The sequence below is a fragment of the Ursus arctos genome, unplaced genomic scaffold (genome assembly GCF_023065955.2).
Source record: "Ursus arctos isolate Adak ecotype North America unplaced genomic scaffold, UrsArc2.0 scaffold_1, whole genome shotgun sequence".
NCBI lineage: Eukaryota > Metazoa > Chordata > Mammalia > Carnivora > Ursidae > Ursus > Ursus arctos.
Genome location: NW_026622763.1, coordinates 103,314,369 through 103,386,457, shown reverse-complemented (window position 1 = coordinate 103,386,457; position 72,089 = coordinate 103,314,369). Strand labels below are relative to the sequence as shown.

The following is a 72,089-nucleotide window of genomic DNA, read 5'->3' as shown; positions in this document are numbered from 1 at the left end:
AAAATGAGGATAAAAAAGCCAAAAAGTGGAGCCTCTGGAAAACATTAGGCAAAGGGTCTTTAAAAAAAATTTTTTTTTTTTTTTTATCTTGAGGTGGTTGTAGGTTCACAGGCCGTTGACAAAATGCCCTCCCATGTGGCATCCTCCAAAACTGTCGTCTACTACTGCAGTTAGGGTATTGGCATTGATGCGGTCAAGATACAGGACGTTTCATCACTACAAGGAGCCCCTCCTGTTGCTTTTTCATAGCCACACCTCCTTCTTTCCTAATTCTTAGCTCCTGGTAACCTCTAATATGTTTTCCGTTTCTGTGATTTTATCATCTTAAGAATGTTATATAAATGGAATCATAATATATGATCTTTTTTCACTCAGCATAATTCTCTGGAGTTTCATCCAGGTTATCTGTGTATCGATAGTTCATTCCTTTTCATCACTGGTAGTGTTCCATGGTAGAGTGTACCTCCAAGGTGTGGGAGCACCTCCAGGGTATGGGAGCACCTCCTTCCCTGGTGTGGGAGCACCTCCTTCCCTGGTATAGACGGACCTCCCTCCTGGGTGTGAGAGCACTGCATTGGTGTAACCATCCACCCGTTGTAGGACATCTGGGTTGCTCCCAGTCTTTTGCTGTTATGACTAAAGCTGTTAGGAATGTTCGTGTGCTGGTTTGTGCGTGGATATGCATTTTCATTTCTCTGGGTTGAATGCCCATTGGCAACGGGTTTTTATGCCTCGAAAAAGCTGCTGAGGAGAGAGATGTTTCATAGTGCCTGAAAACTGGGAGAAAAGGCTCCTGAGAAAAGGAAGGCAAGAGCAGGAAGAACTGAGCAACATGGCAGCCTCTTCATGGTGCAGAACATGCAGATTGCTGAGTCGGTTTGGATTCCACAGCCTACACGCTAGTGGTCACCGCGTCCGTGCAGGTGCAAATAGCATAAAAATAGCTGGAGAAATGGACACACAGTCGGTGACACCTCTACTTTAAAGGTAAATTTTAAAGCCCCAAGCTGAGAGCTCTGCAGTCGCTCCCTCACCGTGTTAAGGGGCCTGACAGGAGACTGTGGGTGGATGTCCGGTCCCACCACTGGGAAGAACCCTCCAGGCGTTCACAAGGGGAGTGATGGAAATCATGGGCCTCTCACAGACGCTGAGTCACAGCAATTATGTCGTGCCTATACATCTCTCAAATTAGGGGGAACTTTCCGAATATAAATTTATTTTATTTATTGAGAAACAAAAGAAATTTTAGGAAAATTTTATTATTATATTAATTTTGCAGAAAGAGGATTACAAAAAGATAAGTATAGGACCTGCATGTGAATCAAAAGCTAGATAAAAACTTACATCAAAGGCAATCAAGAGAGATTCGTTCCCAACAGAAAACCACATCCATTCATGTGGAGGAGAATTTTGAGAAATCAGAACACAGAATGAGAAATGAAGAAGTGAAAAGGCGATAGACAAGATAACAGACATGGAAAAATTTTAACAGGAAACCAATCTAATAATATTCCCACAAAGGAAAAAAAGAATAAAGGGAGCAGAAATGGTATTTGAATATAGGAAAAAGAATTTTTAAACCAACATTTCAGAACTAATAAGAATCAAATATGAAGGGCAAGATGGCCAAACAATTAACAAATTTACTTACAAGCTGGTAACACCCAGACTTATCTGAACTACATTTTTAAAAAGTCAAAGGTCATAAAAGCATTTTATAAATATTCAGGGAGGAGAAAAACCCCAAATGGGTAATGTGTTACCTTCAAAAAATAAAAATCAGTTTAACCACAGACTTCTTTGCCAGTTCAAGCTAAGAAAATTAACTTGCTTTGGGGAAAAAAAAAAAAACCAGCAACGGTAAAATATGACCTTTAATCATTTTTTGTCTGAAGAATTTGTGATTGACCTTTGCAAGCAGAAAGCCAAAAAATATTCTTCCTACATATCCTTTCCTGCGATGCAACATCATAATGTTCTCCCTAAAATAATAACTTACAGGTGTTCTTAAGATCCCAGACACAGATTCATATATACGTATGATGAAGTTTTGTTGAAAGTAATTGGGTGGGTAATAAGGATTAAAATCCACTCAACGTATAGATAAATCACAGTAATTCTTATGAATTTGAAATCATAACAGTCAATAAAAATAATAAAAGCTAATTGTAAAAATCTAACTATGATATGATGTGGTTTATAATCTTAGATAAAATCACAGGAGATGGGATAGTATTGGAACAATAGGTCAAAGCTTAATGACCTTCATCTCCCATGAAAGAAAGGAAAACGTATTTGGTTTCTTTTTTCAGTAGGAAAATACCTAAACTTAGGTTCAAGATCTTTTTGCAAAGCTGTAAACTAAAGGCTCATAAAACTAAAATCAGATTTTAAACTTCTAGATTGCTGAAGAAGTGAAAGCAGATAGAACAGTGTTTGGAACAAAAGATGGAGAAAGAGTGAGAATGTCGAACAAGGACATATACACAAGATCAGAAAAGACCTAGCAAAAATATTATGGCAATAAAAGTGCTTTGGTTCTCTTATTGAATAGCTAGCTTTCTATAAAAAATCCATTTAAGAGAAACAGAAGGTTAAACATAAACTCTAGACCCAAACCAGCAATAACAGAATAATAATTATTATTATTATAATTTTTAAAAGACAGGTACGGCAGTGTTCATATCAGACAGAGTTTTAGGCAGAAAACAGGAAGCAGGACCTGAGGTCATTTTACGTAGAGATTGAAGAGCTAATCACGGCTCAGCCACATCGCAGACTAGACAGGTGTCCTGAACAGCTTCGTGCAGAAATTCAGCAAAATAAAACCGACTATTTTTGCTAAGAGTCACAATCGAGTAGAAGACTACGCACTGTTCTAAACAGCTGCCAGCATGTTCTGGAAAACAAAGAGCATATCTTCACCATAAAAGGACTGAGGGGAAATGATAGATATTACACGTGGTGCTCTAAACGGTTTCAAAAAAGTAAATAATAGTTTTGTGAGCACTAAGCTCTTCCACATGCCACTCAGGCAAAGGGCCGTGGAAATTCTCATTTTCTCGGGGCTAATGAACCACAAAATTTCTTTGACGGTGGCTCTCCTCCGAGGTTTACGCGTAGTACCCCTGGATTGCCTGCCTCCCAGGGACACGGAAGGGGGTGGGGGGCCCTGTCTGTTCTGGTAACAGCTCCCGAGGCGTGTGAAAAATCCCTTCTGCTGGGGTCATTATGGTCTCTTTAACCCCTTACGTGATCAGTCAGCGTTTATTAGGATGTTTGACCCTGGGCTGCAAACGTGCTTTAGCCGTCCTGTTTAACAAATCCGGGATGACTCCAGAGCCTCCAAGATGTGCTCTCATTTTCATCTCAAAGTTGTCTGATGTCATCTTTCACATGTGGAACCGCAAGGCGTCTGGGAGCGACTTTTTAAGGATGCTCTGAGGGAGAGGAGTCAAGATTAATTTTTTCCATCAAAATTTACTGGAAAAGTGTATTAATCTCCCAACTCCCTCACCTGGCATGTCACCTTCCTCATAAATGAAGTGACTGTGCATGTGTGGTCCGTTTCTGGACTTCATTCTACCCCATCGTCTGTCTGTCTATCCTCTCTGTTGTCAGTGTGCCAGCCTCCTGTTTACAGCTCTGTGGGTGAAGAGAACTGGTGGCCGGGCACCTGATTCTGTCCCTCGGGATGGCCATGGTTGTTCTCAGTGAGGTGCACGCCTGGCAGGGCCTCACGCAGTGTGTCACGAAGGGGACATTAAGGAAGAGTGGGATTTGCACACATCTGAATTTTTAAAAGTTGGCTTTGGTCACAGCGCAGGGTGTATGGCACGGCCGAGCCAGGTGGGCAGCTCGCACCGCAGCCCGTGCATGTTGGGAGAACAGCTGTGGGGACAATGTGTGATGTGGAGTCCCAGAGGCGACCGGCCCCTCTCCAGACTCTGTGCTCCCCCTCTTGGCTCCCGCCGCCTTTCCTGGCCCCTTTCTCTTCGGTGCTCCTCCCTGCCCCTGGGCCTGTAAACGTGTGTGTCCATCTGCCCGAAAGCCTCTACCCGTTCCCCTTGGTCTTCCATCTCGGCTCACATGACTTTTCTGCAGAAAGCCCTCCTCAAGGATGATAATGAGACTGGCAACAAAAGCAGCTATATTTTTTATTGCTGGCTACCAAGTACCAGGTTCTATTCGGGGCCATTGAGGAGGCAGCAGTGGGAGAAGCAAATAAAGTTCCTGCTGATGCTGTCATATTCTGGTGGGAGAGATAAACGACAAACAAAACACTATATGACAAATTGGACACTAATAAGTCCTATGAAGAAAGCTCAGTCAAACGTCCTCCAGTTCCATAACTTGAAGCAAGGTGAGTTTTTTGAGATAAGGACACCTTTCCTGCCCATGTTACAACCTCATATTGGGGATGAAATGAAGAACTCATGCCCTCTTGTTTGTTTGTTTGTTTGTTTGTTTGTTTGTTTGTTTCAGTAGGCTCCACACCCAGTGTGGGTCTCGAGCTCACAACCCTGAGATCAAGAGTGGCCCGCTCTACCAGCTGTCCGCCAGGCACCCTGCCCCTGTATTTGGAAGTGCTGAAGTGCCATCTGTAACTCAGAGTGCCAGCTGCTAAGGCTCGGAGCCCGCTAGCCCGTCCACTGTGTGCGTTCACACCCTTCTAATGGGAGGGTGTTGTGACGGCGGGTCCTCCAGAACTCTGGGGTACAGTGGCCACCTGATCGGACTCCACCCCTGATCTTGCCGCGTTCCCCGCTCACAAGCCCGCCCTTAAGTCTGATCCCTTCAGGAGCGAAGCGTTCACCCCTGTGACGAGCATCCTTAGCTCCTCCCATGTGGGCTGTGCTCGGGAAGAAGGGGCTTTATACATTTCATTTTCTTCCAGTTTCTCGCAGGAGATGGAAAAACTTAATTGTTGAGTGTGTGGGTTTATTTTTCTGTTTTGTGCTGCTATGAGATATTTTAAGGTATTATTTGAGGGGAGGAAATAATTCCAAGAAAGAAGCTCCTGGTGTTGAAAACTCTAGGGTTTTCAGGCGATAAGATGTGGCATAAAAGGAAAACAAAAAAGACTCTTTTTAAATTGTCATTATTTCTGAATTTCCCCAAGGAAAGGCCATCTGCCCGTGTTGTTTTGGGCACAGAATTGCTAATGTTTGCTGAGGATCAGTTGGCTGCTTCTTGGGGACACTGATTGGAAGGAAGAGCTTGTTGGAGCCTCTGAGATCTGGGAGGACAGGGACTGCCAGCTCAGGGAAGGGACAGCCCTGTCTTGCACCAGGCTCTTCCCACATGCTTCTATCCACGTGTGAGTTTCCACCACTCTCCTGATGACAAGCTGAGACCTCTCTGGACCTGGCCTTCATGGAGGGTCTGTAGTCTGTCAAACTCTGAGCCATCTTTGGGGGGTTACCAAACCTGATTCCTGAGAGCCTGGCATGGAGACAATGTTAGTGCCACACCATGTGGTTTAGCAAGCCTGACCCATCTCCGTCTACTTCTGTTCTGTTCTTTTATTTTGAAGATCACTCATCATACCCCTTCTTGTTTTCAAATTTAGTCATAGAAAGTAAGAAATGGAAAAAAATGCTTCACCCTTCCAATCTGTTGCCTAGCACATAGCTACTCTTAACAGGTGGTGGGTAGCCTTCCTGAATTTGTCCTAAATTCATTCAGATCTATTTATATTCTTAGGCAGACACATTTATATAAAACAGAATCATGATGTGTGTGTGTGTGTGATGTTTGCGTATGTACAAATAGAATTACTTTTTTTAACGTCATGGACATATTTCTAGACCAGTACGTGTCGATCTTCCTCATTTTTAATGGCTTCATAGTGTTCTTGTATTTGACTCTACAGTAATTCATTCATTCTCCTCTCTTAGAGATGCACGTGCTTTCCCAGGATCTCCCCCTCGCTGGTGTTTGCATCGTCATAGCGTGCATGAGCTCGTCTATGATCTTAATGGCGATGATTGCTTAGGTGGTCAGGATTTACGTCTCTGCAGAGCAACTGGAGGTGCTCACTTGCCTGAATTGCCTTGATTTTTGGGCTCCAACAACGTGCAAGCCACCATTCTCAGTACAGGGATATAATAAAGCAACGAATCAATCCATCTTTTTAAAATAAGTGCTGTGTTCCTGTTTAAGAAGTATTGTGCAGTACTTGGTTAATACTTTATATAGCAGTTAAGAAAGACAAGAAAGCCTGACAATCACCAGCTCTTCTTCTTCCATTTATTCTGTGTTAGAATAAAGAGCGGTTTTTCTGTTTTATTGATTTTTTTCCCAAAGAAACACGACTTAGATTCATTACCAATCCTTCTGCTTTCATATTGATTCTTCTGTTTTGTTCTTACTGCCTTCCCACTTCTTGAGTTGAATGTGTAGTTTTTAATGCGTTTTAAAATTAACGAACATGTCAAATGCTATGAATTTATCTCTAGGAACAACTTTGGCTGAATTACATCTATTTCTACATGTAGTATTCTGATTTCTAAATATTTGCATTGAAACTGATTTGTCTTTGATGCAAGCAGGTTTTTTTCTCCCTCCAAATGTTTGTATTTTTATTGTTGGTAGCTTGTTGGTAATTCTTGATTTTCTTTTGCTTTGTAGTTAGACAACGTAGATCATTTTATTTGGGGGGATGTCTTGAGATTTTTCATATATAAGAGAGTATTTAAGAAAAGAATGAAAAGATCAGTGATAGAAAAAGCAAATTTTGTCATAGATTCCAGTACAGTTGAGAACTAAATATATATGATAATGTGTCAGAAAAGCACTCGTTGCTTAATACAGAGTGCTGACACAGCTGGCTCTCAGTGCAAGAGAAAGCAGAACTAGATCCCTACTTTCCTAACAGGGCAGCCTCTGTGGGCCACAGAGAATGCAGAGACAGCTAATGTAATGAGGAGCTAAGGGTAAGAGATGGCCTGGACAGAAGAAAGGAATAAGCAATAGTCTCAAACTCAGCAAGAAAAGGATGAAAATGTTTTTTGCTTGATTCAGCAATTAGAATGTGACTTGTAACCTTAGTAAATGCAGTTTTAAGGAGCAGTAGAAGCAGAAAACAAATTGCATTGGATCGTAGGGCGAATAGGAGATGAAGAAATGAGACGCTGAAAGGGGATCAATACGTATGGATGAGAAGAAGAAGGGGAACGGCTGGGAGAGAGAACAGAGGCACAGAGGTGAGAGCAGTCTGGCCACACTTACTTACGGAAGGAAAAAGACCCTGTTCAGAGATCAGACTGAAGGCACCTAGAAAGGAAGAGATCCCTTTGGATAGGGTGGCCACACATCCCAGTTTCCTGGGACAGTCCTCAGATGCACCCATTGTCACAGATTCCAATTGAGCTGGCACCATATTTCACTTCCCGAAGGGTCCCAATTTGGACAATATATTAAGCAATCACCCCTCCTATGGAGCATCTTCCCAGAGAAGGTGTGGTCCAAAGCACAGGTGGACACAATGGCCTTAAATAGAAAGAGGGACATCTCATCTTTTGAGGCATGAAGGAGGAGAGAGCAGGGACAGGGCCGAGTCTTCAGTGTAGGATGTCCAAGACTCCACAGTCAGGCCCTGTTCCTGGAGTGGTGGCAGGGGAACAGGTGGAGGCAAGTCCCACCTCTAACATTCTTTGAAACATATCAGGAGCTTCCAGAGTGTAAGACTGGAGAAGTCTCACTCACCCCACCAAACCTCCACCGCTGTCCGCTGCAGCTTCAAGGAGGCGGCCGTGGGAAGGAATGGTGTTGTACATTGGGAACGCGTAGGCCTGCCCTACAATAAGGATCCAAGTTAACTTGCTGAGGGGCGCCTGGGTGGCGCAGGCATTAAGCGTCTGCCTTCGGCTCAGGGCGTGATCCCGGCGTTCTGGGATCGAGCCCCACGTCAGGCTCTTCCACTGGGAGCCTGCTTCTTCCTCTCCCCCTCCCCCTGCTTGTGTTCCTTCTCTCGCTGGCTGTCTCTCTTTGTCAAATAAATAAATAAAATCTTTAAAAAAAAAAAGAATTCAAGTTAACTTGCTGAAATATGAAGACGTAGTCATCATGCCAGAAAGATTAATTCCAAAGCAAGAGACATGTGGCTTGATAAGCAGGCAAAAGTAGGACTTGAAGAGAACAGTGGCAGCCAGGACTTAGAATTTACCCCCCGGACTCAGGAGGGAGGCTTGTTCTTGCTCGTCAGCAGCACCCTCGATGAGAATGTTCTGGGTCCTGAACTCCTAAAGCAAGCTTTTGTTACTGATTTTATAGATTAGCTAATGCATACGACGAAAATGTTGTAAAAATCAGTGAAGGGATGTAGCTCGTATTTTGGTTAAATGAGGGATCATGGTAATGGAAGCCACCTTGTAAGAGCCAAGAACAAATGGGAGCTAAGGAAGTGGAGACAGAGGGTGTAGACACCCCTCTCAAGAGTGCCAAGGGAAACAGTGTGCTAGGATGTAGACGGAAAGGTGTGTGCAGTCAGGAGAGGAATTTATTTGAGAGTAGGGAGAACTAAGTACATTCAAATGCTAACTGGAAAGAGCCAGTGGAGGGAACGTCAATGATACAGAAGTGGAAGGAGACGTCAGTAGAGTGAAGTCCTGAGGGAGAACAGGTGGAAGGAATACTGAGCACTGCCTGATGGCTCCTTTCAAGCCAGCAGTCCCTCTGGCCACGTGGCTTCGGCTGCCCCCAGAAACATGCCTGCTCTTCAGCCAGCCCATCCCTGGGCTCATCCTCACTGCCCTGCAAAAGCTGGCTTGCATCCTGGATCCAGCTGGTCCTACAGGAGGAAACTGGACAACACTGAGTCCCCATGTGCAAGCCTTCTCTCTTTCTGGGCTGCTGCTTGGAGTTGGACTTGGACTGAGCTGGCTGACTTGGGACGAACAGTCCAGCAACGGGAGGTGAGGTGTCCAGCCAGAGGCTGACTCACGTCAAGTTACAGCCAAAGCCTCGTGAGCTTGTGAGCTTGAAACAGAGCTCTGATAACTTCACTCTTCCTCCACTCCCCTCGGGTAACCTCGCCCTCCCCTTAAGCCTTTGATGGCTCCCCATTGCCCACACAAGACCAGCCAAGCCTTCCAAGTGCATGCTAGGCCTTCCACATTATAGCTGTGATTGGATGCTTCCATGTTTTCCACAGTGCTCTTTGTCCAGGTTGCTACAATATATCCCTACATTCCTTGACTCATGTCTCAAGTAGGAGAATGTTGTCTTTCCTTCAGACTCATTGCAAATACTATGTCCTCCACGAAGCACGAGGCAACCAGATTCCTGTCACTCAGACATCATCCCTTACTCTCCTCCGACTGCCATAGCACTTCTTTGCACCCGGGTTCCCATCCTAAGCCTGAGCCTCCTTACCTTGGCCTTCAGCCAGCCAGGGCGTGTCTTCAGGGCACAGGGGGAAAGCTACCAGGGAACTATCTACCTGGGAGCCTGTGGAGCCTCTTAGCAAGAACTCAGCCCATGGGAAGAGAGCCGAGGCCACCAGAGGTCAATGACGGTGGGTCTGAAGACACCAGGCATCTGGGCATCAGAATCCATGAAAACATTTCCAGCTGCATCCGGGCTGACCTTATGCGTGAGGACCAGCCCCGAGAGGTGGGAGCAGACCTCAGAGGCCTGGGTGTCGGCGTTGGCAGCTCCAGGGGGGACCTGGAGGAAACCTGCTCCCAATGCCTGTGTTCCAGACAGGTGCATTCTTTACCATGTGATGAACTCCTTGACAGCTGGGCCTGCGTCTGCTTCAGCCGTAGTCACCCCAGAGAACAGGGCACAGCGCCCAAGGAGCTGTGTGCAGAAGATGCAAATAACCATCCGACAGATTCGTATTTATTCTGATTAAAAGGCCCAACTTACCTTCCTAGCCTTTTCACTTTTCACGTACGTCTATCCTTTCCCCCACTTCAGCCCCAAACGGCCGAGGGGCGTGGGCCTCTCTGTATGGTGCCGTCATCAGCGGGCCCTACAAGAACTCAGGTGCAGTGAGCCCTCCATCCTCCTGTTGTGACTGTGGACTTCGGAGGTCCTCTTTCACCTGCTCCCCGCTGTGTTTCCAGGCAGGAAGGGCCCGGGCTGAGGGGTGGGACATGTCTTGCTGCCAGGACAGGGAAGCATGGGGCAGGTCCGACACCCGCGTGCTCCTGCTTCCAGCCCAGGGCTTGTCTCGGCACATTTCCCTCCCTGCTAGTAAAGACGATTCTGGGTGAATGACTCCTCTTTGAAGTGACTGAAGTTTTTGCCAAAAAGCTCCTTTCCTATTGCTGCGAACTAGAGCTTTTACAATGTGTAACCCCCTCTTGCCATGATTCAAAGACCCAGACCGATTGGACAAAATCCAAAGGACAAAGTGAAATGTGTGTTGTCATTTGAAGCTCCATCTTTGGATTCCCCCAGTCAAAGGACCCAGGGCTTCCAGAACTCTAGGGAAAACGGCTCTGTAACTTGATCCAGGTCGTTGGAAATCGCCCCATGAAAGAACAAGTACCCTCTGCCTTTTGCTGCCTGTTCTCGGTGTTTCCTCCACCGCGGCCCTCCGCCTCTCCTCAGTTTCATATCTGTGACTCGCAGGACCTGCATGTGACTACAGACCATCCCAAACCAACATGCTCAGCCAGTGCCAGCCTCCTCCCTATCAGGAGACCGGTCCCACACATGCTCCTTAAAACGTGCCAGAGCAAGCCGGGGTGAAAACCGCCTTTCTAATCCCTCCACTCGGAGAGAGTGTGATGCCTTTGCAGACCCTGCAGAGACGTCAGAAACGCTGGCTCTGAGCTGACACTCTCTCTTCCCCACGGGGCAACATCCTCACCTCCACCCTCTCCGCGGTGGGGGGGGGGTTCACTGAGAGGCAGCTCTGGCTGCAGGTGGACTGCCCTTCAAACACAGGCCCGGACCCCTCCTGGCCTTGCGCCCCCATTGGCAGGGTCTAGGGGTGCCGTGTTCACACCTCCAGCCTCAATGCTGAGGAATTCCGTATATGGACACCAGCTGGTGGTTTCTGAAAGACCAGAGCTAAGTTGCGTGGTCACTAGGGAGGAATTGCAAAAATCATTCCTGACATAACACCCGAGGTTTGAACCTTCACCTGAGTTAAATTTTCTTTTCTTTTCTTTTCTTTTGTATTATTATGTAAGCTTCCCGAGGGCAGGACGCCAACTCTCGTGCCCAGACCCTTGAACCTTGTTGGCCTGTGGTAAGGGCTCGGTAGGTATTTGTGGTGATGACTGCCGTTTCAAAATTCATATTGAAATGTCTTAAGCTCAGGAAGTTAACGGAACCTTTTCTGTGGCCTCTTCCCACCCAGAGTCACCATATACTCACTCCGTAGTGATGATGATAATGATGGTTTTTATGTGTCAGACCCAGTGTTACACAGTCTACCCTGGATTCTGTCATTTAACTCACACAAAACCCTATGGCGTTGGCATTGCCATCATTTGCAACCTTACCATCAATGGAACCAAGATTTCCAGGCTTTCTTACCTACAAGCAGAGGAGCAGAGATTTGAACCCAGATCCCACTGGCTGCAGAGTCTATATCCATCCCTCGGTATCTGTCGACAGGTGCATTAGGACAGGTGACCTGAAAGAAGCTTCAGCAGTTTTCAGTGACTTTCCATGAAATGCAAGGGTAACATAGCAAGACCACCAAGATTTTGACAGTCAATGACAAAGAAATCTAGAAGGGTCACCAACCCCAGGCAGGCAGGCACTCCCCCATCTCATGGAGAGACCCACAACCTCTTGAGAGGCCAGGACATGACCACGACTCGACAGAGTAGCATTTATTCCAGAAAGGTTTGTCTGGTGGGATCCGCAAGCTTGGTCCCATGGGGTCAGGATCATGCTCACCTTGCCAGGAATGCAGACTGGAAGCCATTCCCAGCCCAGCCCTCACGGTCCTGGCTGCCTCTGTGAGCTACAGGAGTCCTCAGCCCTCAGCTTGTGCCAGGCGGGGGCTAGCTGTGCCCTGCTCCCCTGCCACGGACAAGGGCCCTCATTCCTCTAGGTCTCTGTAACTGATAGAGGCAGTCTCTGTTTCTCTTAGTTCAACTTAGATGAGGATGACTTTTTATAGTACATTTTGTCAAAGACTGTGTGTATGTGTGTATGTGTGTGTGTGTGTATAAACATCCTACATATATTTATATATACATAGGTGTTATGTGTACATATCCTATATGCACTCACACAATACCACACACACACACACACACACACACACACACACACACACACACACCTCTATCTGACCGGGAGTCCTTGGCCCAATAGAACAAAAGACCGGCAGCATCCAGCCACGGTTAGACCAGACTAGGAACAAATGCCAGCACTTAGACCAACATCTCTCTTCTTCAACCCTGACCTGGTTGAAGTAAAGACAGGTCCACGGCCGATGGGCTTGTGACAGGCATACCTGCTTTCCTTTTAGAATTTCCACACCTCAATGAGAAACTTCACGGGCTTCTCAGGTGTCTGTCCAAATGGGGTGGCTTAGAGAGGTGTTTCTGATTGGTTCTGTCAAGACCACCCCTGGCTATATTCTGCAATGAACCATGGCTACCCAGTTTCCACTTTGACCATGCTGCGGTAACGGGGCTGGGCTGTTCTAGCGGCATCCAGTACTGCGAATGTGATTCATCTCTCTCCTTACATTTTGAACGAGTGACTCTGATGTCTTCGTTCTAACAAATTTGCATTGAAGTATCATTGGTTGGTGAGCTGGCAAGTACGAAAGTGTTAACATGTAGCAATGAAGACTACCCTGGTTTACATATGTTGTACACATAGATATATTTTTATCGTGTTATACAGATTCTAGAAACTCTGATCACTTTGATTTTAGAGCCGCCTGATACTCATATCCCAACCTTCTTTCACTCTGTAGATTCTTGAAGGTTCCAGAAAGATATATTTTGGCCTCGAATATATTTCTCCTCAGCCCTGAACAAACTCAAAATCCTGATTGCGCTCCGAAGCAAATCTTTACAATAAAGATAAATGCTGACTTTGCTGGTATTTATTTTAATGTTTTTTTATTTATTTATTTTATTTTATTTATTTATTTGACAGAGATAGAGACAGCCAGCGAGAGAGGGAACACTAGCAGGGGGAGCGGGAGAGGAAGAAGCAGGCTCATAGCTGAAGAGCCTGATGTGGGGCTCGATCCCAGAACGCCGGGATCACGCCCTGAGCCGAAGGCAGATGCTTAACCGCTGTGCCACCCAGGCGCCCCTATTTTAATGTTTTAATAAACATCTCGTTTCTCCACCAAAATCCCAGACAGGCACAACTGGCACGCAGCGAGCACGTCCAGCAGGCTCCTCTTGTGTGGTAAAGACGACGCCCTCTGTGCCCCCTTTTGTTGAGCAAGGTATCTCGATTGTTTCCATCGAAAACAATAAACAATGAAACCTTATCTGTTTAGGGAATGGCAAAGTGAACTTTGAATTCAGTTATGTATTATAGTTATTAATCATCTAGTTAATGGGCTGAGGAATACTGTTGCCTACAGCAGGGCATATCATTTTGACCAAACAGTATTTGTTTAATCAGATTTTACAAATGAACTAGTGGAAAAATGAATACGAGTCTCTGTACCGGGCGTTAGAGGAGAGGCTCCTGTCCTTGCGTTGAGGAGCTTACGACCTAGCGGATAATACACTTGGCGGTTTCCTGAGCAAGACGGCAGACTGTGCTTCCCCTTTAAACAGCCACAGCCGAAATCCCCTTGAAACGTTTTTGAAGCGAGCATATGTCTGTATCTCTTGGTCTGTCTCTATGTCCGGAGGCACATGCACATCTAAAATTATACAATAGGAGCACTAGGTGTCTTTATTGAAAAATGAAATTAAAAATGAGTCCCGTCCCAGAATCCATGGGGGAGTTTCTGAAAATAGAGCGTTGTTGACAGGACCAGACAGAACACACTGATGTTTGAGAAACGCTTCACGGCCAGAGAGACATGTACGTGCCTGTTAAGAATGTGCGGTGGGCCCTGATAATGCCCTCCAGCCCCTTCAGTTCAAAAACACAGATTCTTAGGAGATGGGCTCTAGCTGGAGTTCTCTGAAGCCCCCTGACTTGATTTTGCTTCCCAACTGCCCAGCAGAAGCTCTGAAACTCCGCCAGGGCATGGACTCCCTCCTAATAGGCTGTCTCAGGGAGGGGTGTGTGTGTGTGTGTGTGTGTGTGTGTGTGTGTGTGCTCCTGCAACTACATGTGTGTAGTTGGCACGAGCACTTTCCATGGAGCTCCACCGCTCCTCTTTAGGGAGTCAGGCTGGGGCCAGGAAGAGAGGAAGCTCCAGGCTCCCTCCACTGACCAGTCTGCCTTTGCTGATCCCCACCTCCCACCCCAGGTTGCCCTAAGCCCCAGGATTGTGGCTCTCCGAAGGGTCCATCCATGGCCAACACTTCTCTTGCCTAGGATGGCCAGAGAAAATACAAGACATCCAGTTAAATTTGAATTTCAGACAAACAAGAATTTTTAAGTAAAAGCATGTCTCAGATACTCCCCAGGAGATGCTTACACCCAGACGTTTTGCTATATGGGAGATTCAGATTCCTCTGGCCATCCTGTTCTGTTTGTTTCTTTGCTCCTGTTAAATGCTCTACCCCTGAGTGACTGATATGTACCGGCACCAATCTCAGCAAGACAGGGTGTTAACAGCAGGGACCCTTGGGACAAGTTGCCGGGGCTCTATCCCTGACCACACCACTTGTGGGCTGCAAAACCCTGGACAAGTCACCTAACCTTGCTGGACCTCAGTTTTCTCATCTGTAAAATGGGGATACTAACAGCACACCCCTCCATTCTATTGATTCAAATACCAATAGCCGGATGCGAGGATGACTGTCGGGTTGGTCGAGGCTGGTGTTCATTCTGGTGGAGAAGGATCAGAGCAGACTTGAACTGTAGGGACAAAGCAAGTTTCTGAGTTGACCACTGTATATTTCTAATGCAGATGCATGTTCAAGAGAAAACCAAGACGATATAATCAAGAGGGGTTATCTATGGTGGATTTTTCTTTTTCACACCAAAAAAAAAAAAAATGGAATTCACGCATTAAAATATAAACAGATAAAATCTTCCAACACGCTGGCAGAATTGTAGCCCCCACATGGGCAAATGTTAATGGGAAAGTAGCAGGTGCACCCTTACCACGTCAGTTCCCACACGTGGTCCTGCTGGTTACTTGGCAGCCTCCCTGGAAATTGTGAACGTGACCGACACATCTATTTTCACGTGTTTGTCTGCCAGGAATGAGATGAGACGAAAACAGTGGGATTTTTTCGCTGCAGGACCTGGTTGCCCAGTGCTGAGAGAGAACCAAGGGAGGGAGAAGGTGCTGCTGGCTTGTTTCACCAGCTGCACTGACCAGGCCTGTCTCCTTTTCCAGACCCACCATCCTTGGAGAATACAGATCTCATTGCAAGTTCACTTCAAATCTCCGGACAGGTGTTTGTAAGTCCTGCCGCCTCCTCCCTTTCTCTCTTTCCCCAACACGGACACGTGTTCAAAAGCCAGTAACATGAGAGTCGAGGGCAAAATGATGTTGAAAACAGCTGGCATCCCACCTGAGTGATGCTTATGCATAAGGAATGGGCCGAAGCAACATACAATTCATTCTCGATCTAGCCTTCACCACGTACAGGGGTGCCCTACTTTACATTTTCCTAGGAAAGCCACCAATCCGAGGATGGGGGCTGGGAGGTGATGGGCTGCATTTCAGAAAAACTGAAGAGATGTTACCTTGTTCAGCAGTGGCCTCCGAACACACTTTCCTTTCGAAAGCCAACAGGGATTTGTGTAGGACACGTTACTGGAAAGCGACCGGATTATAAGGGTCACATGCAGCTCATCAGGCCAGCTTCAATGCCACACATCACCCGGGGAGCCGCTCCAGGCTCACTTTCCACAGTGACCAGTCATGCTTTGCATTCCACAGTTGGGTTTCCCATTTCACACCATCATTCCCTGTTTCATGCGTTAGCACTTTCAAGAGAGGTTTCTTGCAATTGATGAAGCCTTCTACTCACCTGAGTCCTGAGCACTGAATCAGATATGTTCTCTAAGATTATTCTTTGTCATCTTCTTGAAGAAAAGTTATTTCGAAGGAAGACAGGCCCTCTGAGTCTTCCAGAACCTATCCGTCTTGCTTTCTGGAAGAGCGCTGAATTGCTACGGGCTCAAGGATTCTTCTGTCAACTTGTTGGAGCAAGTCCTGTGTTTGGCCAGCATCAGCTTATCGATAGGCAGGCGTTCAGCTGGACCCTGCCAGAGATCACTGTAGATTCTGCTCAAGTCCTTCAAGAGGGAGTTCCAAGGTCAGGCCCAGGAAGGCAGGGAGGGAAGAAGCACGTCCGGCTGAGCCTGGACTTAGAGCTTCATTCTTGGCTTGTGATGTGGCCAGGATTCCAGAGAAAGCTTTGTCATTGAACCCACCTCTCTGCCTTTTCCAAGGCCTCTGGTGTCTCTCTCTGTCCTCCTCCATTCCCTTGTGGACTGCTGCTTCCTCTCTGCTCTCCTGACGTGGAACCAGGGTTAGGCCCAATCTTATCGCAGATTGAAATAAGGCCACTTTTGTCCAGGAGCCAATGTTGCAACTCTGGAACTTTGAGGACCTGTAAGTGTTCAAGGCGTTCAGCCAGTTGCTTGAGAATTGAGTACCTTGGCACAAACCCAATAGTGTTGACCAGGAGTCACTCTTTTCTCTGGTGGTTGGCTCCTTTAAAAACAAAACAAAACACAACATTGTGTTTTAATTGCATTGTACCTGCTTTAGCAAATGCAAATCAGTTGAAAAAATCATGTATAAATCACCACCTAGAGCTAACCATGCAAGGTTTTGATGCTAGGTGTTTTCTATCATCCATCTACCTGCACTTTCTAAACAAAAATGGGTCATACCCCGTGTGTTGTTGTAACTGTGGACAAATACGTGACAAAGATTCTTCTACTCATGCTTTAGGTGATTCTGTGGTTACAGGTGTTCGCCCCTCATCTTAGATGGATTCTTGGAAAAACTTCCCGGCAGAGGTAAACAGAGCTAACAGAAGAGGCACAGCTCCCCGTAAGCGGCTGTCCACACAGTGATGAACTATTCGTGTGGGCTAATCTCCCTATTTCTGAGATCCTGTGATCTCACACAGTCCTCGCATTTCCCACCTGTGTGTCCTTGTAGAAACCCCCTCACCTACAGCATTTCCAGGACAAGGAAGCCTGGCAGGAAGCAGGTACTGGAGTAACCAAATATGCTTGCATTTCTCCTCTTTTTTTTTTTTTAAGTGTTGAGAATGACCTATCTGGAAACATACTGATTTGGCATATGCCGAAACCAGTTGATTAAAGGTAGCCAGTGATCTTCATCCACACTGTAGTGTGCTTCTCCAAAAATTCGTCCCCCATGTTCTACTTGTGGACAAGCCTCGGCATGGACGGCGCTCAGGGTCAGCCTGGGTGAGCTCGTGGATCAGAAGTCAGGTCATCCTTCTGCATCAGAACAATCGACCTGAGCACTAAGAGTTGAGTCAGCACAATAGGAACTAAGAGTAGCAGTTGGAAGTGAATCACGAAATCAAAACACACTTGTAAGCTTTCCGGGACCCACCAGCCCCAGGGCATAGTTGGTGACTCACTCTCTCTTCCCGGCTTTTAGAAATGTCTCTCTTTGTTGAATACCTTTCACCTGCCAGGGCTGAGTCCTCTCCTCTAAATAGTTGATGGATGACTCAACAGTTAAAAAAAAAAAAAAAAAGCCTTGATCAATGGAAATGCTGTTAACTGGCTTTCCATTTTACAATATGGTGGCACCTCTCGTTTCAGTCATGTTGACAGAGGGAAGGTGGTTTCCAGGGGCAAGCTGGACAGCAGGAGTGTGGCACCTTGTCAGCCCAGGTCAAGCAGGGGCCATGTGTAAATGCTTGGAGGCTGAATTTGCTCAGCAGCAAACCCATTTCCTCCAGCCATCGCCGCCACACGGACCCTCCAGTCTGTGCTGTTTTTGCTGCATATCTGTGTAAAATTGCTTTTTGCCGTGGTCCCAGGAAGGACAGCGAACAGCCCAGAGCCCTCTGTGCTGGTGGAAAACACTCGGAACAGGTAGTTCCTCAGGGTGGAAGGGAGAAATCCGTCCGAGGAGACAGAGAGGCTGGAGTTGCTTGGAGCAGTGGCCCAAGAACTTGGAACTATGGAGGAGAGCTTCATTGGTTCCAGAGTCAGGAGACAGAGCTGGATGACAAGATTTCCAAGAGAGCCAGGGCGCTGGGTCCTGGAGAGCTGCTCTGCCAGAGACCCGAAGTTGAGGGAGGGAGATGGACACAGGTGGAAGGAGACAGGAAGTGGACTTCTCAGGGAGCCGCAGTGAGATCTGGGTGCAGACACTTGAATTGGGTGTGATCTCTGGCTAAGACCTACTTGAATTTAGGTAAGGGTGGATAGTGAACATTTTGTACGTCTTGAACTAGCACCCTTCTTGGAGTTTGAGCTCTTATAAAGTCTTCAGTGTGTTGTAAAACAGCCCATTTTACCCTATTTAAAACCAGTCTAAAGGATTTCCGTTAGAGATGTATCTCTGGAGAAAAAATGAAGAAAAACTAGAAGGTATTTTAAAGGAAAAAAAATACCATGTGTTTCCTGCTGGTTTATCTCATTGTAGAAAATTTGGAAAATACAAGAAAATATAAAAAAATATAGATCGAGCATATATATATATACACCAAATACGCACACATCAACCAATACAGATGGAATTTTATACTGTCTAGTCTTTGTCCAATAAATTTAATGTCGTTTTTATCATACTAAAACTATAGTTTATATCCTGCATATTTGGCTTAATATTGTAATACATGCATTTTCCATTGCCATCAAGAATCTTTTTGAGAAGCACACTTCTGAATGACTATAGACCATTCCACTCTACTGATGCATCAAATTGTCTTATCTTTCCATATTCCTGAACATTTAAGATCTTTCCAATAATTTAGTAACTTAAACAGTTTTGCAGCAAACATTTATACATAAGCTTTAAATAAGGTGAGGATTATTTCCTTGGAAAAAGTCTCAAGAAGAATCATCAACTATAAAGCATTTTGAGATTATTCATTAATACTATCATGGGAATGCTATTTCCTCCCTACCATTACTCTCCACTATAAATAAAATACAAATTGACCATATACAGCAATCTTTAAAACAGTTTAGGAAGTGTCTACCCTAGGCAGGCTTTTTATATCAGTTAGAAATTCTGTTCAGATATGATAAAGGAAATCTGTTTAATAGTGGCTTAGGAGAGTTTTTGTTTCAGGTAATGAGAACATGGAAGGTAGGACACCCAAGGGTGTTTTGGCAGCTCCACAGTCAGGGAAGCCAGGCCACTTTTATTTATTTTTTATTTTATTTTTTTATTTTTTATTTTTCTGCTTTGTCCCTGGTGGCTTGTGCCTTTCAGCCTCTTGAGCACAAGATGGCTGCTGTGCCTCACCCATCATAGTACATTCCAGGCACGTTGAGGGCAAATGGATTCACCTTAAAACCTTTGTTTCTTACACAAGGTGAGCTCTTCCCAGGGATTTTTGCTTATGTTACATGACCAGAACTGTGCCACATGAACATCTTCAGCAGCAAAGAAAGCTGAGACGATACACAAGCACATTGCCATTCTGAATAGAATCCGTTGGAATGTCTGCATCCGATAGACACCAGCAGTATCTGCCACACATAGAGTTATGCTGTGTTAAAAACCCTAACATATTTTTCCCCAAAGCCAGTTAAATAGAAATAAATGTAAAGTTTGTGTAGGTGTTTTGAAGAACTGATCTAAAAATATGGACAGTCATTGGTACGAAGGATCCAGCTTTGAGTAAATCAAATGTGGTTATCCCCACTTTTTGAAAGTGCGTGTTACACCACTTCATTTTTACAGAAGACCTAACGCTAGTACCTCTTCTTATTAACTGAAGGAAATCCAAAGAGGATGTTTGCTCTTACGAGAAAAGGTGAAAATCAGCAATAACGAAGCGTTCAGCATTGGTTCGCAGCGAGTGGTTACAGAGGGGCCCCGTCCAGCTTCTTCCCCGGGAACCACACTCAGCTGCCGGAGCCTTGAGCTGTGTCTGAGCACCTGTGCTTTATCTCGATTTATTTTCTGCATCCGTTAGCAAGATTTGTCCTAAGGTATCAGAAGAGCCTAAGAGGGGTGATTTGGGGGGTCTTGGAATGCTCAAAACTTTTTCCATGTAAATTAACGCCCGTTGCTTCTTTGCTGTTTGCTCTGTCAGCCTATGAAAGTTTTCATAGGAGCACTGTACTTTTGGATACTGGGAAAACATGTATCAAGAATTTGGGGAGGCAGGAGGTGACTCGCGAGAAAAGCAGAAGACGAGAAGTATTGCGGAAGCACATAGAGACGCGAATACCTAGCTGGAAAGAACCATACAACTCCGGACAAGGGTCCATGTAGGCTTCCCCCACAGCCTTGCCCTCTCGGCCTGTCACTTTTTCTGTCCCCTGGATGAAGGACACTTTCAGCAGAGTGTCTTAGGGAAGGGAAACTATACCGTAATGCTTATATAGAACCATTCAAGAATACTTCCTACAGGACGTTTCTAAGAAACTAAAATTTATTTTAGAAAATTCTCCCACCATTTCTTATTTTTTCCTCATTTTTTTCCAGATCAAAAAATTCTGAAATACTGTTTCACCATACCTAGGCATCTTTCATAGTCTGAAACCACCTGTCTGCACAAGCACCAGGCATCTTACCCTGAAATATAACCTCGTAGAGATGTTCAAACTGTATTCTCATAGAAATTGAAGAAGTTTGCATTATAGACATCATTGAACACGAGAGGGACCTTATCATCTACAGACTGGGATTTTTGCATACTTAAAATGTTTATCAACACCCGCCAAGAAGGGCTGAGGTCCTTCCCCTCTTACTACGCCATCTGAAAATCGACTTTATAAGGCTACTCCTTTTTCTTCCCTTCTTTCCTTCTTCCCCTCCCCCTCCATCTTTCCCTTCTTTCTTACTAGCAAAATAGCTTGCACCTCTGTGACTTGGTTAACAACTAGCTGGGTAACTTTAAACAAGCCACTCATGGTTCCTTTCAAAGTCTGGATTTCGTCAGATAAAAAATTTAAAGTTTGGAGCCAACCTTCAGTGCTCCCGATATTGCAACAATCAATGTATATTTATCACAAAAATTTTGCAATTCCAGCGCCAGGAGAAACCCCGGAGAGAATCTCTTCTATTTGAGCAAACCAGGATCCAGGGAGCAGAAGTGACTTTCCACAGTCACGTGGAAATACTGTGGCAGAGCTGAGATCAGAACGTGGGTTTCCCTCAGCCAACAGGGATTTGATTTTCCGGTATTATGTCTTGGACTTGATTTTAACAGCAACAAAATTCAGGTTGTCATTAAAAGTTCTCATCTCTACCGCGTTCATAATTCAAATAGAAAAAAAAGCGTCCTTTTTCTCAAGCTGCTCAGCACGAACAGAAATTACGTCTCTAGTTGTGTTGTCAGATCTAATGTGATTGCATTTAAATATTCATTGCACATCACATTGTCTCCTGGATTGAAATGATTTATAATAAATTTTTGAGATCTTCTTGACTGACCAGATAACGTTAGGTTTAACAGCTTTTTAAAAAAATTTTTTTAATCATCACTTGAAACTTTTGAGGCGCTCCACTGGATATCGGTGTCTTTCTGTAAAGTTGCTGGAAAAAGAGTCGTTGGTGAGTCATGCCGTTAACACGCCATCATACATAAAGAATGTTCCTGTGTGCTGTTTCATCATACGTGTGGCTTTGTTCTTCTGTTCTTCCTTTCCCTCAGTCTCATGCTGGGAGTGTGGCTTTCTCAGGAAAGGTCACTCACTATGCTGTCTTAGCCAAGGCTCAAAGTCACCTGAGGACCAAAGTCAGCAAAGTCTTAGGAAAGCCACTGATGACCACTGAGCTCTCTGGGGGAAATAGCTTCAAAGACCAGTTGGCTCTTATTTCCATGTTCTCAGCTTCTTGTCAGTGAGACCCATTCTTCGAGGTGAGGGGAGGGAGGCAGACCAGGAAGAGGCTCCAGGAAGCCTGGAACTTGGGGGCGGAGGGGAGGGGCTCCATGCAGAAGCAAACCCGCAATAGACAAAAACAGCCTCAACGTACATCCTCGGGATTGCCCTGGGTAGCACGCAGGTGAATACGAATTCAAAATTAATTCTGAAACACGCAAAGAAATAAGCCACAATGAAGAAAAGCAGCAAATAACAAACAACAGAATGAGTCCCCTCAACTACTTAAATTATTGTAATGATCACTTACAGACTAGGACATGACTTTTTATTTGAAGAAATGAAAGAAACAGGGGATAATACAAATTTCTAGGAATATTTTTTAATAATCAAATTTTACAAGTTAAATTATAGTTAATAAAGCAGGAACCTCAATCGATGGGTTACAAGTAGATTAAATACAGCTGGAGAAAGAAACAAAAAGCAAATTTGAAGGAATTAGCCAATATCGAGCATAGAGAAATGAGATAAAAAATGTGAAAGAGAGGTGAATAGATACAAAGTAGGGAGTGAGGAAGTGTGACCTGTGTCTAAGCAGAAATCCAGAACAGAGAGAATAAAGAGGAGAAGTGTTTGAAGAGATAATGGCTCAGAACTTTCCACAACCGAGGAGAACAAAAATCCCCAGTTACAAAGAACACAACGAAGCCCAAGCTAGTTAACTAAGAAGACACCCACACCATGCCGGGTTACGGTGAAATTACAGAAAATCCAATGGAAGATAAAAGACGCTGAAAGCAGCCAAAGAGAAGAAATAGCTGAGCTACAGGTAGAAACTGGGTTTACTAGCGATGCGTTATTATCCGCCACGAGACCAGAGACCGCTTGGCGATACTTTCAAAGCACCGACTTCAGATTGTCAACCCAGTAAACTCAGTTCCGGAAACAATGGTAAATTGGATATAATGCATTTAAACAGGGCATAGTAACAGAACAATGGTAAATTGAACATAATTTTACAGACACACAAGAGTCATATCACTAAGAGACTTTAACAAAAAGGACTCCAAACTATGTTCTCCAGGAAGAGAGAATGATTCCAGAGAAAAGTCGGATATTGAAAAAATAGTGAGTAAAATCATTTGTAAACAAGTGGCTACCTTTTTAAAAGTCTATATAAAATAATAACAACAATTTAAACAAAGAACAAAATGCTGGAAAAGCAATAGTGGCTAAGTCTGGAGGTGGGACGATTGCTCAGCAGTGGTCAAGCTATTAGCTTTAGATTGGAGGCTTGGTAAGCCAGAATTCCAGATGTGACAGAGAGGGAGGGAGGGAGCGGGAGGAAGGAGGAGGGAAGGAATGGGAGCAAATAGGAGGGAGTGGGACAGAGGGAAGGAGAGGTAAGGAGGGAGAAAAAGGGAGGGGGAGGGAGGGGGAGGGATTGAGGGAGGGAAAGAGGGAGAGGGAGAGACTTACAAGCTGCAAGAGGGGAAAATGGAGTCAACAACAACAAAGCAACTTATTCAAACAGAAGGAAAAACCAAATAAAGAATCAGCAGGGCAAATAGAAAGCTCAAAGTAAGGTGACGATGAAACATAACCATACAGTAAAATGAACTAAACTTCCCACTGAAAATACAGAGCTCCAGTTTTGCTTAAGAAAAAGATCTACGATGCCCTATTTAAATGCGGGAGTCCTAAAGCGGGAGCGTAGTGCCAGCTAAAAGAGGGAAGGGCTGCAAGGCAAATACTAAAGAAATCTGGAGCAGTTACAAAAAGAGACAAATTATTACTAGGCATAATAATGGTCACTCCACACTGCTGTGACAATTTCCATTTTGTGTTATCCTAAATAGCTACAAAATATATATGGCAAACACCGAGAGACGATAGCGAGACCCTGAGATACTCTTCACCAGAACCGCAGGTGGTGACCTACCTTTCTCAGTAACTGATGTGTGAAATAGACAGCAACAGTAGCATAGAGACACGAGATCGGCCGAACACTATTTCACACGCCGTAGTCAATAGACGTCCAGATGTCCTGGCACTCAACCATGGAGAAATGCACATTCTTCTCATGTACGAATGGATTATCTACAAAAATTGAATATGCAATAAACAATAAAGAAAATCTCAAAACTTAAAAAATTAAAAAATAACACATCTTTGACAACAATGCAAATTAGTTAGAAATTAACTAAAACAGAGATATTTCTAAAATTTAAAGTCCCATGTGTTCCATAGATGAAGATATCTGGGAAACGCTGGGTGAAATCCAGTTTAATAATAAGGAGGAGGAGAAGGAGAAGAATCTTTCAGCTGCAGGCGTTCTCCTATGCCCTTCCTATGCTAATGTCTATCATGCATTTCTAGGGGACAGAGTTTAATGCAATGTTTCCTATGCTCATTTTATCATACAATTTTCTGCTCATGGAGTAGTTCAGGGACCAGTGTTCTGTGGAACACACTTTGGGAAACATTGCTCCACAGCTCCCCCGGGCTCAACTTCACATAAACCATACTATTTTTAGGAACCCTATTTCACTTGCTCTGGCAACCACACGGCTGAATGTGACATCCGGCGTCAGAATCCATAGTCTGATCAAAACACACGCTAACACGCCTCACGAGGCGGTCACCAGACCTTAGACGGCGCGTTACAAGGAACAGGACAGAACCCCGTGGGCGGGAGGAAGCCACGCGCAGAGAGGAATATTTGTGTTTTAAAATTGCTCTCATCTTCCAAGGCACTGGCGCTGCTCAGATCCGTGTGAAGGCTCTGAGACCCACTGTACGGTTCCTTAAACTGCTCCTCAGACTGGACAGAACAGCCACGACTCTCTTGGGTTTGACCCTCCTCCAAAAGCCCCACTTTCTAGACACTGGAGAGACCTGACTTTCTTTCCAGCTCCGTGAGTCCGTGACAGGACGATGAATCACTCTGTGGATGAAGATTAATCCAGTATGTTGCCTGCAGCAATAGGCCATTTCTGCCCCTTTCCTCGGTTTTCTCACACACTCTCCCTCTTGCATGGAGATAATTCATTAGTTCTGCTTTGTCAGGGACCCACCTGTACCATGTTAATGAGCAACCAGACGGATCAGAGGGACAGAAAAGCAGTGAACCCCCTCCGGGGCTGGGGCAGCTCTGAGCAGAGGGGTTCTTTTCTACAGGAATCCGCACATTCCAGGATTAAGAAATAAGCTCTCACATCATGAGTTCGCTCAACTGTGTTTTCTTTCATACATCTGAGGAGATCTCTACGTTAACGCAGGGCGGTGATTTCGAAAAGGTGTCCAAAAATTCTTGATATTCCTCCCTCCAAGAGATGGAGCTTAATTCTCTTTCCCAAGAGTGTGGGCTGGACTTAGTGACTCATGAATGAATAGAACATGGCGGAAGTCAAAGGATGTCACTTCTGAGATTAAGTTACAAACGAAGTTGCCGTCTCCCCTTGGGTGTGCACGCTCACTCTCTCTCTCTCTTTTTCTCCTGTGTCTCTTACTCTGGGGGAAGCTGTGTCAGCAGCACTCCGTGGAGAGGTCCACACAGCAAGAGAAGGAATCCTCCTACGACAGCCACATGAATGAATTTGAAGGTGAGACCTCCAGTCCCAGTCAGTCTTCAGAGACTGCAGTCCGTGTCAACAGCATTACTGAAATCTTGTGAAAGAACCTGAGCCAGAACCACCGAACTAAGCTGCTCCTGGATTTCCGACGCTCAGAAACTGTGAGTTCGTAAGTGCCTGTTGTTTGAACGTGCTGAGTTTGGAGTCATTTGTTATGCAACAATCGATAACTAATATATCCAGTGATCAGAGCTGTTGAGAGCACAGGGAAGCCATCTTAGGTAACGTGTGTCTATTCCATGTGGCTGGGGCCATATTGGTCTGGTGGGGAAGGAATTCCCTATGATTGGAAGGCTCCCTTGTTGGAGAGGAGGTGAGGACAGAAAGAAGCTCACAGGATACAGGAATGGTCCTGCAGCTCAGCTCTCTACCAAAAGCAGACAGAAGGGGCAGGGTCCTGACCACATGGACAGAGTTGTGGGGTCGGTGAAGTGTCAGACATGGAGGCAGTGTTGGCAAAGGTGTCAATGAGGATGGTCTTATCTGCGACAGACCCTGGTGTGGTAAGGGTGTGGAGAAACCTGAGTGCCAGTGTTAGGTTTGGTTGGCTGGTGACTGTGGCTGTGGTGGCGATGGGAAAACTGGACCAACTCCAATGGGCTCCACCAACGCCTCGCCTGGGGGTGCTGGCAACAGTAGTGCATAGAATTTTGCAGAACATGAAAAGGCGTTGTCTCATCAATGCCTAGGGCTTTAAGCATGATGGATTAAAGTCTGATGTGAATGATTTTGATTTCTCCGGCCCACAGAGGATGAAAAGGTCACATTTGAACATGTGGATTGCAATTTCGAAATTCAAACCTAAGATGTATCTACTCTTTTAAAGTTGGGATTTACTTAAACATTAAGAAACTAGATGAAAGGGACCTTTCTTTTTCTTTTTTTCTTAAGATTTTATTTTTAAGTAATCTCTACACCCACCATGGGGCTCGAACTCATGACCCTGAGATCGAGAGTCGCACGCTCCACTGACTGAGCCAGCCAGGCAGAAAGGAGCCTTTTTTTTTTTTTTATCATCTCTCTAATAATTTATTTTGAGACTTCATGAAAGAAAAATAAAACACGTTAGGAAATGTTTTAAGAATCTTAAAGAATCAAATTTTAATAACCACTGCCACATGGCGTACCCCCCAAATTCCTATTTCATGAAAACTAATTCTGATGGGTCTGTTATAATGTTTATCTGAATAAAAATTCAACATGGAATCAGTTTTCCATTCCCGATGGGTTCATTGTTCGAGTGCCATCAAGGTGACATTGTAACAATATTTTTCTGGGGAGAGGAATTGATTCATTGTTTTAAAACCCGTTCCAAGAATAGATTTTCACTAATAATTGAGTTTCATTAACAACAAAAACAGTGACGTTACACTATGTGAGAGTAGACGGTAAAAATTAAGGAGGAGATACATCTCTTTCTTCAATGGACGTTCGCTGGACGTCCGCCATGCATCAGCCAGTGTATGAAAGACCTAGAAGGTGAGCAGTGAATAGCTTGAAACCGAACAGTTGTCAGGGGGAAGGCAAGCACAGCAAGGATGAAGATGCCCCCTGCTGCTGCCGCAAGCTAATATTTACTCAGTACTTTATGCCCAGAGCTGGGCTGAGTATTGTATAATCATTAGCTCACAAAATTGTTACAATAACACTATGAAGTTGTTACCACTCCAATTCTCATTTTGCAGATTAGAAAAAGAGGTTTATGAAATTAAATTAATTTGCCCAAAACATATGTATAGGCTAGAGTCTGTATTGACAAACAAGATCTGATTCCAAAGCCCGTGTTTTTGATTTCTGCATCAGCAGGAGAGATTGGAAGGGAGCTGTGTGCACGGAGAAAATAGTATTAGACGCTAGATAAATTTCAGAATTAAAATCTGCACATGGAAGCCATAAAGAGACGAGGCACCCTCTGTGATGGGGACAAGCAGCTGAGAGGTTCTCTCAGAATGCAGATGAGAAGGACACAAAGTGGGGGGCGCCTGGGTGGCACAGCGGTTAAGCGTCTGCCTTCGGCTCAGGGCGTGTTCCCGGCGTTCTGGGATCGAGCCCCACATCAGGCTCCTCCGCTATGAGCCTGCTTCTTCCTCTCCCACTCCCCCTGCTTGTGTTCCCTCTCTCTCTGGCTGTCTCTCTCTGTCAAATAAATAAATAAAATCTTAAAAAAAAAAAAAAGGACACAAAGTGGAGCACTGGAGAATGTGAAAGATAGCAGGGTAATTGGAATTTCTGCGGAAGAGATCAGAAGCCATCAGGGCGCCTGGGTGGCTCAGTCGTTAAGTGTCTGCCTTCGGCTCAGGGCGTGATCCTAGGTCCTGGGGTCAAGCCCCGCATCAGGCTCCCTGCTCCGCTGGAAACCTGCTTCTTCCTCTCCTACTTCCCCTGCTTGTGTTCCCTCTCTCACTGGCTGTCTCTCTCTCTCTGTCAAATACATAAATAAAATTTTCAAAACAAACAAACAAACAAACAAAAAGAAGCCATGGAAAAGAAGGAATAATATATGATAGAATAAAAATTCCTTTATTTAAGAAAAACTCGATTCTGCACCTTGAAAAGATTCCTTAAGGACAGACTAAAATGACCAAAAAATAGGAGCAATAAATATGTTCTGTATATTTTTCTCTTAAGTGAAAAGCAAGAAAACGCACAGATCCTAAGTGTTTGGTTCTGCAAGTTTCGACCCACAAATGGAATAGAAAATAATTCCCAAACCCTAGTAAGAGCCTTCGTGCTCCCTGACTCATTCTTACTCCCAGAGGCAACCACCATTCTGCTTTCTCTCACCGGAGATTAGTGTTGCCTGTACTTGAACTTCATGTAGATGGAACTGTATGGTGTGTGACTGGTTTCTTTTCTCGCCATATGTCTTCACAATCCATCAGTGGTTTATTTCTTTCTATTGCCGAGACATACCCCACTGTATGAATAAACAACAATCTGTTTGTCATTTCTCTTGCTGATGAACGTTCAGATTGCTTCCAGTTTTGGGGCTGTAATAAAGTTGCTATGAACGTTCTTGTACGAGGCTTCTTGGAGACATATGTTCTCACTTCTCTTGGGTAAATAGCTAGGAGAGGATGCGCGGAGACAGGGAGAGCTTGTGTTCAACTTCGCTCTACAAAGCAGTTGTATTGCCTTATGCTCACACCAGTAGCCTCTCGGAGTCCTGGTTGCTCCACATTCCGGCCAACTTTTGGTGTCTTGGTATTTTTCATTTTAATTTGGGTATGAGGTGATATCTTGTTGGTAGTTTTAATTTTCACTTTCCTGAAGACCAGTGAGCTGAGCATCTTTTCCTGTGCTGATTGGTCATCGTCTTCCTTGGTGAAGTGTCTGTTCAAATTGTTAGCCCGTTTTTAACATAATGGCCTCTCACGATAAGCCAGGTGAGAGGTTATGAAGACCTGAACTGAAGTTGTCATAATGGTGATAACGGAATGGTGTGAGAGTGAGGGAGGGCAAGGCGAAGGCTGACCATTGGGTGTCTGCTGTGGTGGATAATGGCAGTAATGGTGGGTTCATTCAGACACGGGGACTCGTGGTCCTAACCATTTCAGCACTCTTTTTTTTTTTTTTTTAAGATTTTATTTGTTTGACAGAGATAGAGACAGCCAGCGAGAGAGGGAACACAAGCAGGGGGAGTGGGAGAGGAAGAAGCAGGCTCCCAGCGGACGAGCCTGATGTGGGGCTCGATCCCAGAACGCGGGAATCATGCCCTGAGCCGAAGGCAGATGCTTAATGACTGAGCCACCCAGCTGCCCCAACCATTTCAGCACTCTTAACAGGACTCAGCAGAAATTTTGGAGGAAGCCTTCTTTGCACCTGGTCTTCACCCAACCCCCACCCCCTGCCTCTACCGTCCACATCTCTTCTACATCTGGTACCCTCCTGGGAGCACACATAGAACTAAATTTTAAGTTTACAAGTGCAGCAATCACACCCCCGTTAATCTGAAGCAACATATGTGTCTCATTGGCTCGGAAGTTTCTAGGAGGTCTCCATGGTAGATTTTTTTTTAAAGTGTTAAGTTTTCAAAGTCAACAAAAGCTAAAGTTTTGTGTCATGTTTATGCCCCCCCCCCGATGTCTGTGTTTAATTTGGTTTGGATTTCTATAAGAAACGTATTTTATCATGTAATCCCCAATAATCCTGCACAAGAACCCTTGGGGTTGTTGAAGGCAAGACTCCTGTATACTCTAACGAAACATGGGTGGCTTTTCTAGAAGTTGTCTGTCATCTATGAATTATGATGTTTTCACCTAGGTTTTATGGAGACCAACATAGGGATAGAGTAAATCCACTTCTTATTATCCAGAACTCTTGCCTCAGGCAAATGTTTACGCCTCGTTTAGAGCAGGCTTCGTCCCAATGTGCTTGCCCTTAATGAAGCCATGACGAAAATCTCTCTTTAAAAGCCTTTTCTGAGTCATTTCCAGAAAAATCCTGATGCTTTGTTGGCTTCCGCTTCCCATTATTCCCCTTCATTTGAGTGTGTGTTTGAACACACGACTCATTATAAATGCTTTTAGGTGGAAGTTCCCAAAGCCGGAAGCCTGAAATGAGCTCAGTCAGCTTTATTACATACAGGTTGGCTTTCACTTAGCCATTAATGTGCAAATGATGGAATCATTTTCTAGTAATCACATTGGTCAGATCTAAGAAATAGTTTTGCCCCAAATGAAGCCAATACGAAGTGCGTTTTGGATGGTGTGAAAGAGAACAGCCTAGTGCCGCTGTGATTGTGTGCACACCACGGACTCATGGGTTGTGATCTCGGTGTGCTGTTGATTTCCGTGATACCTTGCTTCATTTTGCCCTGAGAAGCATGGGGAGACATGTATCGCCAAACTGTAATAAAATACTGTATGTAGCAGTTGATTGAAAAAACCCCAACGGCATGAGATTTTGACGGTAGAGACAAGAAACCAACTCTAACTGTAAAGGGCATTCTCAGAAGCAGGAAATCTTGTAGAGGGAGTAGAAGCACCACTCGTAGAAATAATACCTGGAATTTTTTCTTGGCTGAAGACAGATACAAGCCTGGTGGTTGAAGGGCCCACCCACACCAAGAAAAATAGGTAGAAGGAGACCCAGAGACCGTGAAGATGTATTTCAAGGGTAAAGGGACCTTATTCCTAGCGCCTAGGGAAAGCACTGTACAGGTAACCATACAGATTGGCTTCGGCAGGACAAAGGGCTAAAAATCAACCTATCAATATCTCCACAATTTTGAGGGAAAATTACTGTAACCCGATCCTTTAACTTACCAAGCTATTGTTTATGCGTAAGAGTAACATATAGAGTGTCAGATAGAGAGGAATTTAAAAAGTAGACCGTTTGAGGTTCCTACTATTGCCAAAACAAACCACCACAGACGTATAGTGGCTTAAACAATATAGATTTCTTCTCTTACAGTTCTGGCGGTGAGACACCCTAAAATCAAGGGCTGCATTCCTTCTGGAGGTCCTAGGGGAGATTCTTTTCCTTCGCCTTTTTCAGTCCCGAGAACTCAGCCACATTCCTGGTCTTGCGGTTCCTTCTTCTGTCTTCAAACCTAGCACAGCCTCATCTGACCGTCCACCCACCCTCCCGGCTCCCTCTGAAGCTCCTGTTCTGCCTCTCTCCTCCATTTAAAAGGACCCTTGGGGGGCGCCTGGTTGGCACAGCGGTTAAGCGTCTGCCTTCGGCTCAGGGCGTGATCCCTGTGTTCTGGGATCGAGCCCCACGTCAGGCTCCTCCGCTAGGAGCCTGCTTCTTCCTCTCCCACTCCCCCTGCTTGTGTTCCCTCTCTCGCTGGCTGTCTCTGTCTCTGTCAAATAAATAAAAAAATAATAATAAAATAATAAAATAAAAGGACCCTTGGGATCACACTGGGCTAACCCAGATGACCTTCATCTCCCCACCTCAAGATCCCTAATTTAATGACATCAACAAAATCCCTTTGTCATGTAGGTTAACTTGTTCACGGTCCTAAGAGTTAGGACATGCACATCTTTGTGGGTAGGGGACATTATTCTGACTACCACATATGCCAAATAAGGCTGTTCTTGACAAAAAGTAAAGATCATATACATTTAAAATTCAGTTGGAAGAAAACATATGAAAATGGTCCAAGAATTTTGGAAACAGAAAAGTAATAATTGGTACAGCCCCTAATCATCTCTAAAATTGTACAGCTATGGTATCATTGACACCAGAACAGACAGATTGAAAGCCCACTAATAGTTCCAAACATGCGTATGAATTTAAAGCAATGAGAAAATGAGACAGAAATCCATTACAGGTTAGGAAAACTAACAAATCATTTGAAGGGGGATAAAAGGTTAAAACCTGATCTCATATCTTATGCCCACAGACAGTAAAGATTTAAATATACATGTCTTTAAAAATGGAACCATGGAACTATGGGGAGAAAATTTTATTTTGTTTTTAAAGATTTTATTTTTAAGTAATCTCTACACCCAATGTAGGACTCAAACTCACAACCTGGAGATCAGGAGTCACACACTCCACGGACTGAGCCAGCCAGGTACCCCTATTGGGAGAAAACTTCAGTGAATAATTCTGTAATTTTAAAATAAACATGAATTTCTAACTATAACTCCCAAGCCAGAAACACTTACAGGAAAATAATAGATGTATATGAAAACTTAAACAGCTAAATAATAACAAAAATGATTTCTATGTGACCAAAATAGTTGAAAGGCCTATGATGTTATTTATTACAAAATGGGCAAAAGTTAATATCCTTCTTATATAAAAAGCTTTTACAAATCAATAATTAAGAGACAAGAGAAAAGTGGCCAAAGGATATAAATAGACACTTTGGAAAGAACTGAACAGAATGAGCACACATGAAAAGAGTACCTGTCACAGTAACCAATGATTTGTTTTTTTCCAGAAAGAATCAAATAGGAACAATCAGGGTGCATAAGTCCTGATTATGCAGAAAGTTAATCACAAATCATGCAAACTTCAATCATCCTTTTCCAATCTGCCCTCTAAAAGCAGGAACAGGAAAAGATTATCCTACCTGATAATTTCAATGATTTTTTTTTCTTTAGATAGTATTCTGTTTTGGTGTGAGTGGTTTTAATTGGTTCAAACTTTCTACAAGCTAACAACATTTAATAGAATTTCAGATGTGTATATTCTCTGTAGCAGCAAGTATGATTCTTCGCCGGGTGGTGGGAATAATGCCTTGGCCAGCAGGGCCAAGTTAGGCAGTTCCCATGGGCTCTCCCCTCACTTGGTGACGGGCATGGGGACACCTTGTTTTCATGTAGCACCTTCCTTCCCTCACTCCCCCTCCCTTCCTGGCCTCTGCATCGTATGCACTGACTTGGCAGATTCCTTTAAGTCTCACTCAACGATTACAAACTCAGGGATGGGGAGGGCGGGCATGGCTCTGTGAGAACAGCCGGAGCGTGGGCAGGCGTGATACACCCCTTCCCATGGCGCTCGCCCCAGGTTGGGGGTGGCAGAGTGTGATGCACCTGAGACCTTCCATTAACTCATGGGCAGTCTCCTCTCTTCTTAGGTCTCCAAACACAGCAAAGCCCCCCTTTTTTTTCTCAGAGTGTGAAAGTTTATGGCAGGTGAGTTTCACTCTTTTCTCCGTCTCTCAGGTGTATTTAGGAAGTTTCTCTCCTTGGCCATCAGTGGGAAAAAGGGGGGGGTGTGTGGTTATCTTAGTTCAATTTGAAATTCAAAACAAATACTCTTAGCTAAACTCTAAATCATAGCATAGCATTCGACGTCCCAACAGCCTATGTCTGGTTTTTTTTACCTCTATAATTAGAAGTTTACGCCTTTGAGGATGCAGGTCTGCTGCTCCCCTGGGGAAATAGAGGCTGGCATCTTAAAAAAGGAATTAGCTGCTCCTTCGGCAGCACACACCAAGAGCAGAAAATAAATTTAAAATAAATTAATCCCTTTACATAATTAAAATATTAATGCTGACTCTGGGGCGTGTGTCTTCACTTATATACACATACACTTTCTCCTCCAAAAATCCGACATCTTTTATTAACAACACTCAACTTCAAAAGGGCACGACAAATTCCTATTGACAGACTCCAAGTTTGAAACCTCAGCAGCCTCTAATCCGTCGTCTTCTATTGCCCGATCTTGTCCCCGCACCGGCCCCTACCATTGACCAGCCCGAAGGGCAGGTGTAAATCCTAAGACGGATTCAGGAAAGGCATCAACGTGAATCAACTTGATTCCTGGCAAAGCCGAGTAAGAGTAGTGGAGATTCCGGAATTGTCTTCCACATGCTAGAGGGTCCTGTCCACGTTAGGCTCTCATGTCGCTAACCTGAAGAGGTGTCTGCATAGAGAGGTGATGTGCCAGATGGCCTCACCCTAGACTGTCCCTGCTGTCGGCCTGGTTACACCTGGCTCCTCCTGGCTCTCAGATGTCCTGTCTTCCCTGTCGCCGAGAATCCAGCTCCCTTTATAAAGTGGAAGCTGATACAGTGAAATGTATTCATGATTACATTCAAATACACCGAGAGCCATTTCCGATCCTCACAAGGCAGCAGGAAAGCCTAAGGGTATTTTCACATAACTACTCGCCAAAATAGAAAGAAAGACCTCACTAACTTTGCACACTTGTCTATAATTGTGCTAGCCCTGCAGTCTCATTAGAATAAAATCAGCCTGGTTTTCACTTGGCTAAGCTGCCATCTCTGCTTTTCCATTGCGAAGGGTGGGGAAGACTTGATTGCTTGCTTCAGTGCAAGATGTGTAATTTTCCCAAAAAGGCTACTTACGCAGATGCATTTTTCAATCAGGGCTCCAGAGCCCAGAACAAAATTTTGATTAATAGTCCATCGAGGGTTTCAACATATGGTTCAGTGTTTAAAGGATTTTAGACAAATCCACTGAAGAGGGTACAACTCCGGTTATGAATAGAGTAGTATCTGGATCTCTGGCGGGACTGTAGCCAGTTTAATACACAGACACTGGGAGCCCTTAGTTACGTAGGCCGTAAGCACCTTGCAGGCAGGACCCTGACGTTACTCAAAGGGGCTCTCTAGCACGTGGCTTAGTGCCCTGGACACAGTGAGGACAATAAGCATTAAATGAAATGTTGTTTAGCCTGAGGAGATGTGTAAAAACCATGGGCAGAAAATCAACAACTTTTGACAGATTCTCTGAAGACCACGTTCCTGCTGGTGGGGCCATCACCACATAAACTAGTTAAATTCTTCACTGGGCCTGTTCCGTCAACAAGCATGCCCTAAGCACTTACTCTCTGCTAGACCCTGACCCTGGATGTAGCAAACAGCTTGTCAGCAGAATCCATTTCTTCTTCTCTCTGAGTCGTTTCCGTGGCCCCCTCGTGGCGACTGAGGCCATGTGGCTGGTTCTAGCCAGTGGGAAATGGAAAAAAGTGTCTCTCTTCAGGCCTGTGCTTTGGAGACCCTCAGTCCTCTCCTCCATGCCCTTCCCCCTCCCAGTTGGCTGGGTCAGAAACAACATGGCAGCTTGAGTTCCTGAACCACCCCACCAAACTGAACACCTGCCCACGACTGTTAGGTGAACAGAAAAGAGCTTCTATCGTGCTGAAACAATCCCAACTAAAATATCAGAGATGCAAGGTCAGAGGAGACATGGTCCTGCCAGTAAGGGTCATCTAATTCCAGCATGGAGTTCAAGGGGCAGAAGACCACCATGTGGCCCTTTTTACCTCCACATAAGAAAGCCACAAACAAAGAGACTCCCTCCATGACACCTGCTCCAAGATCAGCAGGCCCTTCAGAAGTCTTCGCGAGAAGGCCCTGGTTGGAGACCCATAGCCAGAGACGGCCTGCCCACAGGGATGAGCCAAGTGCCGCAATCGGCCAGATGTGGGGCCTACACATCACAGGACGGGTTTGTGAGAGGCCAGACCGATGACTCTGACCCCTCATGTCTCACCAAAGTGGATCAGCAAGTGTTTGTCCAGGGAGCGCTCCCCAGCAGAGCACTTCTGACCAAGGCCCACCTCCCCAGCATAAGGCATGCTGCTTGCTAGCAGGCAAACAGTTTCCAGTACATTCATTTGAAGGTCCTTGGTATCCTCCATTTTGAAAGTACTTGTGTATGTATTTCTCATTTAGTCGTCTAAACAACCTTGCTGAGCAGTGAGGCAAGTTGGCTCAAGGTCATACAGCCAGTGGAGATGTTGGAACTCAAATGTTCTGACACGTGATTCATTCAGTGTCTTCCTCACTGGGTCGAGCTCTGGTTTATGTCAGGGCTTGGGACACACTTTCCTCCACAGCCCCTAGTATTTCTTAATATCCTCTGTAAACGGTCGAGCGAGCAGATTTAAGCTCGACCGGAGAGCCAGGACCACACGACCGATGCTCGGCCCCACCCCAACCGCAGCACCACCCCGGAGGCAGGATTACGGCTATGCAGAGCTTCGGGAAAATGTCACAGGTAAGATTCAAATGTCACGGTATCAGTCTGCGTCTCGTGTTCAGTTCCTTAGGCAGCATACAAATGAGGAGGACCTAAAGATCATAAAGGGAAGTTTGTTAAAAAAGAAAAAAAAAAAAAAGCCGAGCCATTGGTTAAGATGCCAGGGTGATACTGACATATTTCACTGAGGTTTCACTGGTATGTTTGAAATTCAGTTTCCATAGAAGTTAGATCCTCAACTATTATATCCCCCTCCTTCTTGGACCTCACAAGTATTCCCTTCCCATTACTTACTTCAATTCAATAAATATTTACTGAGCACCTGCTAAGGGAAAGGCTCCCTGCGGTCCGCCTGCTATCCATCTCCGCGACGGCACTCTGTCAAATCAGGAAGATAATTATTTACAAGCATGGAAATTGATTGTTCCTGAGTTCTTCAGTCTTCCGGAGGTCCTCTCTGTTAATATCCAAATGAAATTACTTGAGTCCCCACCATTGATGGAGGGAAACCAGCGCTGTGGCTGGGATCTGAGAGTAGTGGGTAAAGAGTAGCAGGAACCCTATTACCACTCAGTACAAATGAATGCTATCGACCCAGCTCTCAACCCAAAAGATCCTCTCCTCCTGCAGCTTCGTTCACGTACGTCCTCAGCAAGTGTCTGTGGAATTCCTACTAGTGCCCAGGCATCGTACTGCGTGATGAACAAGATAGCGAGCCCTGCTCCTGTGACCGTGCTCCCTATAATCTAGGGAAAGACCCAGACAATTTACTAACCAGCAGTTAGACAGTACAACAGCTACTCTCCCTCACCTGAACACAGACACGCCTGCGTCTCCATCCTTCCCCCAAGCTCCACCAGCTCAAGGCTGCTGTGCACAAATCATACTGAAAGTTTGGGGAAAACAAAGTGTGATTATAGATTAGAACTAAGAATACCTTCCAATTTAATGTCAGACTTCACTACTCCTAAAACTTCTCTGCCCTTTCCCCACCAAATGGCTTGCTTCTGGATCTCTACCCCTAGAGCGTTCTTTTCAATCTTCCCCTTGTTATGGGTTGAATTGTGTCCCTTTCCCAAAAAAGATATGATGTTGAGGTCCCAACTCCCAGTACCTCAGATTGTGACCCCATTTAGAAATAGTCTTTTCAAAGATAATTAAGTTAAAATGAGGTCATTTGGGGGGGGGGTGAATCCGTGATGACTGGTGTCCTTATGAAAAGGAGAAAATTGGACACAGAGACAGACATGCACGTGTGAAGACACACAGGGGATTGGAGGGGCGTGTCTACAAGCCGAAGAGCACCCAACAGTGCTGGCCAGACATCAGAAGCTAAAGAGGCAAGTTTCAGAGGAGTCTGGCCCTGCCAACACTTAGTTTTAGGCTTCCAGTCTCCAGAACTGCGAGACAATACATTTTTGTTGTTTAAAGCCCCCCAGTCTGTGGTCCCCTGTAACAGCAGCTCAAAGAAGCTAAAATACTCTCATCCTTGAGATTCAAGCTTCTAACTCGACCCCTTGAGCCCCCATGCACGAGGCTGCCTACAGAAAACTCACTTTGCTATTTCAAGGCAAAGTAACTCACTTGAATCTCCTATAGCCTGATCCCCTTCAAGGCTTTAAAGAAGCAAAAAAGTTATTTATACCCCAACCCCACCCCATTAATTTTGCCAGTTCCCTACAAGAGGGAAGGGATGCTGGCAAATTGTTGCAAATGATGAAGTGTCGGGAGCTCTTGGGAAACCCTGGCTAAGCAACTGACCGCCAAGCAGCCGCCCTCCCTGTACAGGTTCGGGCACAACTGGGTTTCTAGATTTGATGTCCCATTTCCCGAGAACCTGAGCACACAACACTACCCAATTTTGGGGTTTCTCAGGATGCCAAGAGATAGGCAGCCACCCATTATATTCCTGCCAGCTCCCCTTCCTTCAGGATCTCAGTCAGACTAGTGGAATGGGCTGGTCGAATGGGGCGCGATGTCTCAGTTCTGCAGCCCAGAAGAAGCCTGAAGAGAATTTTTGCAACACGTGGTTAGAGTTGGGGGCGGGGAAAGAATCTGAAGACGAAGATGGCATCCAGGCTTGCATGCTGGCGGAAGGGAGGAAGAGGACTACCAGTAGATGTCCTTAATGAAACCAGACCCCGGATTGCAGAGGAAAGGGGGTGTGCACCGCGTGAAGTCATGGAATTCCTTTTCCTTCCCTGTCCTAGAGTTTCCAGTCTGACCCCAAAGCGGGAGGATGATGCGTGTACATGGATCTTTCTCTATGGCTGTGAAGGCAGTAGAAACATATTTGTCCCCATGGAAATTCCATTTTAATTTACAGAAATACCCCAGAATCCGTGATTTCTGACTTAAACAGCTAGGGGAGACTTCGAGTGTGGAATAACACCAAGTATTTTAGAAAAGTCACGAAGACGAACGAGCCATCCACCAAATTGATCTCTGTGGCCCAACACAGGTCAATGACAGTTCAGTTAGAGGTCATTAACAAATACAAATTGCGATCAATTATTTAAATATAATTTAAGGCAAACGTAGTGCAAAGCCTTTCCAAACCAGACACAATCGATTTACTGAAAATAATGTTGTACTTCCAAGAGGCCAGCCAGGCCCAAATCAATAAAATTACCTCCACTATAAACCTTTTATCCAAGACCGATTCATCATTATCAATAGCTTTTAACAAAACAAGCATTTGATGTGCCACTTAGAGGATCCTTAGTGGTGATTTTCCTGAAAAAGCTTATAAGCAAACAGTGATTTATCCCTCTGTTCACACGTGCTGTCCCGTCCGGGTGAGGTTTTGGTTCAAAGGAATCCATTGTGTTATCTCTGTGCTTCCGCTCTGAATAGAAACGGCAGGACTCGGTGTTCAATCCAAACTGACGATCACTTATCGGCCTCTAACGGTGGGTCTCCATCTTTCCCCAGAGCAAGACAAACGCCCGATGGGGCTCACACGTACAAAACCTTCCCCAGGGTGGCCCGGGACAACCCTCGGTTCCACTGCCTCCTCTCACACTTAGAAACATGTATCAGAATGCGAGAAAAAACTATGGTGACAATTTACAAGGGTAACCTTAAATACATTCTAATTCTGGCCAATAAAAATAAAACTCATAAACTTTGGTGCCGAAACCACCATTAGAGCCGCTCTAATGACACATTAGTGGTTGAAAACCACAGATGTACAAGATTCTGTGTTTGTGATCAAACCCTCTTCCATGAAATATTATTTTAATGACTTTTAAAAGAGATATGCATTCATGGAGAAAAGAGGAGCGTGACCTTGAAACCTGTTAATTAGACAAATGAGCGTCTGGTTCCTCCCTTAATGGCTCGAAACCCATTCTGGGTTTCTCTCCACGTGGCTTTGCAAATCTCTACTCTGAGATCGTGCAGCGAATTTAACTCTTCATGGGGCAAATCTGATTTTCCCACCTGCCAAGTCCTTGGAAGGACCCTGGAAGGGGGTCACCCTAGAATGAAGAGAGGGGAGAATCCCAGGGGGATTAGGTTACAGGCACAGGGACCAGAAAAGGTCCGGTGCCCGGATCCACTTTTCCTCTGGCCATTTCAGCAAGGCGGGCAGTCAGGGTAGATGACAGGGGCCCAAGCTGGAGGCGGACTGCTGGGTTGGAGTCCGGATTGCACTGAGAGCTGGGCCTCAACTAGAACGCGCAGGTGGGGGCCTAGTACACGTGGAAGCCTTAAGGGCAGAGCTTGAAAGGTGGTAAATGCAATGTTAGCTTATCCCTGTGTTCTTCCCTGCAATTCTAAACATAACCAGCACATCATCCCAGAGGACACATCGCATAGAAGGGTCAAGCAATCTTGTCTTCATATGAATTCTGTAGCACTGGGTTTTCTCTGCCCCAGTGAAAACCAAGGAAGTCTCTCATGTTTTCTGGCCATTCTTGGGCAACATGCATTCCCTTCTGGTGGTTAGAATGTCCAGACCATGTAGGGGTTCAAGTTTATGTTTCATCCAGATACATGCAGCTTCCCCTTCCTGCCCAGGCCTGCAGGCAGTGGCTACACTGGGGCTGGGGCTGTTCCTTCTTTATTGACTGTTTTCTTGTGGGGCAATTTCTAGATTCTTTGGAGAATTCCTGTCCCAATTCCTGGATGTTTCTTACCTGTTGTTCCCATAATATGGATAAATCCCAGCCAGCCTCTTGACCCTTTATGCTCCCCACTGGGAACTCACCAGGACCTCAGGTTTGTCTCTGACGCACTCTATCACAGGACCCGACATCTCGCACTGTGGGATGCAGCATGTGGGCTCAAATATGGAAACACCCCTGAACACTTTACCCCAGCAAACTGGGTGCACACATCAGTTCCAGCTGCCCTCCTCTCCATCCACTCACCCACCAGCAGCGGGTCAGCTCCTCCCACCTTTCATATTCACTCTGGGAAGTCAGGTGTCAGCTCACTGTGTCTGCGAACTGCAGGGAGCATGCCTCAACCTCTCCAAGGGGCCCTGGCGAAACCCCTCAAACCAGCCTTGAGGATGGGGAGTCATGCTTACAGCCATGACAGCCTCCTCCAAAAACCCCCTCTTTCAACCCCCACGTCCCAACCTCCATGTGGGTGAGGGTCTTCAGAAGCTATACAACTGGTTTTTAAACCTACATTTTTATTTCTGCATGGAGGGCTCATCGTTATGCCATTTTACACCCAATGGATGTCACAAAGCATGTGGCCAAAGGTAGAAGTTTGTCTGGACCCAGCCAAACTGACAAAGTGGTTTTACATGGGGAGAGAGACTGAGCACCTGACCGTGGCCCTGGGAACGAGAGCTTGGAGCCCAAAGGTGGGGCGCCCCTTGGTCCTTGCTGGGACATGGCAGGCGGCAGCAGCACCCGTTGGCTAGATACCATTAGAACGTGCAGGACATTTCCAAACGTGACTCCTTGTGGCGGCAAGAGAAGCAATGCCATGGCCTGTTCAGATGCTTCAGCTTTCTTTCCCACCAGCAACGAGAGGCAGGGGACTCCAGTGGACTAAATAGATCCCCATGCTTCTTGGGCTTTGTGACAGGGTGTGGAGATAGGCTGGAGCTTCGGGAGGGGGACAGTAGACTTCCTAGCACTAAGGGCAGTTGAGAACTAGGTAATTCCTTGAAAAAATGAAAGAGAGAGATCTGCGTGTGCTTCCAAACTGATGAAACAAATCAGTTGTTCTTTGAAACGCGCACAGTCCTATCCCCAGGGCCTTAGCACTTGCTACTCCCTTTGCCTGAATGCTTTTCTTACAACTATCCTTTGCTCCCTACTTTCTTTTGTGTGTGTGTTTAAAGATTCATTTATTTATTTAAATGAGAGAGAGAGTAGGGGGAGGAGGTGTAAAAGGAGAAGAAGAGAGAGAATCTCAAGCAGACTCCCTGCTGAGCACGGAGACCAACTGGGGGCTCGATCCCATGACCCCGAGATCATGACCTGAGTGGCAATCAAGAGTCGGGTGCTCAGCCAACTGAACCATCCAGGCACCCCCTCCCTCACTTTCATTCTAGCCCCTTCTTAAATGTTACTGAACCAGAGAAAACTTCTCTGACGACTTATTTTAAAGAGTCGTCTCCGCCCCAGTCAGGCCCCGTCTCCCCGCTGTATTTTTCTCCAGAGCGCACATGATCACTTGTTACACGCATTTGCATTCTATTACCTGTCTCCCGAGGAAGAGCACAAGTTCCACGACACCTTGGACTTTGTTTTGCTCATCGCTTTGTCTCAGTCCCCAAACATCGCCCGGCACGCGAGGGGTACGCCGATGCTTGTTGGATGAACGAATGGACCTACATCTCCTTGTTCTTTGGCTCTTAGCTCTTGAACTGTTTTTCTGCTTCAACAACTCATTTTTCTTCAGTGGCCAAACCACTGAGCCCCACCTGCCTTCAAATAATAAAAAATATTGCAATCCTGTTTTCCACCTGAAATCCATCTCTTCTGACCTCAGTGGAGGTTTCCTTTTAAATAATTCAATGTCCTTCAAGATTTTTGTTAGGGCCTCCTGAAGTGTTTGATTTCTTGCAATAGGTCTGTTTCATGAAGAGAGACATCGCTGCTCTATTTTCTCGGATTATTTGCCCTTTCTTGACCTCCTGCATCTCTGCATGTATGCTGATGACTTTTCTGTGTTGGTCATTCTTTCCGAATGTAATTGTTCATTAATATTGAGAGTTGAGATGAGTTTTGTTTTCAGTATCAAATGGAGAGAAAAGTAGTGACATATATTATTACAGAAACTATGACGTTTTTGTGAAAAACCACTAAAACCAAAACCAAGATAAATGGCAATCTAGGGGGAATATTTTCAATTCACATGGGCTTTACTATATAAAGAGCTCTTAAAATCAATTAGAAAAAATACTTGAAGAAGAAAACAAAGAAGACACTTAATTCAAAAAGAATAAAAATATATAGAGGTTTAATCTCACCGTTAATCAACAAAAAGAAGACTAAAATAGCCACAGGGATAGTATTTTTCATTTCTAAGCCTAAGGATAAAGAAGAATCATATCCCTTGTTAGCAAAGACTGGAGAACTTGCATATCTTTCTGCTGGGAAAATAATTTACTGTAACTTTCCCCGAGCAGCCATTTCTTCTATATGAATCAAGAAGCCTAAGCAAAATGCATGCCGTCTGATGCAGTAATGTTTGCTCTGGTTTAGAGTTAGGGCAGCGTTCCAGGCCAGGCTCTGTGCTGAGTCCGTGGTGAGGTCTGGGTTGGGGGCACCTACTTCAAGCACTACGACACAACATCAGGTGCCCTTCCAACAAGGTCTGCGTGGAGGTATGGCCAGGCCAGACTCTGAGCAAATCCAGATGGACCATTTTAGCGCTGAGCCACATAAAATCACATCTAAGACCCCAGGGCTCCGCCCTAATTTGCCTTTCTGTATTCATCTTCGTTTCTTCCCCCCAAATACGTATTTGTATTCTCCAGAGGGCTAACTTAGAAACTAGAATAAAAACAAAGGAATACACAGCAAGTGTTTATTATAACGAGGATGAATTTGATTTGCTTCTATAATTATTTATTACAAATACAGACATTCCTGAAATATTCCAAGTATTCCAGTGGAGGAGCACATGTGGAGGAGCACATGCCAATCAGACAGATTTAACCTAGAGGAGAGGGTGTCGATATATACCACCCCTTCCTTCACAGTCTGTGTTTCGAACAATGAGATGAAGAAAGAAATGCCAGGCAAGAGATGAGAAGATTAGACATATCAATGGCCAAAGCCCAGTGGAGATATGGCTTGAGATCTCAGCCAGGTGGGCTCCTAATACGTTGCCATTGAATTAGCAGATGCCCTTCTGGCCATGAGCAGAGCTAGACACCCACGGGATGTCCCCTTTAGGGGCTAGCCCTGATTGCAGGGCAGTCTGCAGACCAGAACACGTTATTCAGCAGGCAGTCAAGCAGGGTCAAGGAGTAGAATGAGGGGCGCCTGGGTGGCACAGCGGTTAAGCGTCTGCCTTCGGCTCAGGGCACGATCCTGGCATTATAGGATCGAGCCCCGCATCAGGCTCCTCCGCTGGGAGCCTGCTTCTTCCTCTCCCGCTCCCCCTGCCTGTGTTCCCTCTCTCGCTGGCTGTCTCTCTCTGTCAAATAAATAAATAAAATTTAAAGAAAAAAGAAAAAGTAGAATGAGAAGGAGCTGGGCTGAAGTGCCCAGATCACTCCCCAGGAGTCACCCAGAAGTCCCTGCTCCTCTTCCTTCTAGGGAGATAAGTGAGTGACAGGTGAGGAGGAAGGGGGTTAACGGTTCTCAGTCCTAGCCTACCTGCACATTAGAATCACCTGAGCCCCCTAAAAAGCACAGATGTGCACACACCGCTGACTGGATGGCTGGAGGTGGAGGCAAAGCACCAGCACTTTCCAAGTCCCCAGGGGATTCCGATGTGCAGCCAGCACTGAGGATCCCTGTTCAGGCTGAAGCCCACTCCACGAGGAAGTCTCAGGTGGGGGGATCCAGTACCACAGAGTGAGTGGGGCAGCCAGGGGAGGGGGGACCGGTGGTGGTCCTGAAGGTGACTCTGGGGGCTGTTATCGGTTCCTGCCACTCACAGATGATCTAACCAGGACCAGCGACCTTCTGAACTTTCTATGGATCAGGTCAGTGAGCTCCTCGCCGGATGTCCTGACTGTTTTGGTCCAACCCAGTGGCTCCCAGCCAGCCTGGGCGATGGAGGGACGCACCCAGGTTGGAAGCAAAGATAGGGAGAAGCCCCTTGGAACACAGATATTTTTCCAACTCATTCAAGTTGCGGTGGCCGCAAGTCCAGTCACGTCCTGACTCTTGACGCTGACGCGTCACAGAGAGATGCAGGCCACGCCTTCCACCATGCAGAGAATCCTTGGAAGGTCGACCCAGGCTTTGAGTCAGCAGTTCTTCTGGAGGCTGCTCCCAGAAGGTTCCTAATCATACAAAACTACGATTAAAGGGCAGTAAATGCAAAGACATCACTTTGACAATCTGTGCGTTGTAAATAATGGATGCTGATTCGTGCAAGGAAAATGAGAATCATTTTGAGGCATTAACCACAAAATAAAGGTTTTTCATCAGAATAACTTGCTGCCACCAAAACAAATAAATATTTAAAGCTGATTCATACTAAACGTTCATGTACCCATGGACCATGGTTGATAGTGGCACACTTTGCTCACGTGTGCAAACACACGTAGCGCTCTTTTGCATCGCTGCCTCCTGTGGATGTGACCCCCTTCTGGCACCGGAGAGATGGCAGGGCAAGGGGGCTGGACCAAGCATGCCAGTTTTCTGATGAAGGGTGTGCCAGGCTCTTTCTTTGCTGTTCTTGCCTCTCCTCCCAGCAAGGTTTCGCCTTTGGAAGAGAAGAGAGTGGACTTCACCTCCCAGCATGGGTGCAGGAGGGGCATGAATCCACACGTGCTGTCCTTGGGTGTTGTCCTCCAGGTGCACACCTGTCCTCCCCACCCTGCTCTGGACCCTGCAAAGCTGGCCCGTATGGACCCCATCCATAGGTCTCCATGAACTGTGGCAACCAGTTGGGTTCAGCAAATGGGGATGTTAGCAGGAGGTGGAGAGGAGGAGTGTGAGACTAGGGAATGTATTTCCCTGGTTCCTTCCCTGCAGGGTCCCTGGGGGCTGCCTTGTCCCTGGACTAATGGTCTCAGCTCCTGGAAGGCAGCCCCCTCTATGCAGCTCTCCCTTGTCTCTGGGTTCAGGAAGCACTCCCTCTCCTTGCTCAGGGCCCTTCACTGTCATCTATGGTCCCTTGCCCTCAGACACACTTTGGAGATAGCTCCTTTATCTCTACATCGGATACCCCCATTTAAAAAACTTTAAATTCAATTAGCTAACATATAGTACATCATTAGTTTCAGATCTACATCAGATATCCTAACTCGAGTGTGCCCTATGTTTCCAGAAGGAATTCTGACCAAGGCTTGAGTCCCTCTAAAACCTCTGAGCGATGTCCTGGTTCTGTTTGTGCCCTACTGGCCCTGCTGTGAAAGCCTGAGGCTTCCTGGGCACAGCCAGGATTCCCTGGCCCCACATTGGTTCTCACTGGAGCTGCGGGTCCTCGGGGTCTAAGGCACCTCCAGCAGCCTTGGCAACAGGAGCAGCCCCCATGTCCCTATGGAACTTTCCAGAAATCCCAACTTCCTTCTTCCAGATGGCTTTGGACCACTGGGCGCACAGTCTCTGCCCCTGGCTGGCGTGACAACACAGACCAACTGAGTTCCAAGCAGAAAGTGGTACTAAGAGCCCCCTGGTTTCGCCTTTCTTGTTTTTTCTAGGGTTGTTGTCCTTTTCTATCCCTAGAGAGCTCAACCCGAGAGGGAGTCAGGATTCTGGCTTTCATCTCTTTACCCTCGTCCCTGTTCCCTCTTCCTCTTCCCTTCCATTTTGAAGGTTCTCCACTCCTTCATTCCCCATGGGGACCTCCTCCAAGTCAAATGCATCTCCTTCCCTCCTCTGTCAACCTCTTTGCTCCGGAGTGCTCACCATCCTCTTCTTAGGGACATCAGGCCACATGGCTGAGTCTTAGGACAGAAGAGGTACAGGGAGAGAAACATATCAATACTGAAAATCTCCCTACTATACCAGGACAGGCTCAGAAATTCATACTTGACGAACATTTGGGAATGTATCCTCTTGAGGGCTTCAGGCTGTGATAGTGGTATAAGCCCTCCTAAAAAAGTAACTCAGGAAAAAGGAAAAGACGTGTACTGCAGGACTTGTCAGAGCATTTTCTGCGCTGCTGTGCTTTAAGACTGTCTTAGGAGGTACACAGTATGTCTGCTTCCTCATGAGGTTTGACCACAGATCTTTTTCCCACAGAGCATCTCACAGGGCCCGTGTTCTGCCACTGTGTTCTCCGAACACATGGGAAAGCATTGCTCTGATAGGATTACATTTAGAATGTCAAAGTTCAAAACCATTTCAGAAGATAAGAGCAAGCTAAACGCATTTCTCCAAGGCAAAGGGCAGATGAGAAATGGAGTGTCAGGGAGCTTTCAGGCTGAGAGCACAAAACACAAAAGCATAGCAGGACAAGAAATGGATTAACCCACTTACTAAAACACCAAGATTCTCCCTGACGTGCTATTTACAAAAATATATCCCCAAGGGGAGAAAACAGGGAGATAAAAATAAAAGGATGAGCAAATACACAACATGTGAATGTTAGCACATAAAGAAAAAGAAATAGAATTGCAGAGAAATTGAATTTCAAGCAAACATTATTTAATGGGGCAAATAGAGCCATCTTTAGTGGACACAAAACCAATCCAATGTAAGGGGTAATGGTGTTAGAGATTTATATATACACTGACTCAACACTGATAAGGCAAAAATTATTATAATCGCAAAGAACATTAAACAGAAAAGTGGTGACAAGATTTTAAAGCAATATGATCATTCCAAGAGAGAGAAAACACACAAAAATTAATGTGAATGTAGGGAACTTGATCAATGTAATTAATAAGGCGAAACGTATAGTTATGTTGTAATTTTTCCTAAAATAAATAAGCTTTCTTCCTTCTTTCGTGTCCATGAAAATTTTAAAAATTGGTTACATGCTTACCTTGACAGATCTGATACATTCCTCAAACTAGAAATTGCACAGAACACATTTTTTTTGCCACAATACAACAAACTTACACATTAATAAATGGGTTCAAAAGAAAGCACCAAAATCACTTCGAAATTTAAAAATAAATAAAAATGCAAACTACGTGTCTAAAAACTGGTAGGATTTAGAAGTAAACGAAATATACAATAGTCAGTTACTCAGATGAGAATAGAAGTGAGATCACCATTTCAAAACACACACACCACCTCCAATAGGGTCATCGGAAAGAAAGGTACACTTCTTAAAAAAGAATAACAGAATGTACATATACTAATATTCACCTCAGGCTTCATTTTTTAAATTTTGTTTTTAAATAAAATTAGTCCTAAAGAAACCTGGGGAGAGGAATAACAGAAATATGGCAGAAATGAATTGGCAAAAAGGATAGAATCCATAAACACAGCTAAAAGTTGCTTCCTTTCCTAATTAGTAAACTAGGCAAACCTTTGTAAAATCTAATTTTTAAAGTTCCAAAATGCAAAGAAATAAAATTAGAAATTTGTAAGTTGTTATAAAAAAGGATATGGCATCATTTCTTAGAGATACTAGTCTACTTCATGAAACTGCGTAGTAGTAAATTGAAAATGTCGATAAAGAGAAATATTTCGTGCATGAGAGACTATGGACTCTGAGAAACAAACTGAGGGCTTCAGAGGGGAGGGGGTGGGGGAATGGGATAGACTGGTGATGAGTAGTAAGGAGGGTACGTATTGCATGGTGCACTGGGTGTTGTACGCAACTAATGAATCATCGAACTTTACATCGGAAACCAGGGATGCACTGTATGGTGACTAACAGAATATAATAAAAAAATATTAAAAAAATAAAAATAAAAAAATAAAATAAAATTTTTAAAAAAGTATAAATAAATAAATAAATAATTTTAAAATAATAGAGGCTTTTAAATAATAGGGCCAATAACTGAAAAATACTGCAGAAGCTTTCAAATAATTATTCCTTAAAGCTCTGATTTCAGGTATCTTTTTAAGCAAATTGCATTGACGACGTAATAGAAAATGCGTTTTTGCAATGCTAACCTAAGCCCGATTTCTCCCTGTGACTTGCACAGCACAGGTACGGCAGTCGCAAATCAGTCTCAGATTTAATCAGAATGTAAAGACCCTAAATAAATCCTACCACACCCCTATGTACTAAATCTGAACATACGCATACACAGAAATACAGAATTTATACCCAGGAATGGAAAGATGTTATAGTGTTTCAATAATACATTATATTGATATTTTTGAAAAGAAAGATATATAAGCATCTCAAAAGTGTTGCAAATGCTTTCATACATTTCTATTCCTTTTTCAGATATAACTCTCTGAAAACTGGAACAGAAAGAATTCTTGCCTCACAGATTAAGGTTAGTTATTCTAAAAATGGTTGTCATTGGAGTCAGTGATTCACTTGGGGCACTCAGTGAAACTTGAGGGGGGCAGGAATGGGGATTATGACAATGGCTGCTAATTTATTCATTTATCCAACAAATACTCATCGCGGGCCCCGTGCTAGGCTCCAGGTGTTGTCGGTGTTGGAGACCGTGTTAGGCTCCCTGTGGTCATGTGATTGGTATGGTTATGGCTATGGTTATTGCTATGCTTACTGCTGTTACAATTCTATCAGCCACACCCCTCACATGCCCAAGTGCACGACAGTGAAGCACGTGTCCGCAAGGAAGTCACCCAAGCATGTGGACAAAATCAACACCGGAAGTTTTCTTGCATACCCAAAATCCCAAGGAAGAAGACATAGTAGCAGAAGGATCCCATTCACAATAGTAACACAAAATATCCCACAAAATACCTCGAAATCATCTTGAAGACTAAAAGAAAGCCACACTGAGAACCGTAAGAGAACCTTGAAGAAGGGAAGGAAGAATGGGGATTCCGCACCCTGTTAAGGCAGACCACGGTAAAAATGGCATTTTCCTCCAAATTAATTTTTAAGTGTAGACAATTACAAAAATAACCCAAATAGAGAGGGGTTTTGTTTATTTTAGAATTTGGGAATGGGGATTCTAACTTTTTTTCCCCAGGAAAACATGCAGATAAAAGAAGCAAATAAACATTAAAAAAAAAAAAGCATGGTGGGAAAGAGCAGATCCATTGACTGTGAAGACATGGCAGCGAAAAACACTCACTCATTCATGAATTTGGTGGATGTTGATTGCATCCTGCTGGGTGGCAGACACTGTCAGGACCGTGACAGGCCACCACAGTAAATGAAGAGAATGTGTCCCAGCTCTCCTGGAGCTTGTGAGCCAGTGTCAGCCGACATCAGGCGGTGCTAAAGGCCACAAAGAAAAGGATGCAAGTTAAGAGGGTGAGAGTGACCGAGGGCATAGGGCAGATCTCTTCTGGATTGGGTTTCTGAGGAGGTGACTTTGAGCAGAGGCCACAATGGAGAGTCGACGGAACCCACAGAAGTTGGGGAGAGCTGAGTTCAGGTGGAGGCGACAGCACACGTCAAAGATGCAGGAGTGTTCGACGGGTTTGAGGAAGAGCAAGGACATCAGCGTGATGGGGAGACCTGTAGGCACCGAGGCCGGGAGGTGGCCAGCAAGAAATGCATGTCATCAGTGGGCCTTAGAGGTCCCACTGGGCATGGTCGCAGTTTCCCCAGGACAGTTTCAGTGTACGCCTGCTGACCCTACGTCATCGATAGTGCCTCATTTCATCCTCAAGGTCTGTTTCTTCTCCTTATTCCATCCAAGCATGAAAGGTAAAATATTAAAGCCTATAGAAGAAATCATGGGAAAAACATTTCATGATATTGAGCGAAGCAAAGATTTCCTAATCGGAATACAGACAGTGACGACCCTAAAGGACTTCATTTAGATAATGTGTTCATCAAATGACTCTAGTGATCAACCTGGAATATCTTGTGCCATAAAGCAAGGAAGTGTTCAAAGACCGATCCCAGGCATAACACGTCCCAACTGGCATGAAAGATTTTCCACTGCTTAACTTTAGGGTGAGTTGATTCTCTAAAAGATTAAACGAACACAGGAGTCCACCAGGTGGTAATAAACACAGATGAATAAAACGCGAAGGAAAGAAGCGAAGGCTCCTTCTTTTTAACAACAAGACGCCAGCTAACGAGTGTAGAAGGCATCATGGAGTTGGAAAGTCACCATTTTGCGACTACCGCAGTGGTAATTATTTCAGACGACAATTTGGGTGAATGTTTGTTGGGAAACCTGGTATCAACATGGTATCATCTCTCCACAAAATAGGTATCAATTACATAGGAGGAAAAGGTAACTTTATAGTGGAGAAATTGGGTAGAGGGGCGCCTGGGTGGCTCAGTCAGTTGTGTCTGCCTTCAGCTCAGGTCATGATCTCAGCACCTTGGGATCGAGTCCCGCATCGGGCTCTCCCCTCAGAGGACAGTCTGCTTCTCTCTTCCCCTCTCCCTCTGCCCCTTCCCCTGCTTGTGCTTTCTTGCACTCTCTCTCTCAAAGAAATATATAAAATCTTCTAAAAAAAGAAATTGGGTATAAATCACTTTATTTGAGTGATCAAGTGACATTATGACCTCTGGAAACGATGCGGTGAGGACACAGCATCAATGATGAAATCTCCTGAGAGGAATAAAAACCCAGACTTAATCCTGAGGAAGCAGCCGGAAATGTCCACACTAAAGCACACTCTGCAAGATGACTTGTCTGTATTCTTCAAGAATGTCAACACCATGAAAAACACAGATTAAGAACCTACTTTGATCAAAGAAGTCTACAGATCTGTGACGATTAGTGCAGTGTGTGGTCCGGGATCGGGGATAATGCTATCACTGACACAGGGGGACAACCGCTGAATTTCTAACATAGACTACCTGTCATGTCATAGCAATATAAAAATGCTGCATTCATCCAATTTGTTAGTAATATTGTGGTTTTGAAAGAAAATGTCCTTGTGCTGAAGGCATCCCTCCATAAGTATTTAGACACAGAGGGTTACGGCTTCTATAGCTTACCCTCAAATGAGTCACGAAAACATTGATAAACGGGTAGATAGACACATACACAAATAAGTAGATGGATAAAGCAAATATGGCAAATGGTTAATACTTGATGAATCTAGACGAAAAGAGATATGAGTATTCATTAGCTACTTCTTGTAACTTCTCTGTCGATTAAAAGCTAAAACAAAAATTTAAAAATTTGTAGACAACAAAATAAAATTTTAGAAGTCAAAAAAAGGAGACTTGATAGAAAAAGGACTTCAGTCATTCGATACATGGCTGATAAACACTTGCATTGAGATACCGTCATCGGTCACCAGGGATAGAATTAGCAGTAGAATAAATAAGTTGTGATTTGAAATGGATTGCTCTACAGCAATGAAAATGAAAAATAGTTGCTTAACTTAATAACACGGATGAAACTCACAATCCTAACTGTGTGGAAAAAAAGAAAGCAGACAAATGAGTATAGAGTCTGATTCCATTAATGTAAAGATCAAGGCAAAAAACTCTTTAAGGAGTTAGAAATCAGGGAGCACGTGATCCAGCAATCCCACCTCTGGGTGTATATCCAAAGGAAATGAAATCAATATCTCAAAGAGATATCTGCACCCCCATGTTTATTGTAACATTATTCACAATATCCAAGACATGGAAATAACCTAAGTGTCCATCACTGGATGAACAGATAAATAAAATGTGAGGTACAGGTGTGTGTGTGTGTGTGTGTGTGTGTGTGTGTGTGTGTGTGTGTGTGAATATTAATCAGCCTTTAAAAAGAAGGACATTCTGTCATTAGTGACAGCATAGATGAACCTAGAGGACATTATGCTCAATGAGATAAACCAGGCACAGAAAAACAAATACTCCATGATCTCGTTCTGCAGATCTTACAATGTCTGACTCTCTGGGGCGCCTGGGTGGCTCAGTCGGTTGAGTGTCCGACTTTTGGTTTTGGCTCAGGTCATGATCGCAGGGTGTGAGATAGAGCCCCACATTGGGCTCTGCACTGGGCACGGACTCTGCTTGGAATTCTCTCTCTCCCTCTCCTTTTGTCCGTCCCCCACCCCCAAGAAAAACAAAAACCAAAAACATCTAATTCACAGAAGCAGAGATTAGAATGGTGGTTGCCAGGGGCCGGAGGAGTGGGACATGCGGAGATGTTTGTTGGTCACGGGTACAAAGTTTCGGTTACGCAGGGTAAGTACGCTCTGAAGATCTGATGAACAGGGTGGTCACTAGACTTAGTAAGACTGCATCATGTATTTGAAATATACTAAGAGAGTAGATTATAAGTGTTTTCTCTCACACATACATTGTGAGGTGATAGATACGTTAATTAGCTTGATTGTGGTAATCATTTCACAATGTGTATGTATTAAAAAAATCATGTTGTAATGATATCTCAAAAAAGGAAGTCAGGGGCACAGGGGCTTCTAGGGTGTTAACAATGTTCTGATTCCTGCTCTGGGTGCTGGAGACACCAGTGGGCTTATGCTGCTAGAATCTATCAGGCTAAATACTTATTATTTATTTATGCTTTCTTCTATATATTATACTTCGTCCAAAAGTTTTTCCAAAAGAAAAGCAAATATAATAGTCTCCTTCTGCAAAAACAAAAACAGAAAACAAAACAAAAAAAATGCTTAGGAAAAGCTTTCATTTCAAACTCAAAAGAAGAGAAGTAGAAGGAGCTTTCCAGCTTACTTCACTCTCACTCATTTCCTGAAGCACCGACTGGATAATCCCTGTTATTAGCTCTGGAATTGAGGAAAGGTGAGTCACGCTGATTAATGCCACGGAGCTTTGAGAGGAGCCTTGAGTAATTCCCACATGAATAGGACCCTGCAATTAATCACTGACTATGAAAGCAGTGCAAGTGTTTGAATTAGTAGCCAACAAAATAAAACCAAACCTATTAAAACATGTTTTTGAGCAGAAAATTTATACTTCAGAGTGTGTTCCAGACAAAACAAGTGTGTCATCTGCTGCACCGACAGGAGTCCCCCTGAGCATGGGCGCGAGGACGCCAAGCCTGTCACAACCATGCAGACAGCACCCGGCTGCCACACACGGGAACCTCGGCATTTCGGCCCGGAGATTTGTAATTGCAGTATAACGGATTACTTTTTAAAAAAACTCTATTAGCATCCTATGGTTTGATTTTTGCCCTTTGCATTGGGAGCTAATGACAGCAGAAAGTATGAATTTGTCACAAAAGTGTGGAGCTATTAACCTGAGAAGACAACGTGGAATTTAAGAACATACCCTCCCAAAGTACGGCCACCAGCCCAGTCTCACCATTGTGTTCTGCAGTTGAAAGAAAGATATGAAGGCTGAGCAGTGCTGTCTAGGAAGGTCACCCCAAATCCAGCTGAGAAGCAGCACTTGGGTGGGTCCCCAAGTTTGAGGTCCCCTCCCTGTCCAGAATCTCAGTTGGTCAGTATACCCAGAGCTACAAAGCCTCATTCTAGCCAACATTTGCAAAATCTAGAGTGTGCCCAAGATGGCCAACCTACAAATTCACAGGGAGGAACACAGAATAAACTTCATTAAGTTGGATACGTTTATGGTCATCCTACCAATGAGTCTACAGGCGAAAGCAAAATACCAACAGACAGTTACTTTGTGAGCATGGAACCCAAATAAAAGGAGCTTCCTGCATAGTCTTAATGGCTAAAATTAAAAAAAAAAAAAAAAAGTAACAGCCAGGAGAACAGAGATATGTATGGGCATAAGCTCTCCCTTAAGAGGGCAGAATTCAGAAGTGATGGGTTTGGAACGTGGTTCTGCCTCTTCCTGTTTGCATGACCTGGAGTAAAATCATTTGGTTTATGTGAAACTCACGTCCTGATTCATGAGATGTGGGTGTCAGTACCTACAGCTAGGATGATGGGGAAGGTTAAGGAGGTCCTATATGTGACAGTGCCATAAGCATGTAAAATATAGTCATTTCCATCTGCTCTGCCCCCAGCCACGTCTCAGGACCTGAAGATCTCACTTGGAGGCTGGGTCCCACAAAGGGCCTGATCCATCCTTGGAGGTGCTGGGTGTACTTCGGCCCCAAAGGGTAGTATGATTTGAATCAGTGTTGGCCCAATGCACATGATTCCCCCCCCCCCCCCCCGGGCTGTGAGGCTCTTCCCCAGGGCACACACAGACCATGAATTTCTTTCTGGTCTTCCTTCAATGCCTTCTGTTCTATTCCAGTGGAGGCAACAGGTTTCCCACATGGTTCCTGGATTTACTCCTGTTTCTTTGTTAAGTTGGTTTCGCTGATTCCTGTTCCCCTTGCCTGGATTTTTTTTTTTTTTTAGATTTATTTATTTATTTGAGAGAGAGGGAGAGCGGGAGCAGGACAGGGAGGAGCAGAGGGTGAGGGAGAAGCCGGATCCCAACTGAGCAGGGAGCCCGATGTGACCCTGATCCCAGCACCCTGGGATCATGACCTGAGCCAAAGGCAGACACTCAACCGACTGAAATACCCCCCGCCCAGATCTTGATGGACTTTCTGCACCGTACCAGTTCCCTTTTCCTAGGGTCCCACTGGACTTCCTTGCCTATACCCCAAGTCGGTGCCTGGCTTCTACCCAGTGTTGGAACTCCCTGGAATATGTCCTGCAGTATGGCTTGAAGTGCCCTGGAGGTCAGCATTAGCTCCACTCAAGCCCAAGTCTGCCATGTATCGGGTGACTGTAGCCTTAATTTTGAATACCATCAACTACAGCATAGGGCGAGAGGTGTTTATTTAGCTCCTGAGCCTGTGAGAGGGCTGGGGGTCAGCTAGTCTAGGCTCGGCGTGGCTGGAGGTGACTCTGCTCCACATGTCTGTCATCCTCCTTCCAAGAGCAGCAGGGCCCCTTGGTCATGTATCTCCTTGGATGACAGCAGAAGCACAGATGCAAGTAGAGGCATCTATGCCTGCTGCGTCCAGTCTGCTAACATCCCATTGGCCAATGCAAATCACGTGGTTGGGCCCATTGTGAAGGCATGGGGAAGTTGCCTTGCCCCCAGCAGGAGGACACTGAGAACTTACATGGCAAAGAGAATGGATACCGGGAACAACAGGGCACTCCAGCTTCTCCTCCTCTTTCTCAGAGGCTGGTTCAGATGTCCTCACGTCTGCCATGCCTAACCTTAGACTTAGTCACTTAATTTAATTTAAAGCCAATTTGATTAATTTAATCATTTAATCGCAAACGTCCGTGCCACCCCTGACAAAGATTCTTTGCTTGACCAAACTTCAGTCAGGTCCTGAACCTATCTGTGCACTGCCTTGTAAAACCTAGTTTTAGCGGGGCGCCTGGGTGGCTCAGTCGTTAAGCATCTGCCTTCGGCTCAGGGCGTGATCCCGGCGTTGTGGGGTTGAGCCCCACATCAGGCTCCTCCGCTAGGAGCCTGCTTCTTCCTCTCCCACTCCCCCTGCTTGTGTTCCCTCTCTCGCTGGCTGTCTCTATCTCTGTCAAATAAATAAATAAAATCTTTAAAAACAAAAACAAAAACAAAAAAACCTAGTTTTAGCAAGAACTCTGCTTAGGAAGGTTGACCAGAACCACTGCCCTGGATATCTGATCAGGGTCCTCATCCACCACCAGCCCCAGGTGGTATCTGGTCGCTCTGGCCTGTCTCCAGCAAGAATCAGTAGGTGGGCTTCACCAGAGCCCCCATGTACTCCTGATGCTTCCTCTTAGTAATTTCCTATCCACTGATCCCCACCCTGCTCCTTGGCTATAAATCCCCACTTGCCCATGCTGTATTTGGAGAAGAGCCCAATCTCTCTCCCACCGCCAAACCCCATCATGGTAATCTCTGTGCTAATCACAGTGGTCCCGAATGGAGACTGCCTTTCCATGTGTAACAGGGGTCACCAGATCTATTTCGTTCTTTGTCACCGCCTTTTCTCCCCTGTTGGTCTATACCGCAGTTGGCCATTTCTTTCTTTCTTTCTTTGTTTTTAAGATTTTATTTCTTTCTTTGACAGAGAGACAGATTGAGAAAGAGAGAGAGAGAGGATACGCAGGGGACGCTGCAGAGGGAGAGGGAAAAGCGGGCTCCCCACTGAGTGGGGAGCCCAATGCGGGGCTTGATCCCAGGACCCTGGGATTATGACCTGAGCTGAAGGCAGATGCTTAACCAACTGAGCCACCCAGGCACCCCCACACTGCAATTGGCCATTTCTACTTATGTTCACATCTGTCCTCAGAGGGAGACTTCCATGGCCCCCCAAATGAGTGGGGTCCTCCTATTTCCTTCTCTCACGGTGATCTGAAGTTTCCCTTCTTGGGACTTATTTCTTGGGAAGTAAATTCTGGAGCCACAAATACTGAGAGCCTGCAAAGACCTGAAGATTCTCTGGTCCAAGTTTCTTGCTTTAGTGACGTATCACCGGAGGCTCTGGGTGGAACTCATGCTTCTTTGGCCGGTTAGCCGTAGCTCAGATGATGTCTCTGCAGACGAAGGCCACACATGTCCTGAACCGGCCGAATCATTCAACAAGAAACGTGAGCAGCCAGTAAGCACATGAGGAAATGCAAAAAGTAAAATGAAATGTAAAAGGAAGAAATGAAAAGTAAAGCGTGTATGCATGCATATGTGAATACATGTATGTATATAAGTATACATATGGACTTCTATGTCTATATGCAAATTTTGTTGGCTGCAATTGCTCCAGGCCCTAAAACAAAAAAGCACATTTGGAGCTTCGTAGAAACCATCTAGCAACACTGATGAGTAGTATGAATCAGTAGTAGAACCAGGATAGTCCCACAACACGGTACTCTGGTTAGTTGTTTTTGATTATTTTTTTTGATGGGAAGAGCATGCTAGTTTCAGCTCACCGATGCTACCTCTTTCCAATGATTAGTTTGGAAAAACTGAGCTGCGAGCAGCATGCAGAGAATCGATTAACAGGAAACAAGGCAAACAGTCCATTGTTGTACGAAACAGCACCCTTAAAAGAACAACAACTTACCCGTGTGCCTCTGGAAGCTGAGTCCAGGTGTTCCAACAGAGATCTGTACAAGGGAATCCACACCGGGGTGAAGGAAAAAGCCATGGTGACCAGGGACACAGATCTCTGTAGCAAAAGGTCTATAAGAGGAGTAAGATAATAAAAACTGACTTTGGAAACCCGTCGAATGAAATCAGTATAAACTCAGGGACTACCTAAAGATGAAGCTACCTGCCATCTTTAAGCCACGCCCTGTAGAAACCCTGAGTGGTCCGCGGTAACCGTGCAGACATGACCAAGCGGTCAGTGAGCAGTAACACCTGTTGGCTTTGGGGACAGGATAGGCTGGGCAGATATTTAATGGTGTTTTGCAGGGAGTGTCATAGCTACTGTCATTGTCACTGAAGCCTAGCAGGAGGTGATGCACCCTTTCCAAGGAGAGGACTGTCCTTCCCCACAGGGAGACGAGGGCCATGAGAGGCTGCGTTTAGAGTTCTCCAGTCAGAGGTGGAAAGGTGACATATCTATAGTTAAGTTCCCCAAGACTGCCTGGAATTTGCAGGTAACAAATCATGATTCAGACCTCCAAGCTTGAGGTTTGGACAGACGCTAAGAAGTAGCCAAGGCTTAGCAGAAAGAGGCCAGACATCTTTGCAAACAGAAATCAGACATCCTGGGGCGCCTGGGTGGCACAGCGGTTAAGCGATTGCCTTCGGCTCAGGGCGTGATCCCGGCGTTCTGGGATCGAGCCCCACATCAGGCTCCTCTGCTATGAGCCTGCTTCTTCCTCTCCCACTCCCCCTGCTTGTGTTCCCTCTCTCACTGGCTATCTCTATCTCTGTCAAATAAATAAATAAAATCTTTAAAAAAAAAAAAAAAGAAATCAGACATCCTTGCAGGACAGAGTGAGCCAGAGCAGGCTGGACCCCACAGGAGAGAATTCTGGAGCCCAGAAGAGAGGAACGCAGGTCAACACTACTGTGCTCTTAACTGTGCTGGCCCAGCAACCACCATCCCTCAGCACGGCCGAGCTGCAGAAGAACACATGCTCGTGCCATCGATTGTGGGTGCATCCCAGTCTACGCACATGCGCGATGAATTCTGGGTGCATCCCAGTCTACGCACATGCGCGATGAATTCTGGGTGCCTCCCAGTCTATGCACATGCGTGATGAATTCTGGGTGCATCCCAGTCTACGCACATGCGCGATGAATTCTAGGTGCATCCCAGTCTACGCACATGCGCGATGAATTCTGGGTGCTTGTCACATCAACACAAGCTCCATTATTCTTAAAGCAGTCTTATTTTCATAAAGATATCTAGAGTTTTCTTCTTTTTTTTAATCCTTAGGTATTGCTATCTGTAAATAGCTGGATTGGGTGGACCTATTTCCTAGCTATCTTCACCATTTCCTGACCCAAGTGTGCAAAACCAGGAGATAGCCTCTAGGTGCTGCTTAAGTTTCCTGTCCTAAAGGCAGAAGGAAGGAAGGGAGAGAGGGGAAAGAAATAATAGTGAATTTATTAATAATAGACTGATTTTAATTTTATTTTTTATTTTTTTTAAAGATTTCATTTATTTATTTGAGAGAGAGACAGAGAGAGAGCACAAGCAGGGGCAGTAGAGGGAGAGGGAGAAGCAGGCTCCCCGCTGAGCAGGGAGTCCGATGCGGGGCTCGATCCCAGGACGTGGGATCATGACCTGAACCGAAGGCAGACGCTTAACTGACTGAGCCACCCAGGTGCCCCTGGACCGATTTTAATTTTAAAAGCCGTGTGTGTGTGTGTGTGTGTGTGTGTGTACGCATGTGTGTCAATGCCATTCCTGTAATTGTCAGTGTGGCATCACTCAGGTCCTTTCTCTACCATTGATCAAATTTTCCTGAGAAACACCTTGACGGCGGAGTAGTGTGGAGCTGGTCTAGAAAGCCACGACAGAACTCTGGGTTACTTTCCTCTTGTCTTTATCTATGGAACGCAGTTGCCGCAGTAAATCTCCTTCGGCAAAAATCCCTTCGAAGTGTTTTTGAAATGCTTTTAACTGTCCTTGGCATTTAAATATATATATCTTTAAGAATCAGCACCAAAATATTAACTTCCTAGATTTAGAAAGCTAAGTGTTGGGGAATCTTTGTGATAGAAACAATTTCTGTGTGTGTGCTCCATGCCTCAGAGCCCAAAGTGTTCCGTTCACTTCACGGCGCATAGTTTTGGGTCCGAGAACCCACTCCCGCCTTGTCCTGGGCTCCTGGCCTCCTACCCCGTCCTGAGCACTTCGCTCAGGCCTCTCCCCACTCTTTCCTGCATGTGTTCAGTTCTCTGAGCTTCCACGACGAGCCTGCTCTAATTCTGAGCACTCTGGGCACACCCATGACCCTGTCCAAGGCACAATGGCCCTCAAACCTGCATGTTTAACCTCCTGTTTCCTTTCACACGCCAACGACTGGAGCTGGCTCTCCACCTGAGCTTCCCGGCTCACCTGGCGCACCGAGGAATATGGGCCCAACTTCAACCTGGAAGTCACTGCCTACGCCACCCTCTGCAAAACGCCTGTTTCCTGCTCTGAACAAGGGCACCTACGTGGTCATTGTTCACTGGAAACTGGGAGTTGTACCTGAATCTCCTCTCTCTCCCTCACCTCGCTACAACCCCACTAGTGCCGTCCCCTGACTCTGATGCATCCTCTAAGACCATGCGACACCCTCCCTAGTCTGGACGAATTGTAAGGCATCATGACGTTTGAGGTCTCCCAACCTTGTCCCTTCCCCTTCAGTCTATCCTCGCAGCTGCTCCCAGGTACATTCCTAGAAATCCACGTGCTTTTGTTTTAGTCCCTTGCTTAAAGCCCTCCGCACCACCTACAAGCTGAACTTCTACTCCCAGCTGCTCTCTTGTCTGGGATGGTCCTTCCAGACTCATTGCTTGTTGCTCCCAGACACTCCAGACCCTCCCAGTCAACCCGAAATGCATGGAACTCCTCCAACACGAATGTTCTTTTAGGTCTCTGTGCCTTTGCATGTGCTGGTCCTCCTGCCCCCTACTCCCTTCCCTTCCTTCCTCCCTGTAAGACCCACCTCATCCTTGCTGAGGCTCACTTCAGGGTAGCTTTTTCTGGTCTGGTCAGGCTCCCCTCTCTGGGCCCCTCATTTTGGCATCTATTTCAACTTACTGTGAGTTTTTTGTTTATGTGCTTGCTCGCCTCACAGAGTGTGAACCCCTTGATGTCCTCATCAGCACAATCCCTGGCAGAATTGTGCATGCTAGAATGCCTGATGGTTTCATTTACTCCTCATTACTAACCATGGTTTCACAGGGAAAGCAATGGAGGGACATAGAATTAGTCCTAATAGTTGAGAAAAAGCCAAAGTCAGTCTAATACAAAATTAAGACAACCAAGCACGACGGTACTGGGCTGAATAATGTCCCCCCAAATTCATATCTACTCAAAAATCTCAGAAGGTGACTGTGTTTGGAAATGAGGTTGTTGCAGATGAAATCAGTTAAGAAGAGATCATACTAGAGTAAGGTGGGCCCTTAACCCATGATGACTGGTGTCTTTATAAGAAGAGAAAGAAACCCAGACACAGGAAGAACGCAATGTGACAACAGTGACAGAGATAGGACAGATGTATCTACAAGCCAAGGGACGCCAAGGATTGCCAGCAATGCCAGGAGCTGAGAGAGGCCGGGCACAGGTTCTCCCCTGGAGCTTCGGGAAGAGTTTGGCCCGCTGTGACCTTGACGACAGACTTCTGGCCTCCGGGACTGGGAGAGAGTAAATTTCCATTGCGTAGGCCACCTCGTTTGTGGCTCTTTGCTTTGGCAGCCCTGGGGAACTGATTCGCCACCCTAGCCTGAGTTCCGGCAATGCCTACGAGAAGGGAGGTGATGGGAGACCAGTGAGTTGCTGCCTCTCTTCGCGCTGGGAAGGAGGGGCTTCACAAAGCCGAGGATCCGCGTGAAATGTGCCGTGTTAACTCTGGCCTCCTTCTCCCTTTCCATAAAAGCCCCCAGTGCAACAAGGGTGCTTGAGAACACACCTAACAGAGAAGCTGTCACAGCAGGAGTGGGAAAAGTGGCAAATGAACACAAGGGCAAAGACTGGGGGCCAAGGCTGGAGTTCCTTCTCTTCTTTTCCTCTTTGATTGATTGCTCAGATAATGCGGTCCTTAAACTACCCTGAGATTCTAAGTGATCCACGGGGCCATTTTAGCTCTAAATCCAGTCCTGCACAGAACAGGGAGGAGAAATAGGGGAGGGGCAGCAAGCAGGTGCAGGTTGGGGGCGGGACTGGGGAGTGGTGGGGATGATCCTTAGAGCCGGCGAGGGTGGACTTTCTTGGGCCTCGGTGGTGAGGAAGCATCCGGACTACTGCCTGGCCCGTCTCTCGGCTCTCTGTTAGTGTCCATCGGCTGATGTTATCTGTTCAGGAACAAACGCTATGCTGGGTAAAAATGATTGTTTTGGCTTTGCATATGCATAAATATGTGATGGGGCAAGACCCACCCTCTATATTCTGTTTCTAAAGGTGAAAACAGTGAGCCAGAAAGATCCCAAGAAAGAAAACGGCCCTGTGAGACTTCTGTTTGAGTCCGAAAACTCTGGTGATGGCTTGGCTATGCATGTACTTTTATTCACTCAAGCACATGTTTCCGTAAAGTTGTGTATTCTGGGAAAACTCCACCTGCAATTTTGGTTGGCAGTGCATTCAATCAATAGATTCACTTGGACAGAAACGACATCTCTGTAACATTAAGTTATCCTATATGAGAATGTGGAGTCCCTCTCCATTTATCCAGATTATTTCCCCCTTTACTTAAAGTCTGATCCTCAGAAATCTTCTACAGTGTTCTTGGTTAATTCCTAAATACTCACCAATGTTTTGATGCTTTTGTGAATGGTTTCTTAACTCTTATTTTATGTTCTAGTTAGTTATGGCTGATATTGGTTAAATTACAGAGATTTTTCTTTCTTTTTTTTTTTTTTTTTTTAAGATTTCATCTATTTATTTGACAGATATAGAGACAGCCAGCGAGAGAGGGAACACAAGCAGGGGGAGTGGGAGAGGAAGAAGCAGGGTCACAGCAGAGGAGCCCGATGTGGGGCTCGATCCCACAACGCCGGGATCACGCCCTGAGCCGAAGGCAGACGCCTAACCGCTGTGCCACCCAGGCGCCCCTACAGAGATTTTTCTAATTCTAACAGTTAATCTGGTAAGTCTGTTGTTTTCCTTTTCTAGGTAGATGAAGTCATCGGTTCTCAAAGAGTGATAACTTCACCTTTCACCTACTAATCTCTTATTCCTCTTTCTTCGGTTTCGGCCAGACTTTCCAGTTTTACAGTAAACATTCACATTGATAACAGACATTCTTGTTCACAAAATTAAAGAGAAGGTAGAGAATCTCAGGCAGACCCCACACTGAGTAGGGAGCCCGACGCAGGGCTCAATCCCACCACCCTGAGATCATGACCTGAGCCAAAACCAAGAGTCAGATGCTTAACCGACTGAGCCACCCAGATGCCCCCCCCCCCCGATATTGACATTTCCACCTTGCTTCCTCCTGGTTTTATTTAAGTGGTTCCTCTCTTTCCACCCTGTCCTTTCTAAGCTCCATGTGTCCTTTTCTCTCAAGGCTCTCTTGCTGACAACGTATTGTTGCAAATACCAAGGGCCAAGCCCACATGTGTGTGGACCTGATTAATTGATGTGGGGGCCAGGGACTGACGTCAGCAGAGAGAGTCCCAAGCACACAGGCCGTGGGTCTCACACCTTCGGCCACCACGGCCTTAGTGGGCCCTCTGCTCAGGGGCAGGCAGCATCAGAAAAGGCAGTCCCTTGGGCTGAAATCCATCAGCGCTGGTGGCTTGGAAGCAGGGATGGAGATGGGAGAGGCTGGGCTCTCTCTGTACACCTGTTTTCTTCAGCCCCTCCCCCAGCAGGCCTTCCCCTGCCGATGGTACCTTACTGTATATACGTGAGCCAAAGATGGCCTCAGCGTCGTAGCCCCTAAGTTGTTTACTTCTAAATTGCAGACGGAGACGCTGTGCCTCAAAAGGTCACTGCTGCCAGACTCTAATTTTATATCCCAGTTACTTACAAAGTAGCCCAAAAAAGTAAGTTCAGACCCTGCCTCCTTTGCGTATCCTGTGAAACTCATCCACAGCTGTTACCGATTCGGGAGACTGAGCCTGTAGTTAGAGGGCCCTGAGCCCCCAACGACCTTCGGTCAGTGTTCTCTGACCCAGACACTGTAAGCCGCCCCCCCCAAGTTCCCCAACCTGCTCCCCTTCGGAGAAGCCACCCCTGAGGGACTTTCCTCCCTTGCCGTCCTGTCGAAGCGAGGCAGGACAGAGCTGGCGTGTGCTACCACCACTTGATGGTCATGCCTTCTTCCAGGCTCAGCCCCCAAAGCCCTCAACCCCCCAGCCTGGCGCCCCAACCCTGGTAAACGCTGGAACCCGCACTCAAGGCAGGAGCTGCCAATTTCTGCAGCGAAGTGGCCGGTAGGGACTGTGAGGGCAGAGCCGATGACGCTCTTCTCTAAGCTGTCCTCTGGCTGGGCCGCTGCCCGCCTTCCACCCCAACTTCTGACTTGGCCCGAGCCCCCAGCTCGAGTTCAGGGCAGCACCATCCCCCGGGGCTCCTCCCGCTTTCATCCGTAGCGGTGGAAACGTGGTTTACTTCTTTGCTGCTTCTCCTTCTACTGCCAATTGAATAATTTCCCCCCTATTATTAAAGTCATGCTCACGGGTTTTTTTGTTTTGTTTTGTTTTGTTTTCTTGAGTTTAGAAACTAAAGAAAAGTAGAAGAAAGAAAAAAATCGCAAATATTTTCATTATCAAAGATAAGAACAGTTGATCGTCGAGTGAATTTCCTTCAAGTCTTTTTTTCTATTTGCTTTTCATCTTACAGTTCTTAAGACCCTGTGGTACATTCAAAATTGAGCATAATGATATTCAAGTCTATTTTCCCCTGTTTACAAGAAAATTGCGTGCTCATCACAGAAAAGCTGCTTCTTAGTGGCTTATGGACTATTTGCCTCTAAAAAATCTCCCAAGATTCCATCATTATGAGTCTGGAAGATGCAGAAAACCTCCACTCCAGTTTTTGGCACTGAAAATGGCCATTGTGTTTTTCTGTGCATCTCTGCTGCTTGTGGAGAGAGAAGAAAAAGCCTTCTGTGCAGCTCTTCTCGCCTCACAGCCACACAGAGCCTGGCTAGTAGAAAGGGCCACAACGGACTGGCGAAGATTCTGAGTGCTTCCACCGGTCAGGGAGAACGAGGGTCCAGCCAGAAACTGGTTCAATTATAAAACACACCCATGTCTGCAGGGACAGTCATCATGAATATAGAAGCCACCTGGAATTTTGTGAGGCCCTGGGGTGCCTGTACCTCTCTTGTGATGTGCTGGAGGTGGCGTGCAGCTTTCAGAGACCCGACCGTGTCCAAATCTTGCCAACTCCGTATTCAGGGAATTCATGTTGGTAGCTAGAAATTGGCTATCATGGTAGTAAAATTCTGGCGAATGCTACAAATCAGGGATTATTCCCTCACTCCAAAAAGCTGATTGTTAATCATTTATAAGCACATCGCTGTCTTTGAGAGGCTGAAACAACAGAACACAGGAAAAGCAACAAATACATGTGTGAACTACAGCTCTTGAGATGCAATGCGCCACCGGGACCCCACCCCGCTTCCTGTTCTGTGGTTTTCTGAGTGTGGGGTGAAAAGAGAGACGGGGATGGGTGCCGGGGTGGAGCAGGCTGATTTCCTCAACCAGCCGCTCCATGCGGTACAATGTTGCCAAGTTACCGCGCTGGTAGAGAAGATGTCATTTCTTTCTTCTTTGCTGTATCTCTCACATGTTTCCATCAATTCATGCGTTAAATACTTTTTGGCACCTGCCATGGACCCATCCCTGTTCTCTGTACCTGGGATGCAGCGGTAGACCAGACAGCCAAGGTCCCTGCCTTCATCCAGGTTATGTCCTGGAGAGAGGAACCATCAATAAACACACAAACAAGTAAACAGGAAGACAAGAGTCAGCATCAGTGTTCTGCTAAAAATAGAACAAAGTGAGATAACGGAGAGAAAGAGAGAAGGGAAGGCAGCTGTCTCAGGAGGGCAGCCATGGAGGTAGAAAGATGGCAAGAGGTTCAGTGTAAGAACCAATAACACCTATCACTACTCTAATCAGAAAAATAGTAATAGGAAAAGTAAACTTTTTTTTAACGCAATAGAAGAATCTCTTCCTTAAAATAAGAAAGGAGCACTTAGATGAGCTACTGAAAAATCATGGGAATCTACTAGAATGTTACTGGGAACACAAAGGGCAAGGACGCGGTTTTAGGAAAGCCACCTGGGAGCTTATTATCCAGACCATTAGTGTGTGTGGCTGACGTGATTTAACCACACCCCTGCCTGTGCTCCTCGCATGTGCTCTCTTCTGCCACCTGTTTTCATCTCCTCTTCGCTGGCGTGGAGGGGACACTCTACAACCCCGGACGTAGCACGCTGAGGGAGGACTTGAGAAGTAAGAGCCATGGTTGTCTCCCAAACATCCATCCCACCACTGGGGAGGCCCCGTCACGTTTGGGTGGTAGGATTTCCACGTTCAGTGGGTGAAGACAACTAGTATGGCCCCATCCTCTGTGCCACAGTGAGCAGTTCAGGAACCAGCAAGACACATTCCCCTGCTACTAATTAGTTTAAAGCGTGGATGAATGGCCCAAGTTGGCCCATTAAAAGAGAAGCCAGGACTTGTATTCCGTGATTGAAGAAAGAAAACCCTTTTTCTCCCCGTGACTGTTTTTTTGGTTTGGTTTGGTTTCAATAATGTTTAAAATTTTTTTTAAATATATATTCATTGTAGAAAATAGAGGAAAGTACCAGGGTCATAAAATTACTCCTGGCCAACTAGAAATAATCAGCATCATAAAGTATACTCTCTCAGTCTCTCATAATAGTTACACGCTATGTGTTTTTTCAGGCTTATCGAGATATAATTTACATATAACATTGTGTCTGTGTAAGGTGTACGTAGTGTAGGTCAATTTTTTCAAATATTTGCATAAATACAAATGTACGTAAGCACATAGAGAATGTTCTGGTATAATACACATTTACTACTCTCTGGAGAAAGGAGTTGACATAGGAGTCACAGTGAAAGGGGCTTTCATATTGACTCTCTGTTTGCATGTTATGATAATCTAGCAATGTACCACTGGGTTGATTTCTAAATAATTTCAGAAAAGCAAGAAAGATATAAGCAGAATTGAACGAATAACTTCTAAGGCAAATGTGATCTTTGGAGTGTATTCACGGGGTCATTTCTCAAAGTCTATTTCAAGTGCCCCATCTGCTTGACTTCTTTTTGGACCCATTGGACCAAATCTATTCTTGTTCTCCTTCAAACCCCGCAGGGTAGCCGTTACCCCAAGGCTCTTGTCATCTTCTGCTCTAACTATCCTCAAGGTTGTTTCTCCTTCCCTAGACTGCCAGTTTCTTGAGGGTAAGACTGCTTCTTCCATACTTATTCGGTGCATCAGGTCCCTCACACCCAAGCACAGTGTCTGCACACAGACGATATTAGTTATTTATTGAATTGGCTTCTGAAGTAGTCCTTTATGGAATCCACTAATCATTATTGATTCTCTCCTTTGAATAAATATTCTTTTCTTTCCAGGACTATCATCAATATCATTTTCCAGGGCAAATTTGTATGTCTCTGGCTGATGAGCTCAGCAGGTTAGAACTCTGTGTTAACAAACCATGATCATGGATGAACATTCATCCTCTGGTCCATGGCCAGAAACTGCACCCCTGCTTCCTGTCAGCTGTTGCCAAAATGCTAGTTGTGTATAACAACGAATATCAGATGGGAAGCTGAAGAGATTGGCCTAAACCTGTCACCATTACTCTGGGTAAAGACATATTTCCTAGACATGCTCTATTGGGATTATTTCTGCACTCGCCTGCTTTTCTCATTTGACTGCAAACCTCAGCCATCTTTGCGTCTGCCTCCGTGTCCACGGGTACTTAGGGTTTGCATTCAATAAGCAATCACCGAACTGAATTTTACCAAGAATGAGTATTTTGCTAGTGGCCCATGATTGCAATACGAGGGTCAAGTGGAAAAGTAGCCAAGGAACTAATGCGTCCACGTGCTTTCTGTGTTACAAGGACTGTTAGTAGGCTTTTGAATCTTTACCATCTTTAATCTGACCACAGCCTGTAAATGACCCCATCATGTGTCATAAAGAGGAAAACTGAGGCAAACAAAGTAGAAGTTCAAGGACACCTACATAATAAAAGGATGAAGTGGTATGTAAGCTAATCTAGAATCTAAGCCTATAAAAGTTGTTATGATCTAAACACACCTAGATTTCCAAATCTGGCTAATCTTGACTTATAACAACGTATCTCTACTCTCAGTGGCCCCAAATACCATAGCCGAGTCAATGCAGCGAGTGCAAGTCATTGGATTTGAATTGTGCTGTAATTCCCTGTGGGTTTGCTTGACTATTGCCTGAAATGACAAGACTATAAAATCGAGAGGGTTTATATCTGTAAGATAGAAAAGGCAGGCCCAAGGAGAAACGGGACTATCTTTAAGACCATCTTAATAAGTGGTATTGGAATATGGATTGCTTCCTTCACAAAACTTAGCAAAACCAAATATGGGAGGGTGAGTTATCGTTGACTTTACATTGGTTTCAACGTAGAAATGGGTTATGATCTTGAAAACCAAATTGACCTCCAGACCCAGATATCCAACAGCCCACTCTGTATTCCCTCCAATTCTATCCCATTGCCACAGACATCTTAAACCTAAAATCACATGTACTGAGAAATCCAGTACGGTAGGCCAAAAAATGGGTTCCCAAAAGATGTCCACATCTTTATCCTCCTAGAACTTGTGAATTTTACCCTACATAGCAACAGAGCCTTTGTCGATGTGATTCAGTTGAAGATCATGAGATGGACAGATTATCCTGGATTGTTGGAGTGGGTCAGATGTAGTCACAAGGGTCCTGATGAGAGGAGGGCAAGAGGGTCAGAGCTGGAGAAGAGGTAAGAGCAGAAGCAGAGGCGAGAATGAGGCAGAGTCACATGCCAGGGAATGCGGCTGGAAGTTGCTAAGAAATGGATTCTCCTCGGGGCCTCCAGGAGGAATTGCCCCCGTAAGCATCCTAGTCTAGACTTCGGACCTTCAGCACTTCAGGAGCAGAAATTTGAGTTCTTTAACCTACTCGGTTTGTGGCCGTTTGTTACAGCAGCCACAGGGAACTAACACATCTGTCGTTTCCTTCTGTGAGTCAGAAGACCTATAGGTAACAGACGACTCATTCGAAACGGGTAACCGAGGACAGTTTAACAAAGGAGTCAATTTCAAGATGTGAGCGCAGTTGAAGAAAAACAGGGGGGTGGGGGGAGGTGATGCGTCCCTGCATGGGCAGCGTCAGGCAGCCATCCATCATTCTGCAGGACCGGAGGGCCCCAGAGAGAGCGGCAGGGAAGGGCCCGCAGGCCGGCGTGGTGGGGAGCCCGTGAATAAATGCCCTCACTCTCCCTCCTCCAGCCCTCTGCTCTCTGCTGGGGCTGCTCAAAGGCCAAGCCCAGCCACAAGCCACAGGACGAAGGAGCCCAATGGAGCCGTCCTTAGAGATCGGCCCCCCTGGGCACAGAATGGAAGGGGAAAGAATGGAGAGGATAATCAGCCTTCTGCTACACCCTGGATCTTGGGGGATGGTGGAATCTTCTTCTGGCAACCTGGAGCCCCTTGGCCTCTCCCTCATCTCCCCTCATCCCCGCACAGATTCAGCTCTCTCGGGCAGTCAAGGTGCTCCTGATTCCTCCCACCTCTGGGGGTGTCCCCCCACTGTATCCCCCACACTCCCCAGCAGAGCTGACCCCTGGCCCGAATGGACAGTTACCATTCTTTGCGTACATTCTTTAGATCATTCCTGTATTATCCCTTTAACCTTTATAAAGGTTTTTATATTTCTTAAAATGGTAAAATAATAAAAATAATATGGTAAATTCAGGAATTTGCTTATTTTGCATACATTTCGGTTTTATATACTGTGTAAGTTGTATTTATGAAGCTTACTGTAAATATGTGAACATATACGCGCCTATTCACAGACATATCTGTAAGCGGCAGGTCTAGTTAATTTATTTCACCGCTGTACAGAATCTCGTCGTGAATTGTGAAGAGTGGTGTTTACTGTGATGCCCTTAGAGGAGACTGGTTTGACTTCTCAGAGCATTAAAAAAAAAAGAGAGAAAGAAAGAAAAAGAAAAAGCCAAGCATTTCCATAATCTACTGTAACCAGAAGACAAAGGAAGAAGAAAACCATTAAGCAGCAGGAGAGAGTTGTCTGGCCACTACAAATCTTCACTCTGTCTCTGTGCACGACTCCATTGCACTCGTAAGATTTTACTTTTTCACTAAAGATGCACTATAATTCTTCACTTGAGAAAACTCACATTTATCCCTACCATGTGGAAGTTTTATGGAATGATGAATTTGAGATAAGGAAGCACAATACAGAAGAAAATTAACCAGTTATGTTGCCAGAATTCAGAAAACTTTGAACAATACAGTGAAGGCAAGGAAGATAATTCTACGAGGAAACTAAGCTGAATTGATCGGCCCCTCGCCTCACTTCGCGCAAGAGCTCGGTAGCTTAAAATGATGTATGTTTTTCCCGATTATAAAACGGCATAATGCATGGTAGGGATTTGAGAAAATACATAAAAGGATTAAAGTAAAAAATGCTCTCCAAAAACCGGTGTAATATAATCCCTTCCAAATTTTTTTTGATAAACACATTTGCCTGAGATAGGGGGCTCGTTCTAACTGTTACGATTTTTTTCATTCAATTCTTTTCATATGGCATCGTGATGAGTATGTCCTCCTGTCAACAAAACCTGCATAATTTTAAGTCAATGGTGACGTGAGAAATGGCTTAATAAGTCAAGTCGGTACAATTTATTAATCAGTTGGAAAAGAAAAGAAGATCCAATCAATTCTTGAGTGAGTTTGAATTCTTCCTCCAAAATAAATTCCAGATTATAAAAATTTTAAGCATTAAAATACAAAAACATAAAAACACTAAGGAAAAGCTTTGGAGAATATATATAATTTTGAAATGGGGACGCATTTTCGAAGTATAAGACCGAAACCTTCCAATAAAGAGTAAAATGTGACTATAGAAACATTAGCTTCTTTGTGAAAAGAAATCATGAACAAAGCTGAAAAAAGCATGACAAAGAGAGATAAAATGTTTGCAACCTATCTGGCAGATAATGGGTCCAGATGCAAAGATTATTCACAATAAAAGTCAGTTAAATGACGTAAGGGTTTGGTCACAAAAGGATAACTACAAGCGTTCAATATTTTCACATTTATACCTTGCAGTACTTTATTTTTATGATTAACATATATCTTTTAAAAGCTTGTAAAACAGCTTTATAATCACACTTCTAAATAATTTTTTTACAATAATCTATTGTGTGGCTGAATCATAATCAGTAACCCATTACCTTATCTTGAACATCTGCATTTTTCCAAAGGTTTTGCTCTTACACGTAACGCTCCCATAAATATTTTATTGCAAAATAGGTTTGCTTGAGTTTCATTAGGATGCATTGCCATCAGCAGTATTAGCAGATTAAATGGCATGAACGTTTTCTGACTCTCCTGTTTTCTTTCTTTTTTTTTTTCTTTTAAGATTTATTTCTTTATGTGAGGCAGGGGCAAGTAGGGGGAGGGGCAGAGGGAAAGAATCACAAGCAGACTCGCCTCTGAGCATGGAACCCAACTCGGGGCTCGATCTCATGACCTGAGATCACGACCTGAGCCGAAACCATGAGTCAGACACTTAACCGACTGAGCCACTCAGGCGCCCCCTGACTCTCCTGTTTTCTTATCTTTCATGCAACAAAACTTAAACTTTATAAAATAAAACAGAAAAGAACAGGACAGCAAGAAAACTGATACTTGGAAAACTTCCCCTCATTGGTGATTTGTTGGTTGAGTCTTACTTTGCAGAACGGTGTATTTCTACAAGCTGTAGGGGCAGTTGTATGAGACTTAAGACTCGGTTAACTGGCCTGTGTCCTAACTAAGCGATCCAAGCACTCGCATGGATCAGGCCACCCTGAGGTCCTCTCTCCAGTTCACCACTTCTGAAGTACATACATAACTTTGGGCAATTTATTTAACCTCCCAACTTCAATTTCTTGACTACAAAGAGAGATGAAAGCAGCCCCCACTCGGTGATGCAGAATAAATATTTTGGAGTGGGCTATTAACACGTATGAAGGACCTGTTGTATCATTTTCTGACAGGTACTGCTCCACTCGTTTCGGTCGGTAATTGGCTTAGGAAACTGTTGCCGAGGAGGAAGAGCAATGGGGCTGGGAGCTCTGCCGGACAGAAAAAGAATCAATAAATTGATTAAAGCACATTACTGTGCGCTCTTCAAAGTGAGCTCCTTCCTCCTGTCTCCTCTCCAAAGCCCAGGGGAGTGAACCTCTGCTGGAAAAAGGATTTTGAAAGGGATAAGAAGGGTGGTTTTGAGACCTGCAGGTTGCCAGACTCATCCTTGAGCAAGGATAGAAGTCACTTTCTCTAACTCTGGTTGTCAGCTGGGCTGATTTTACCCCCCAGACAATAGTGTAAGTGCTCACCGATGCACAGTGGTGGGGATGCCGAAACTGGCATCTGGGGGTGGAGGCCAGGGGTACCCCTCAACGTCCTACAATGCACAGGGCAGCTCCTCACCCCCCACCAAGAATTATCTGGTCTCAATTGTCATTAGTGTCAAGGCTGAAAAACTCAGTTCTAAAATGATGTAGTCTAATGTCTAATTGTGTTTTTCTCTACTTAGCAATATCTGCTTAGTCTCCAAATTTATACACCCATACTAACAACT

The 72,089-nt window shown here is 45.2% G+C and overlaps 1 long non-coding RNA gene and 1 other non-coding gene across 2 annotated transcripts; one reads left to right on the top strand and one right to left on the bottom strand.

Annotated features, from left to right (window-relative positions):
* Positions 1 to 25,237: 25,237 nt before the first annotated feature.
* LOC130544552 (uncharacterized) lies at positions 25,238 to 69,154 on the top strand. The gene is made up of 4 exons (XR_008960926.1): positions 25,238 to 25,774; positions 48,542 to 48,593; positions 62,159 to 62,355; positions 63,933 to 69,154. It is a non-coding gene; the product is annotated as an uncharacterized LOC130544552 (long non-coding RNA).
* On the bottom strand, positions 32,580 to 32,713 carry LOC113250912 (U8 small nucleolar RNA). The gene has a single exon (XR_003314248.1). It is a non-coding gene; the product is annotated as a U8 small nucleolar RNA (small nucleolar RNA).
* Positions 69,155 to 72,089: the final 2,935 nt, after the last annotated feature.